This window comes from Miscanthus floridulus, unplaced genomic scaffold (genome assembly GCF_019320115.1).
Source record: "Miscanthus floridulus cultivar M001 unplaced genomic scaffold, ASM1932011v1 os_2095_1_2, whole genome shotgun sequence".
In the NCBI taxonomy this organism is placed as follows: Eukaryota; Viridiplantae; Streptophyta; class Magnoliopsida; order Poales; family Poaceae; genus Miscanthus; species Miscanthus floridulus.
Genome location: NW_027098097.1, coordinates 1 through 60,000, shown reverse-complemented (window position 1 = coordinate 60,000; position 60,000 = coordinate 1). Strand labels below are relative to the sequence as shown.

Genomic DNA, 60,000 nt, shown 5'->3' with positions numbered 1-60,000 from the left:
TTCATTAATACTGTGTAAAGAAATTTGCTGCAAAATCTGCCAGGATAATGTGCACCAATAGGACATGATACTTTATTGAAACTAGGCTAAATACTAGATAACTGATGGCTAATTTGATTTGCTTCATTTTTTCCAATGTTTTTTTAGGCGCTAGGCGGTTTCTAGGCGGTGACCCATCGCCTAGCGCCTAGGCGCGCCTAGGCAGGCCTAGGCGTTTTCTAGGCGTTTTGACATTTTTTGTACCTCAGCATATATAGCTAAATAAATTATATAAATATAGTAGCCGAGTGAATTTTATAAAAAGAGAGAAGGTCCAATAGACATACCTTGGTTGATAGAAAAGCGATGTTCATGCTTAGTTCATAGTTGATACTGAGAAATGGTATATCATGCTGCATTGAAATTGCTTGAATGGTCAGCACGGGAGAATATACTTATATACATAGACAAAAAAATGGGGAAAAGATAAATACAGATAATTTTTATGTGAAACAATTCAGTTAGATTTCAGACTTCGAAGTGCTTACTGTTATTTCACCACGCGCCCAGTAGTAAGAAGCAACTGATCCCGCAACCACAGTTGAAGAGCATGCGAGAATGAATTGAGTCGCCCAGTAGCAGCCAAATAAGTGGAATAGAATGGCAATGCTGATATGAGGGGTGTAATGGATGTTGTACCCACAACAGTTGTCACAATTTACTTTGCCCAGCTTCAGATCATACGAACAACAATCAGTATTGCAATCGTTTCGGACAACTTGACCAGAGCTGAAGAGATGGAGTGTAGCAGAAAACCAGAACATATAAAAGATGGAAAGGATCAGGAATGGCAAAAGTGGAAAAGCTATCAGTGCCTGAACTTCACCAATGACCTTTGCAGCAACCTGAAACCATGTGTAATGGTTATTGGTTAGTGTTTAGGAGCTATCAGCTATCACATTCGAAACAGTTGTCTATGATGTATCCAACTATTTGCTTACCTTTAAGACAGGTGTTGCTATCAGTATACGGCGGACAATAGCTATTGAGGACAGGAAAGCAATGATCATTACTGCTGTCATTAGGATTGTAACAGTATGAAGGTGGCTTATTTCCTGGTAAGAAGATGGGACCATCAGATTTCAAGCAGAAGCAGCTATGTCTTGCAACAGATTGATTCAGTTGGAAGTACTTACCCGCCCACTTATGTGAACATATGGATCACTTTCACCAATGACAACAGTTAAGGGATCATTGCCTATCCAGCCAGCTGAATGTTTGATGCAGCAGTTACAAGAAGTGAGCCATGGATTAGATATATGTACAATCCATAGCTTGAATCTTTCTTTGTGAATATACCCTGTAACTAGGAATTGGAATAGTGAATCATATCTTTGATGTAAAAGAACATCGTTACAGATATAACAAGGGCATTGAAGAGGACTACTGTGATCCAATGTCTGCAATATATCTCTGCAGTAGAAGATAAACCAACTGAAGTATGTAACATGCTATATACAAGTGGAGAACAGACCAATGTGATGTCCTGCAGGCTGCAGCAATACAAGTGGAGAACAGACCATATCAGTAGTTAAATATAAATGGACAGCAGACCATATGAAATAGGAAAGAGCAGGTTAGGTACTTATCTCAATGATCTTAGCCCTTTCCTATCCATCGGACATTATCAGCAGCAAATGATAACCATTTGAAACCACATAACAGCAAAGAAAATTAAATGGTACAGAACAACACATAATTCAGTTCTTAAAATACAGAACACAGGCACACAGACTGCACTACTGCAGGAGTTCCAAGTTCATAAGTTAAAGATACAATTAAAAGATAAACATGACATGATAAAGCCCCACTGCCATATCTTCTTCAATAGGGTTCCATATATTCATCCTCATCTTCATCAAACTCTTCTTCTTCGGAGTCAAATTCTTCTCCTTCATAAAGCTGCCTCACTCTTGCACTTCTACGCAGCTCAAGTTGTTGGTCTGCTCCTACTGCTTCTCCAATAACAGACCAAGTTATCCCTGTACCTTCCATCTCCTCATCTTCCTCATCTCTATAGACAACTATTGCACAATCATCTCCATCCTCATACTGTCAAGGGCGTACTGATCCCGGGTAGCAGGCCCTCGACTACGGAGCTCGTAGCCTCCGGCCAAGTCTTCCAGGGCGGAGGTTATACCCCTCACAGCCGCCTGGGCTTAAGCACGATAGAGAGAGAGAGAGGAAGGAGATAGGTAATTGATCTTGCTTAATTTCCAATAGTCCGAGTACAATGCATATAAGGGCCAACCGGCCAACTAATTTTGGAAACAAACCCCCCTAATTTTGTGGCCTGATCTCCTCCTAGCCACTAGGATTGGCCCTGCCATCTGTGTTTGCAATAGACGCGGCAACTGCGTCGCGCGCGCGCCCCTCGCTCTCCGCGGCCCGCTCGGCTGCCCTGCGGACGTCGCGCGCCCGGCGGCGTCGCGCATACGCTGTGCCCCACATGATATCTCTCCCCTCCTCGTGAAGCAGCTCGTCCTCGAGCTGGAAGAGTGGGAACCGCTCTCGGAAGGTATCGAGGTCCTCCCAAGTTGCAGACTCCGGTGGTTCGCCATGCCAATGGACAAGCAACTGGCGTACTCCGCGCGCCAGGCGGGCACGCTCCACCCGAGCAGGCTCCGGGGTCACCGCTCCATGGTGGATGGGCGGCAAGGCTGGTGTAGTCGACGGAGGCGTGCCGACGAACTTCTTCAAGACGCTGACATGAAAAACGTCGTGGATGCGCGCCTGCGGAGGGAGAGCCAGGCAAACCGCGACGTCGTTGATCAACTCCTCAACGCGAAACGGCCCGACGTAGCGTGGCTTTAGCTTGCCCGTGGTCGCTTGCGGCAGGGAAGACATGGTGCGCTGACGAAGTCGAAGCAGCGCCCACTCGCCCACTTGGTAGGACACTTGGCGATGGCGACGGTCGTAGTGGCGCTTATGCACCTGTTGCGCCTGCTCCAGGCGGTAGTGGACGTCGGCGAGGAAGGCGGTGCGCTCCTCCAAGTCGTGCGCTAGAGCAGCCACCCGAGTTTCCCCAGGCTCGTATGAGCGGAGGGTGGGCGGGTCACGGCCGTAGACCACGCGAAACGGCGTCTCCCGGAGTGAAGTCTGGTAGGCCGTGTTGTACACGTACTCAGCCCAGGGAAGCCACCGCAGCCACTGTCGAGGTCGATCACCTGTGAAACACCTGAGGTACATGACGATGACGCGGTTAGCGGACTCCGTCTGGCCGTCCGACTGGGGGTGGAAGGCGGACGACATGTGCAGCTTGGTGCCCATAAGCCGCATCAACTCGCGCCAAAACAGCGATGTGAACACCGGGTCGCGGTCGGAGACGATGGACTGCGGCATGCCGTGCAGGCGCACAATGTCGGTGAAGAACGCCTGGGCCACGGTCTCGGCGGTGTACGGGTGCGCCAGGGGGATGAAGTGGCAGTATTTGCTGAAGCGGTCGACGACGGAGAGGATCACCGATTTACCTGTTTACCCGTGGCAAAGCTTCCACGAAATCGAGGCCAATGTCGGCCCAGACCGCGGTGGGAACTGGCAGCGGTAAGAGGAGGCCGGCGGGGTGGAGGTGCTCCGTCTTGTACCGCTGGCAAGTGAGGCATTCCCGCACAAAGTCCTGCACAGACCGACGCATATTGGGAAAGTGAAAGTCACGGCGAAGTTGATGCAGCGTGCGCTGGACCCCCTCGTGGCCGTCGTCGTGGATGGCAGCCACGATCTCCTGCAGTAGCGGTGACGACGGCGGTATGTACAGCCGGCCCTCGAAGGTGACGAGGCCATCTGTGATCGCCCATGGCGCAGTCCGGGTGCCGGCGGCGAGCTCGTCGTGCACGGCCACCAGGGCTGGGTCCGTGGTTTGTGCTTGGCGGAGACGACTGATGAAGTCGAACCGGGGCCCAGAGACTGCCATGATCGTGCCCACCGCCGCATCCTCGGTGTCCCGCCGGGATAGAGCGTCAGCCACCGTGTTCGTCGCGCTGGCCTTGTACTCCACTGTGAAGTCGAAGCCCAACAGCTTGCCGACCCAGTGATGTTGCGGAATCGTGGCGAGGCGCTGGTCGAGGATGTACTTGAGGCTGTAGTGGTCCGTCTTGACGCAGAAGCGACGCCCCCAGAGGTACGGTCGCCAGTGGCGGACGGCGAGGACGAGGCCGATCAGCTCCCGCTCGTAAGCGGCCAGCGAGCGATGGCGGGGAGCCACCGGCCGACTGAAGAAAGCGATCGGGTAGGCCCTCCTGGATGAGCACCGCCCCGAAGCCGTACGTGGATGCATCACACTCCACGATGAAGGGCTTGGTGAAGTCCGGAAGCGCCAGCACCGGCGCCTGAGGTCACGGCCCCTTTGAGGGCGAGGAACGCTGCTGCGGCGTCGTCGTTCCAAGAGAATCCTTCCTTCTTTAGGAGCGCGGTGAGGGGAGCAGCGATGGAGCCGAAGTTGTGGACGAACTTCCTGTAGTAGCCTGCGAGGCCCAGGAAGCCGCGCACCGCGCGCGCCGAGCGAGGCTGCGGCCACTCATGGATGGCTTGGACCTTGGCGGGGTCCATGGCCACGCCGGACGCCGAGATGATGTGGCCGAGGTAGCTGACGGAGTCGACGCCTGAACGAGCACTTGGACCTCTTGACAAAGAGGCGGTGTTGGCGTAGGAGGGACAGGACGACGCGGAGATGACGCAGATGGTCGGCCCAGCTCCTGCTGTAAATCAGGATGTCATCGAAGAAGACGAGGACGAACCGACGGAGGTGGGCGCGCATCACGTCGTTCATGAGCGCCTGGAACGTCGCCGGGGCGTTGCACAGCCCGAACGGCATCACCAGGAACTCGTATAGGCCGTCATGGGTGCGGAACGCCGTTTTGTGAGTGTCCCCCGGCCGCATCCGCACCTGATGGTACCCCGACCGCAGGTCGAGCTTGGTGAAGAAGCGCGCCCCGTGGAGCTCATCAAGAAGCTCGTCGACGACGGGAATGGGGAACGCATCTTTGACGGTGAGGGCGTTCAAGGCGTGGTAGTCGACGCAGAAGCGCCAGGAACCATCCGCCTTCTTGACGAGGAGGACCGGTGACGAGAACGCGGAGTCGCTGCGGCGGATGATGCCCTGCTGGAGCATAGCGGAGCATTGGCGCTCCAGCTCGTCCTTGTGCGTCGCCGGGTACCGGTACGGGCGGACGGCCACCGGCCCCGCGTCCGGCTTGAGGGTGATGCTGTGGTCGCGGCCGCGGGGTGGTGGCAGTCCCTTGGGCTCGGTGAAAACGTCCGCGAACGTGGCCAGCAGCTCATCGAGGAGCGGCGCACTGGCCATGGTGGAGTGGAGCTGCGGCGCGGCGGCGATCGGCATGCCGGTCCAGTGTACGATGCGCCCGTTGAGCTGAAGCGCCATGGAGGGGGCGGCGAAGTCCCTAGACCACTGGCCCGAGGGTGGCCAACCACTGAGTACCGAGCACCACATCGAAACCTGCAAGTGGCATGACAAACAGATCGATGTTGAAGGATGTGCCGGCGATGGTGACTGGGGCTGCGCGGATAACCCCAGGGCACGTGACCCGCTCACCGTTGGCCACGACGGCGGTGAACCGAGGTCGGGGCTCCACCCGAAGGCCCGTGCGGTCCGCTGCCCCGGCGGAGATGAAGTTGTGGGTCGAGCCGCTGTTGAGGAGGGCGACGAGTGAGGCGGCACCCACGGCGACGGCGAGCTGCATCGTGCCGCCGCAGGCCACGCCGGCGACCGCGTGCAGGGAGAAGACGGGGGCCTCCAGGTCCCCGGTCTCGGCCACAGCGTCCCCCCCGTCGTCGTCGATCTCCACGCCCTCGAGGAAGAAGAGGCTTGCAGAACCTGTTATGGCCACGAGAATACTTTTCATTACAGTTAAAGCAGAGCCCTTGGCGACGCCGCTCCGCCATCTCCTCCTGGGTGAGACGCCGCTGATTACCCTCGCCACGGCCCTGCTGGGCAGCCGCTGGGGGGGAGGAAGCGCCAACAGGGGCGGCTGCGCTGGTAGCGCGGGCCTTGCCGCTGCCGCGGGGATGAAGCCGCGCTGGGGAGGCCGAGCTGGGGGGGGGGGCGGCGGCCGGTATGCCTCCATCAGCTCCACTTGTCTTGCCAAACTCATGGCCGCCGCGAGGGACTCCGGGTTGTGGATGCGGACGGCATGGCTGAGCGGCGGCAGGAGTCCGCCGGTGAAGAGCTGAACGCGCTGCGCCTCGTCCAGACGGCCCGCTCGAGGCAGGAGGGCCTGGAAGCGGTTGGCGTACTCCTCCACGGTCCCGGTACGCCGGCACTCCGTGAGCTCAAACAACGGTGCGGAGCGCAGGGGAGGACCGAACCGCAGGCTCAGGCGATCTTTGAAATTGGCCCACGACGGTGCGCCTTCGTCCTCCATGAGTTGGTCATACCAGAGTTGCGCGACGTCGTCCAAGTGATACGAGGCCATCCGAACGCGCTCCTCCGCCATAGTACGGTGCTGTCGGAAGTACGCCTCGCATTTGTTGAGGAAGAGCATCGGGTCGGTCGTGCCGTCAAAGCGGGGAAAATCCCACCTCTTGGGCTTGGGCGGAAGATCGATGTCGCGCGGGCCGTCGTGGTGACCGCCCGTGTGGCCGTCCCCTGAGGGCGCCGACTTTGCCTTCAGGGCCGCCATCTCCGCTTGCATGGCGGACATGTCCGTGGTGATGGCCTGCAGCATCTTCATGACATCGGCAAGGGTTGGCTCGGCCATGGCTGGAGGCGGAGACGCGATGGATTGGGGCGACGGTGGTCGGTGGTGGGTTTTGGCGGCGTCGGAGGAAGAGGCGCGGTTGGACGAGGATCGTCTGGGCTCTGATACCAGGTTGTCAAGGGCGTACTGATCCCGGGTAGCAGGCCCTCGACTACGGAGCTCGTAGCCTCCGGCCAAGTCTTCCAGGGCGGAGGTTATACCCCTCACAGCCGCCTGGGCTTAAGCACGATAGAGAGAGAGAGGAAGGAGATAGGTAATTGATCTTGCTTAATTTCCAATAGTCCGAGTACAATGCATATAAGGGCCAACCGGCCAACTAATTTTGGAAACAAACCCCCCTAATTTTGTGGCCTGATCTCCTCCTAGCCACTAGGATTGGCCCTGCCATCTGTGTTTGCGATAGACGCGGCAACTGCGTCGCGCGCGCACCCCTCGCTCTCCGCGGCCCGCTCGGCTGCCCTGCGGACGTCGCGCGCCCGGCGGCGTCGCGCATACGCTGTGCCCCACATGACACATACAGAAAACCTTGAGCTTCGGTTGTCTCACTAGACAAGAGAACATCAGTGGTTTTCTTTGACGCTATCCTTTCTTTCTTATTAAGCAACTTGGAGTTGAATTGAATAAAGACCAATTTGTTGAGTCGGGTTGTAGTAAGCCTATTTCTCTTCTTAGTGTGTATCTACAAATTAAACATGAGAGCATATAACTATTTTCATTCCTGTAAGTTTACTGCTGAAATCTGGACAGTAGATAGGGACTAACCATTTCAAATGTACTCCAATTTCTTTCACAACCAGAAGAGCTTGATGTCAGAGATAGGATCCTTGTTGCCAACTTCTGTAAAGCGGGCGTTTCAGTTCCATACAGCCGCCACCAAGATGCTGAAATAAATGAGCAGAAACTCATTCTTCACCTTCTCAGCCTCACGTTCTTGTAGCAAACTCTTGGTTCTTGCATATTCTTCATCTAGCAAACTCTTCGCAGATCACGCAGAGATGGAGGTTTAAGTCCAGAACCAAACTGTCCAATTGCTTCACACATTTGCTTGAACTCATCATTGTCACAAGCATTGAATGGTATGGCTACATATGATACAAAAAAGTGTAATTAACTAATTAGTGTGTAGTTCAGGCATGTATTCAAATTTGAAATGTAAAACAGAAATGCATAATATTAAATTACCATGTGTATATGCCCATCTTGCAATATATTTATGCACCTCATGTGTTCTTTGTTTCCAAAGTTCCTTGTTCAGCTTCTGTTGCTTCAAAGACTCAGATTTTGTTGCTTTAGGATCAATAGCACGTGTCCACTTATCAATGGGTCCTAATTTGTGAGGCTCTGAACTTCCAACACAAGTCACTTCATCATCCTCAGTTCCAACCCGAGAAACATTCACGTCTTCTCTAAGCTCTAGTTCACGAACAGCCTGCTCCTTCCTCTTCCTTTTTGAATCTTCTAGTGATTTCTTGCACTTGTCTTTAGCCTCCTGTGTGCTCTTCCTGCATTTCTTCGCATTTGTTCCAACATTGGCCACATGTTCCTTCAACCGATGGACCCCTCCTTGGCTCCGATGACCTTCAGAATTTGCACTCCACCTTGTCCTTGTTGTTTGCATCCACTAGAAACCCATACTCCCATCCAACATCATCTGAATTCCTTTTCAGGACATTCACCTCCTCCCGAGATGTAACACCAGTTTCAGTTTGAGGAGCACATTGTTGGACCGACATTCTACATGAAGAGCAGCAGAGGCATGTGAAATTAGTCCTGCAGCACTACTTATAAATTTAGATAAAAAGCCACTGATAAAAAGCCACTGAGTATTTCATTCCCCTTATGAAAACTAATCCAACAGTTTAGAAGATGCTCTAATCCAGCAGTTTAGAAGATAACTTGTACTCCTAAGATTGATAACCATGTCATGGTAGCACACAAGTTCAGCTAATAGCAACCCAGTTAACTAAGAATGACTGGGCTGTGTTGAAGCAATAGCTCAGCTCAGTTGGTAGAGCCTTGAGCGGACGCCCAACAGGGCTGCAACCCAGTTAACTAACTGCGAGCACAGCACAGCCGGGCAGAGGAGAGAGGAGCAGGGGGCGGGCGGACCTCACGTCCTCACCTTACCTTGGGGTTCCCGAGCGGCGGGACCAGGGGTAGCGAGAAGGTCACCACCGGTGGCGGCCCGGCGAGGAGGGGCCGCACGGGAGCTCCAGGGGCGGCGGCGGGCCTGCGGACGGGGCGCACGGGGCGCACGGGTCGGATCCGGCGGACGGGGCGCACGGGGCGGATCCGGCGGACGGCGAGGAGGGGCCGCACGGGAGCTCCAGGGGCGGCGGCGAGCTCGGGTCTTTGACTCTCTCACTCTGTGTGTCTCTCTCTCTAATCCTCTCTACCACCCATGCTCTTTTCTTCCCGCGCGGGCGCTTCCTTTCCCGCGCACCCTGCTTCTCGCGCGCGCGCTCCCGCCTGCTCCTGCCCGCCAAAACGCGCTCGCGCTCCTGCCGCCTAGGCGCCGCCTCCTCCGCCTACTCGCCGCCCAGGCGCCGCGGAGGCGCCGTGGAACTCCGCGGAGGCGCGCCCAGCGCCTAGAGGTGCGCCTCACCCCCTAGGCCCCGCGGGAAGGCTCCGCCTTGCGCCTGGGCGCGCCTAGGCGAGCGCGGAACCTCGCCTTGTTTTTCATTGATTTTTTCTTGGAAATCCAGAATAAAAAGATTGTTTCTAACTTATCTTTTGGAATTACAGATAGGAATTTGGGATGAACGCAAAGTTTTTGGAACCCGTATTGAAAGTTTGAAAGACAGCATTTTTGGTGACAACCCTCCTATATTCGATAACAATGGGAATCAGAATAATTCAAATCCTAGCTCTAAGCCCTTAAATTCCAAAGTTGCAAGGAAGGATTCCAGTACAGTACTAAAAGTAAGTTGCTAGTTATCCTATATTCACTCTCCTTTTCGGGTGAAAACATATTGAATTGGATATGAGAGTATTAACTTGTTGAATTCTTCTGTAGAAACTGACTGTTGGTGGTATGCCTGAAAAGATTGTGACTGCATACCAAGCTGTGCTTGATCAACATTTTGATGAAGACACAGCTTTGAACAAATGTAAGAGTACTGTTAGTGTTCTAGAAAAGATAAAGAAAAATATAGATGATGCTAGTACCAAAGGTAAGGATTTATCTTGCTCACTAGTTATTAACATTGTGGATATCTGCTGTGGAAGAAAGTTTGATACCATTCTTATCTGTTCTGCTTTTTTTTTTGGCCTGCATGGTTTTTCATAAGGCGATCAGCCTGCCTCAACAATGTTTTCTGATCTTCAAGAACAGGAAACTATCCTGAAGCAGTGCATTTCACAACTTGAAAGTGTAGATGTGGCGAGGATATCGCTGATAAATCAATTAAAAGAAGCTCTCATTGAACAGGTCTTATGCACACTTTCATTATCTTCCAAATGTTCCATCTCAGTTACATATGACTCATGCTTTTCGAAATTGTCTTTCCTATTTCTATAACAGGAGTCAAAGTCAGAAATTCTTTGCAGCCAGTTGCAAGTAAGAACTATTCTTTATGCCCTATTGCATGTTGGCTTTTCATCTGTTATTGTTCCTTGCAATCATGTCCGTCCACAGCTATGAAAGTGGGTACTATTAGAGGATATGTGTAGAACTTCAAGTAGAGAGACCTAATCCGTTCATTCCCAACTGAATTCTTGTTTTCATAAATGGCACCTGCACTAGTAAGCCATGAGCATGTGTGTTGTCTGAGCCATCTAGCACCTTTATGGCACAAGTATGCCTCTTGCCAGTTCTGATTCCTACCTGGCCAAACCCATGTTCACTTAAAACTAATTATTAATTCCACTGCTCACTTGAACTATTTATTTATTGATTACAACTTAAGTCTGTTATGTTGAGAAAACCCACCTAGAGTTCTTTCTTAGCACCTTGAGATTAAGCCTGTTATATTGAAAAAGCCCACCTAGACTGCTTCCATAGCAACTTGAGATGTTTGATCACCTTTCAGAGTGGTCTTCACATCCTTCTAGTCTGGCCTTTGCATTTCTCTGTTTTGTGCCTTGGGTGATGCCGACATGCATGTCTTGATTCTAGTCGCTGCTTCTCAATTAGCTCCTTTCTTTTTTTTTTGAAATTTATTTATGGTGTAATAATCTTTTAGCTGTCTTATGGCATTATTGGTAATCCCTTATCTGATTGCCATAACAGGTTGCTCGAGCAGAGGCTGAACATGCCATTCAACTTAGGCAACGATTTGATGGTGCCGTTGTCGCAAATGGCACAGGATCTAGTTCTAGTCTGCTAATGATTACCCCAACAGAACAAACAGCTGCTATGATACAGGGTTCTGAAGTAAGGCTGATGTCTCCCCAGTTACAGTCACTGAATCCAGCAACCTCACTTGCCCCTACAGTCAGTGCAGTGGGAGATGAGCCCAAGAGAACGGCAGCAGCAATGGCAGATAAGCTGGCATCTTTGTCAGCACCTGTGCAGGTTCTGAGCTCCATTTTATCATCTTTTGTTGCTGAACATGGCGCTTCACTATCTTCCATGAATAGTGGATCGCCTTCTGGAGAACTCTCTGGAGGACCGCCGGGCTTCCAGATTGAAAAGAGGCCTAGGCTTGAGAAAACTGCACAGGGCAGTGACATGGGTGCTCCTCCCTTTTCTGTGCGAGTGCCACAGATGCAACAACAGATTGGAGCAGTGCCCACGCAACTACCAGCGCAGATCAACCAAGCACCAGGTCCATTTGCACCACCTCCACCGCCATTTTTGCCACCGCTTCTGCAACAATTTGGTCAAAGTACTGGAGGAATGATGGGAATGGGACCTTTCGGGATGATGGCCGGCTCTATGCCACCTCCGCCTCCAATGTCCAACATTATGCCGGCAGGTTTTCCAGGACCAAGTGGTCCACCACCTCCACCTCTGCTTCCACCGGCTCAGAACCAACCCCAGCAGCAGCAGCAGTCTCCCCAGGCACCACAGCAATCACCCACATCAGCAGGATTCTTCCAGTCATCAGCAGGCATGGGGTTCTTCCCACCAGTGCAGGTGCAGCAGTCTCCGTCTGCCCAACGACAGTGACTCGATGGTGGCATGGCATTCATCGGGCTATAAAGGCAGCACCTTGTGCTAACTTTTGTACATTAAACAATAATCACCTAGTATCGAGCTTATACGTGACTGGCCCTGCAAGAGAGGCAGGACCGTTGTCACGGTTAGAAAAATTGTAGAATAGACATGAGGCTTTTGTGATGACTCCTTGGTTTGGTCTGAGCTGTTTAACACTTCCTGGTTCTGTGTAGTAGTTAGACTTTGTCTTTCCACCCCATTTGCATTGATCCCCTGAGGCAAAAGAAAGTGGCACTGGAATTGTTGCTTAAGAGTTGCCCTCTGACATAACGGTTTTAGGGCTGGGCTGATGCAGCTTTAGAACTTACTGGTCATAGTGTCATAGATATGATGTGAACTGCAAATACTTCTGTTGTTGTTTAAATTTATTTATTTATGTTTATTATTATTATTTTTAGTATAGCTTCCCTTTTGGGTGCAAATTGCTGCTTTCCTTTGACTTGGCAGTTATTAGACAAGGGCCAGTTTGGATCAAGTGCTGTGATTCAGAAATCAATGGATTTGAGTTGTGTGAATAAAACCGAGCGTGCATGGTCTGCTGAGGTAAAAGATTCCTTTGATGTAAGTTATGCATTGTGAAATGGGACAGCAGTATTTGGTCCAATATGAGAAGATTGTGTAGATGAAGCCTTGTCACAGCTGAGGATATGGCAGCAAGCAAGGAACTGGCAGCAGTGGAGTAGGTAGAAATTGACACATCTTTTTTTTTTCTCCCCAAATTCAATCTTCCGGTGGAGTTATCGCACATCATTTATGTGATGTTTTTTATTTAAAAATAATGTTAACACATGTTCAACTTCATGTTCTTGATGCTTCTGCGGTTCTGCAGGTAAACATTCACGGCATTTTTATTATAGTAGCACACATTTATGTATGGGCTCTTGGCAGTGTAAGGGTCATGACTTTTGCCACATTATTATTACATATAAGTATGTGCATAGAACAACACCGACAATAACGATGTCATCCAAATATTTACAAATTACAATCTTTCAACACGAACAACACAACATATTTAAGAGAGTGCGCGGGAACACACAATACCCCATATACAAGCATGTAGCTCATAGGAACGATGGCATGTTAATCTATATATACTTGCATGGCTGCGGTGGGTGCCAATTTTACCTTACCATGACTCATGCGAATATCATCCACCATTCAGAGTTTCAGACATATCATCATTTTCTTCATGAACATCATTATTCTCTTTCTTAAGATCAACCACGATCCTTGTTTTTTGAGAACGTTTCTTGTCATTACCCAGGTCAATATCATGATAACAACCTGTGAATGGGGAGTGAATTTCCAACTCTTTGAGCTCAGGAACCATGCTCACCTCAACTTCAACAATCTCCAGCACTTCCACGTCAATCATCTTGATCTTTTTGAGGCGTGGAAATTTGGATGAAGCAAATACAAGTTTCTTGTCCTTGTACGAGCCAGGGTACAATGCAAGGGTGGCAAGAAATGGCAGCTCAGACAGCTTGCTAATGAATTCCTGAGTCACATATGTTTTCTCCAGAGAAAGCATGATGAGATTAGGGAGACAAAAGGATTCACTACCATCTAGATCAGAAGAATGTACCAGATCCCCACTTAGGAACATAAATTTGACACGTCGGAGGGAAGCGGTGGTGAAGACATTTGAAGGAATAGTTTTACCTTCTAAGATCAGGGTCCTAAGGCTCTCAAGTTTCTCTAGAACACCAGAAAGAGCTTTCACATTGACATGTGAGATATGCCAGATTGACAAGAACTCAAGATGGATCATCTCTCCTAGTGTCCTTTCCAAAGTCAGTTCCTCCGAAACTTCTTCAAGATCTATGGAGTCAAGTGTATGCAGCTGCTTCAAGTTGCCAATTTGCTTGGGCAGTCTGAGGACAAAACCAAGGACATGTCTCAGGGTCTTAATCATCCAAAAGGACCTTGGGAGCTCTCGGACATTAGTTTCCCTCACATCCAATGTTTGGAGGCTAGTGAGTCTTCCGATGGACCGTGGGATATGTTTCAGTGAACATGATGTGATGCCAAGGTACTGCAAGTGCACAACATTGCCAATTGCACTTGTCAAAGTCTCACCAATCTCAATGCCTTGTAGATTGATGACACAGAGAAACTCAGATCCATGAAACAGTTCCTTTATGTGAGATCTGATGTCTTTCTTCATCTTAGATATTGCCCTTCGTTGAGATAAATGAAACATATATGCCCGACTTCCTTTGGACCTATGCCCCTGATCACCTTTATTAGGCTCTTGCTCATACTGAGAGAAGATGGATCGTAGCTTTGGCAATGGATGGGCTAGGACAACATATTTGTCAGTGTAGTTCTGCAGAGAGAGAGGCGGCGAGCACTAGTTAATGTAGGGATATCATCATGGCTATGGACCTCCACGAAGCTTGCTTCATGTGCTTCTATCTGCAAAAAGTCATGGACTTTGTTTTGGATTGTGACCGACATACTCCCGAAACTGGAATCATCATCCATTTTCACTCGGTTGACAAGATTCCGATTAATCAACTCAGATAGGTAGATATAGCCAATCTTCTCCATTGTCTTCCCGCCCTTTGAACTTAGAAATCCCTCTGCAACCCACATAAATACCAAGCTGCGTGCCTCAATTGTAGTGTTGGTTGGCAAAGCAGCAAAGTAGAGGAAGCAACATTGTAGCTCATGTGGAAGATCATCAAAGCAAACTGACAGCATGCTTTCAAGATTCACTGATGGCTTGGACTTAAGGTAGTGAAAAACCTTCACCCAGTCACTTGGGAACACCTTGGTTTGCACAAGACCTGATAAAAGAACAACCGCCAAAGGTAACCCTTGGGTGATTTTGAAAATACTCTTTTGGTACTTCTTAAGGTCTTTATCTTGCAGTTCCTTAGGTAGCCTCTGACGAAACAATGACATAGTAGCATCTTCTATAAGTTTTTTTAACTGAATGGTGATATGATGGTAGCTTCTAGGTGACTCTTCTGGTTTGCCTTGTGTGATATGCACTACTCTACTACCCCTAGTGCCAACTGGGATGCTAGTCAAAAAGTGCTTCCATTCAGTACCACTGACTTCACCATCTATCACGAGCAAGTACTTCTTGTTTTTCAATTTATTTTGCAGCATCTCCTGTGCCATTTCTTTAGGTCAATTTTTGTCGTCTTCTGTCAGTTGTTGAGTAATTTGTTGAAGGATGTTGGGAGCAGTCAAATAAGGTGCAAAACTTTCCATGGCTTGCTCTTCAAACACTTTCTTCTTTTCCATTTTTTTTGTATATGTCTCTCACAAGAGTTGTCTTGCCAATACCACTTTCTCTGGACAGTGATCATGACTGGATAGTGTTCTTTGCCCTCTTGGTGTTCAGTTGGGTTATTAACAAGGGCATCCTCTAATTTGTTGTGCTCCTCCACATATATCACCGCATCTGAATCATGGACATCATCCCTGAGATTCAACCATTGTATAGTGGTTAGTACTAGTATAAGTTTAGTCTGAATAGTAAGTTGACAATAAAACATAGTGCCAAAAATAATCTATCCATTTGCCCATCGATATTTTTTAAGAAAAATGAAAATCATTTTCCACTTCTCAGTCAATATATGCCTCGATCAGCCAAAGTTACTTTGTAAAGAAAAGCGAGAAGGGATACCACTTATAACACTACATGCAATGTACTGAGGCATGCATCTTAAGACTGCCGCCCACACTACCTCTATAAATCGATTTATAGAGGTGGCATGGGTCCTTGGACCCATTGAATGGAAGTTAAGCGCTACCTATGAATAAATGGAGGACTCTCGAATATCCTTTTTTAGTAGTGATGGGCTGCCTTTAAGAACCCATGTGTTGGCGCAAAAGTTGAGCACACATCAATGTATGGATATATCATAACCGAGAACTGGTGGCTCTTTCCGTAGAAACTGAATGCTCCTTTTTTTATGAAACTGGACTGTTCAGTTTTCACTTATAATCGTGAAAACCTGCGAACGATTACCCCGAAGGGACTACGTTGTGGCTACCACACCAAGGGCTAGTCTAGGGTCATAGTGCCACCTAGAACACCTCAAGTCGTCCTGGAGATAACTAGCATATATATGTCTTCATGTTCCAAAATTGAGAATGGGTTTAGTTGCTTAAATTCAAAAGGTTAGTCAAAGAATTTGGTTATCTACTTATTAGCTAAAAAATTATTAATAAAACAAGTTTGATTCATTTTAGTTTATAATCATTTGTATCTATTTTAGTTAATTTTGTATTTCTTTCTATTAAAATAAAAGAGCTCTCTTGTTTCATAGTTGATTGGTTGAGTTCCAAATAAAACATATGTTTATAGGAAATTCTCGAATATTGCTTACTTCATATAAAAGGAAATCCTAATGACTAGAATTCTCTAAGTTTTAGAATGTCTTGTTTAAGAGACTAAGTATTTTTTAATGGGAATTCAATTATGGAATAGCCTTCTAAACTTAATTAAATATTTGTTCTCTATAGGCCCCTCTTAGTCTTCTTTTCCAATCTTGGATTAATTAGGAATGAAGAAGGAGATATTCACGACTACTAGCAGCTTCATTATGCGCCAACTCATGATATTCATATCGATGTATTATGCACCTCTGCATCTATTTTTTCTTAGCTAAATAGGTGGAAGATCCATCCAATGTAGTTATATCATGGACTCAAAAAATAGATCTGAATGTGACTGAAATGCACGATCTTCACATGTATCACTTTTCATGATACCTTAACCTAAAAGGTGGAATAGCGATTTTGAACCATTTCCTATAAGAGAATGACTTCCATTAATTTGAGAAATGGATTTTATATCAATAGGAAGCATACCTTATCCGACTAGGAAAGAAAATCGACCATATAACCCTACCCCAAAACTATATAAGGCACGTAGGGTCCCTAGGTTAGGACTGAGCCAATAGAGGCCACAAAACATCCACATCTACATACGAAAACAAGCAATATAAACCACCAAACACAAGACATAGGGTATTACCATTATGATGATCCGAACCTATCTAAATTTGTGTATTTTGTGTTACTATCTAGCTCTAGATCCAAAGCATATATAACCCACCTAATAATTATTGGGCATACCCTCATGTTCATTATTACTAGTAAGTGCCAACTGTCATGGTAGAAAAAAAACAAGGTACATGTAGGTAGTTTCGCTATTAGTCATGTTATACAAAAGATATCCTTAGACAAGGAAACATTCCTAAATATTCTAAAATGTATGATCCAAACTATTTCACTTTGGACTCCGTGTATAACATATATCCCCTTAACCCAACTATAAAAGCATTAGGTGGGGTGCATTACAGGGAGGTCAAAGTTAGATTGCGAAAAAGACTAGAAGCTAGCCGACAAGACACCATATCATATCCAAATCAAGAACCTTCTGACTACACATTTAGGACTTTACATGAGCTCATATGATTAGATCTAAAACATACATGTTGCAATAATCTTCTTTTGATACAATGAAGAAAATACTAGATGTAGGGATATTAACACTTGGGAATCCTAAATCTATATAACTTATTGCGTTTTAATGTTCGCTACACTATTTTGGTGATAAGAACTCCCTACTTAATAAAAACAATTTGCATTGTAAACTTTTTAATCATTGACACTTTCTAAGACTAGCTTGAAATCTTATATTTGAAACCAAATAATCATATTTTTTAATTCTTGAAGTTTCAACATCAAAATGAACTAAAACAATCAGTCTAACATTTCTAAAACTTGAATCATGTTAGAGGTCTTAAAACTGAAAGCCCTAGTTTGGTTTTGGCTGATTGATGAAACCTAAGTACTAACCTTTGTCATGAGTGTCATGTGAGCAAGGTTGATACATACCAAGTGATGGAGCATGGTGATGAAGTCCATGGAGATGGAGATGGACATGTGTTGAAGATGATCAAGCTCCAACTTGAAAAGAAGAAAGAGAAAAACAAAACCAAAGTTGATCAAGGCAAAGGTATCAAATATGTTTTGTTTTGGCACTCAAGACACCATAGAGGGTGTGAGTGTATTTAGGATCGATAGCCGTACTATAAAGAGAGGAAATCTTTGGCTAAATAGTTTATCGAGTGCAACTAGATGACATGATTCATGCATATGCATTTAGGAACCTAGTGTGCTAACCTTGACCCTTGTAAAATGCCTTGAAAAATGTTAACACACGTGCACACAAGTTCTATACTTTGTGGTTAGCAAGTTGGAAGCAAGGGTGAAGCGGTTGTGGACTTAGAAAAAAAAGAGAGGAGAAGGTCTATGACTGGACGCTGGTCGCAGGGTGACCGGACTCACCCTGGGCGTGTTCGGCCATTTATACACGCAGCGCGCTGTCTGGCCAAGACTGAGCAGAAGAAGAGAGAGGATCGAAAGCCAGGGCGCATAAGGTCGCCTCTGACTTGACACGTCCGATCATTAAAAACTGCCTCTGGACCCTTACTGAAAATGACCGGACGCCGTGTGTACATGCGTCAGGTCGCATCAGCGGTGCGTCCGGTCATCTTTTGACTACGCGAGCGATTGGGAGATGACCATTGAGATCGAGCGGCTCTGGTTCAAACGGGGATAGGTGGACGACCGTAGGAGACCGGACGCTGGGGCGCGTCCTATCAGCCCGAGAGTGCCCAACGGCTCTTTGAGTCTTAGGACTCTATAAATAGAAAGGTACCGGCTCAGGGCTCACTCTCTTGGCACTTTGACATACTTGACATCCTTGTGAGCCTAAGCAAATACCTCCCACTCATCTCCATCATTGATTTATCATCATAGTGAGATTGGGAGTGATTCCTAGTGCATTTACTTGAGTGATTGCATCTAGTGGCACTTAGGGATCGTTGTGGCTGCGGATTTCTTGTTTCTCTTGGTGGTTGCTGCCACCTAGATGGCTTGGAGCAGTGGAGGAGCTTTGTCACGTGTTGGTGATTGTTCGTGGCCGGCTCCGGTGATTGTGAGGGGTCTTCCACCTTCCCTAACGAAGAGCTGCAAGGTAGCTCTAGTAAATTGCTCGTGTCATTGAGTTATCTTACTTGTGGGTAGGTTCTTGCAGCGCCTCTTATGGTGGGCTAGGTGTGTGATACCTATTAGCCGCCGAACCACCAAGTGTTGGTCGACACAACGGGGACTAGCGTGCCGGCAAGCACGTGAACCTTGGGAGAAAAATTGGTTGTCTCTTCCTCTTTGGTATTCTCTCGGTGATTGAATTAGTATTCATCTTGTGATTGGTTCATTCCTCAATGCGATGATATAATCACCATACTCACTCTTTTACATTCCTTGCAAATTAGTTGTCAAGCTCTTTAGTGTAATTAGTTTTGAGAGCTTGTCTTGCTTGCTAGTTTAGTATCACCTAGTGGAGCTCTTTAGTGTAGACTTGTTGAGAGCTCGACATAGCCATTGTTTGTGCCTAGTGATCATAACAACTAGAATTGTTGAATAGATGGCTTGCAACCCTCGTAGAGCTAGAGCAAAATTGCATTTCACCATTTAGTGTAATGATATCTTACTCTAGTGTATTTGTAGAAATTTTTATAGGCTATTCACCCCCCTCTAGCCATTTAGGACCTTTCAAAAACTCTTATTAATATGTTCTAAAAGTATAGTTAAGTCTTTCCTTTATAAGAAAACTGTTGCTGCACCAAATAACAATTATTTCCTCTTGCAGTTACAATGGTGACATTGCTTGTTACCCTCCTCGCCACACGGCATACCACAATCGCATACTCACGGATGCTACTATCACATGCCTACAAATAAACTCCTAAAACCATTCAATTTCATCCATAGTGGTTAAGTCACACCCTCACAACTCAACCACCACACAAGAATTAGGTTGTTACCACCTAAGGGCAAGTATATTGGTGATTAGTACACGTAAGCAGTCTTATATATATGTTGTCTCATCCAATGCTAGAGCTGAGCATTCGGTTTGGTCCGGTTTCGGTTCGGTTTTTCTCGGCTTTTTGAAGAAATTCGGTTCTTAGAAAATGGGAATCGGTTGGTTCTAAAAAAATTCTCGAAACCGATAATTTTAGTTTTTGGTTATTTTGGTTTGGTTCCGGTTCTAACCGAACTAACCATACTTTTTCAGGAGAGGTTAAGATAACAATAAATACACATGTCCTAAAGCAAATTTATGCAACACTATATCCATTTTAGATAATAATAATTTAAAATGGAACAATAGCAATATAATAACATCAATATATAGCAGTTCAAATATGAAACATCACACATAAACCAAACATAGTCTTATAAAATGCAAGTAAATGAAGTATAATTTATGTAATTCGGTTCTTTCGGTAAATTGGTTATCCGAGAGTAGGAACCGATTTTTTTTGGTTTTTTAGGTTCCTCAATATCAGGAACTGAATTTTTCGGTTTCGGTTCTTTCGGTTTCGGATTCGGTTCTTTTGGTTCGGTTTTTCGGTTTCGATTAATTATGCTCACGCCTATCCAATGCCACATGGGTTTTTGATGATGTGGATGAGAGACGTGGGAGTGGGGGTGAGGGAAAGAGGCTATTGTTTGGAATTAACACAAGACAACCTAAAAGACTACACATTATATGAGTTGCCTGTCAAGTCATCTCAAGACTATGTGGCACAACATCACACTGACTATAAGATGATACCAATGTACTTAAGACAATATATTGGAGACATAACCCACCTGAAGAGTAAGATCCTCCATTTGTACTCACTGGGGCAGCTATATGTGTATCCTTAGATAGGAAGTTAAGCTCAATTTAATCAAATAAAAAGAACAGACCCAGTGCCGGAGGCTCCCACATGAGTGGGGTCTGGAGAAGGGATAAACCGAGACAAGCCTTTCCCCCGCAAAATCTGCGGAAAGGCTGCTTCAAACCCACGACCTGGTAACTCAGTGAGACAGCTCTCACCACTGCACCGGGCCTGCCCTTCTAATCAAATGAGATTTTTTTTATCTATCTATCCCATTGACTAGGACAGCATAATTAATGTGCCCTATCAATCAAGTAAGGCACAAAATTATTCTCGAATGCAAGTGAAAGTGGTATTCATCCATTTCATTCCTCATTTCTTTTTACTAAAAAAGCAAGAGGATAGAAGTTGGAAGGCAAATAATTCATCTCTTTTGGGTTATTTGTAGACAAGAAATCTGGTCTAGTGATCTTGTCACATAATTAGTAATTTCTTACTCCCTACCATAGGAATGACATAAGTGAAATCAGCTATAGAATATAGTTAAGTACAAAAGGTAATTCTGTCTACTTACAACTTTCTATGAGTGTAATTTATAGATGTTGAGGTAGAAGGTTTCCATGTCACATCTGTCTTCTTATTGGAATCCTCTATCTTGTATTTATCTTTGTTTTCAATGATGCCATCAAGCCTCATGTTGATGGCTCTAATTTTTCTAGATAGGCCGCGTCTCATCTGTACTTGAGTTGTGAATGTTTCAAGACATATCATAGTACGTAGGACGAGCCCACCTTGGGTACCCTCAGAATGCGTATATGAGCATATTATAACTTAGAGAAGATTTTTGTGAACCTTTGTGGAGCTGGAGCAAATATAAAAGAAGCACCGTTCATAACAAAAAATGTAGAGATATTATAGGGAAAAAACTAAGGGTATATTATTTCAGATTTGCTCCACATCAATTGTCTGATCTGTTGCAACCATTCGGCCATCAATTTTGTGGATTGTAGGATCATGAACAGACTACTCTATATGATTGTCTAGTGTAATTATTAGATATGCATAGACCTTTCATGTTGTACACATATCTGTAATTTTGTACTCCAAGCCACATTGCTTTATTATATATCTTGGCATAGTATGTATCTAAGTGCATAGAAAAAACTATGTACCTAAAAAAAGTTGAAACATCTTGTATTTATATTTGGAACGGAGGAAATATTTATCGATCTTGATGGAGCCTAACATACTTGCATTATTGGGGTTGGGGAAGTATATATATCACCATCATCCGAAGTCGTAGTCATTGGCAAAACTTGTAGGTACACTTTAATTAATTAAGCTTGTGTGCTATGAATCGACGACTAATTAAAGGTGGGTGGGTACCTGGACAGGTCCACATGGAGATGGTAATGATCGAGGGCGTCCTCGGCGTCGAAGACGGCGTCCCGCGTCTGCAGCGTCCAGACCCTGGTGATTTCGTCGGTGACGGCACGGCGCCTGGTGTCGGCCTCGCGGAGGAAGGCCTGCAGCCACATGAGCTTGTCCCGGAGCCTGTGGATGTCCGCGTTCACCCCCACCAGCGCCCGCGCCTCGCCGACGGCCACCTCCTGCAGCCTCCCAACCAGAGGCCCGATGATCGCCTCCGCCATTCTTCTAAACCTAGCTGCTAGCTCGACAACACGCAGGTACACATTTGTGTTTGTGTCTATCTATGGCCATGTTTAGATTGTAAATAATTTCAACCCGATGAATAGTAGCACTTTCGTCTTATTTGGTAAATATTGTCCAATTGTGGACCAACTAAGCTCAAAAGATTCATCTCGTGATTTCCAACTAAACTGTATAATTAATTATTTTTTTTACCTACATTTAATGCTCCATACAAACGGCTAAAAATTGACGTGATGGAGAAAGAGTAAAAAAACTTGGAATTTAGAGGTAATCTAATCAAGGCCTATCTATCTATATATATGCGCGCGCGCTTGATCTCGCGCTTTGAGTGGCTGCTCAGATAGGGATTGATTTGATTCTCTTTTGGGCTCATATAGGCATTGCTAATCAGAGGTGAAAGAGCGGCTAGGCCATGTTTAGTTCACGCCGGATTCGGCGCCGCCGGAAAAACGATAGTGTTTTGTTTTTATTTAGTAATAATTGTTTAATCGTTGACTAATTAGGTTTAAAACGTTCGTCTCGTAAAGTACAACCAAACTGTACAATTAATTTTTGATTTCGTCAACATTTAGTACTCTATGCATGTACCGCAAGTATGATGTGACGGAGAATCTTCTTTTTACATAGTACCAAATTCTAGAATTTAGAGGCAACTAAGCCCTTGTTTAGTTCGCGAAATTTGGAATTTGATGTTACTGTAGCACATTCGTTTTTATTTGGCAAATAGTGTCCAAACATTGACTAATTAGGCTTAAAACGTTCGTCTCGCAATTTTCCACCAAACTGTGCAATTAGTTTTTCTTTTCGTCTACATTTAATGCTACATACATAGGCCGCAAACATTCGATGTGACAAGTACTGTAGCAATTTTTTGGACTTTAGAGTCCAACTAAACAAGCTTAAACATGGCCCTAGCCGAAGATACCTTTCTTTGCTTGTTTTCGATGCGCGTGCACAGCAGGGCTCCTACACGCAGCGTAACCAAGGATGCATCTAGCTAGCTAGCTAGGTAGCTAGAATCACCTTTTGGAATCGCTTGAGTGGGTTGTGCTGTACGTATATATTGAATATATTGGGTTGAAAATAATATTAGAAAACTGTATGGGCCAAAACATTATGGCGTGGGCCTAGTTCAAATTGTGGCATGGGCTGACCTGATCTGAGAGAAAAAGTGGGCCAAAAAATCTAATACAATAACGGACCACATAAAGAAACAACTCAAATATATTTGTGGCCCATTTCAAGCCTGCTTGTCATATTGGGGTTTAATAGGCCACATTTCAGTTTTGTGATGTTTTCATGATCTGCCAACTCAGCACCATGTTAGCATCCGATCATACGTGGCACTTGGACACATGGCAAGGTCTAAGTATTCTCGATGTAGAAACCAAGGTCATAAATTTTTCTGATGTGAAAACCAATGTTATAAATTAGTGACATGAAAAATAGAAAAAGTCAAAAAATGTTATCCGCAACACGCATTTGTTGACGTGACTGTTCATGTCAAACAGATGTCATAAATAGTGAGCTATGAGATCAGTAGTCTATACTATGAGAAATATACAATGTCAAAAAGTAGAATATCTTTTGTAATGTCTGCCGTCGTTGTACCCAGGAGACCTCGCGTTCTCGCGGTACATGAAGCCGACCTTGAGGCAGGGCAGCCAGTTGGAGCGCAGCAGGTAGTCGATCTGCTTCAGCAGCTCGTCCGTCGACAATGGCGGCAGGTACGTCTCGAACTTCTTGATGCCCTCGATCGGCCACACGTGTCCTTGCATTGTTGTGTTGCATGACAGCATGAGCAACGGATAGTACTGACATTAACAAATATATAAAGAGCGAGCGAGGTTACCTGCATGCACCTGATCCTTTCGCCGTTGCTGACGTTGCCGAAGCCGTTGGTGGAGCGGCGGGCGACGGGGAGTCCGGCGGTGGACTTGAGCCCCTGGAGGGGAGCCGCGACGGCGGTGGCCGACGACGCCATGTGGCCATCACGGAGGGAGCCATGTGTACTGTACTGCCTCCTTCTAGGTTGTGACGACTCTTGTGAGTTTGTGTGAGGCCGGCCTTCTGCGCCATGGCCGGCGGCAGTGGCCGGGTTCAAATAACCAGCCACGCGGCTAAGGCAGGGGAAGGATGCATGGGCTCCGTTGATGCCGGGATGAGGAAGGAATGGCTGCTGTTTGCCGATTCCAAAACAAACAGGCTGATGCGGTGGCAGGCTAGTAGCCATTGGGGAGTGGCGACAATATATAATCTCTGTGGATTTTGCTTTCTTGTCTTCTTCCTTCAGCACAGTTTCCTCTTAACAGCTAGTAGCAGCAATGCATAACTAGCAGGTGTCACGAATACTAGCTAGAGGACATCTCTTTTAGAACATAGGTTAGTTAGCGACCCCAAGTGTATATAAAAAAGAAAATTCACAGGGATTATTGCTTGCATTGTCACCACTGCCCCAATAGAGAGCCCTAGGATGATCCTGCCGTTCTGAGCTGTTACACATTATGTTAGCTTTTTTTTAAGGTTCCGGGTTCAATTCCTCGCATCTCTATATAACTTCTTTTTTGTTTAATACATGTTATCTATGTAAATAAAAATTGGGGATGTAGCTCAACTGGTAGAGCATTATGGAAAGCTTTCAAAAGATTTCGGGGTTCAATTCCTTGCATCTCCATTTGACATTTTTTTTCAATACACTCTCAACTCCTTTTATTTGATTATGCTGATTTTTTCTATTTAATCACCGCCTAAGACTTTTTTCATATTGACTAATTACCCATTGTATTACGAGTGTACTCCCACGGTTCCAGAAAGAAAAACGTTATGGGATGCGTGCAAGTCAAGTTTCTTAACTTTGACCGGAGTCGTAGAAAATACATGTAATATTTATATCTTCAAATAAGTTTATTATAAAAGTAATATTCAATGATCTATCTAATGATATTAATTATGTATTATAAATATTAATAATTTTTATATATAATTGGTCAAAACTAAAAAAGTTTACTTCTCAAAAAATGAGAATGTCTTCTATTTCGGTAATGCTACGTGTCTTATGTCCGACATGAGCAAATCGTCGGACGCTCTCGCAAACCCACCGCCTCGTTGCGCTTTTACCCTGCCGCTCGCTCTGCCTGCGAGTTTATTTAAAAAAATCACCCATCATTGTCCCTTTCGCTTCCTCCTCCCCTATCACAGCGCGCCTTGCGGCTGCCTCGTCCTGGATGCGGACGTGCACTCCCCTCGCTGCTGTCACTTGCTCGTGCCCCGTCACGCGCGCCTCTCGCCCCCACCAGTCGCGCGCATCGCTCGCTCCCTGTCATCGTGCGCACTCGTGCTGGTGCTGCTAGCTCCACCATCGCAAGCGCCACCCGCCCCGCCGACCCAAACCCGGTGCTGGTGGCGCTGGTGCTCGTGCGCGCTGCTAGTGCTCGTGCGCGCTGCTGGTGCTGGATGCTAGTGGTGCTCGTGCGCCGCCACTCGCTGCCGGCTCTCACCCTGACGACTGGAATTGTCCGACAGAGGCGCTCCCCCTCCTCTATGTTACAAATATATGTTTCAAGTGTTTCAGACGTTTCAGAGATATGTTGCAATTGATTCATATGGATGTTGCAAAAGTAGATCAGGGGTGTTGCACATGTTGCATATATTGTAAGTGTTTCAGAGACATGTTGCAAGAGTTTATTCAAAATGTTTTATCTATTATAGACGTATGTTGCAAGCATTTTGATCTGGATTTTGCATATGTTTCACACGTATGTTGCAACAGTATGTTCCAAATGTTTAATCTGTTCCAGTCTTCCGTTGCAGCAAGTATTTTCATGTTGCAAGTTGCAAGTGTTATATCTGGATGTTGCATATATTTTCACACATATGTTGCAAGCGTATGTTTTAGATGTTTCATCTGTTTCAGACATATGTTATATTTAACTGTTTCATGTTGCACGTATTTTATACTGTTTAGAGAGTCAAGGGGCATAGGGGTTTGATGGTGGTACGGCACGGGCACCGGGAATGGCTCGGTGAGCTGGTGGTCGGGGGCACGACAGGGCGGGGTGCGCCTGCGGGGCGGGGCGATAGCATGGAGGTGGGTCGAATTGAGGCGGACAGGGCAGATTGCGAGCGAGTCGTACGGACGCGACGACGGCACGATTGCGCATACGGACATGACGAATTAGCGAACGGGGCAGGCTATGCAGGCGCGCGCGGGAAACGACCGTCCCACGAAATCCTATCCCGTCGGACATCCGGGCGCGAGCACGTCTTCTGCTCCCGTCTGACAGCCCCGTTGCCTTATGACCGCACCCAAAGTCCCGAACTCCTGAGCGAGAGAAGAGAAGCAGGGAGCATTGGAGCGGGCACCACCGCCGAGGCACTGAGGCCGCCAGCCGCTGAGGTAGCCGCGCGTCGGCATCCGTGGCTGCCGCCTGCCGGCTCCACCGCAGCCCACCGGCCACCGCCCAGGCCCCAGGCGGTCAGCAGGCGCCCACGGCAGCACAGCTACGGACGGCCAGGGCTACGGGCCTGGCGGCCAGCCACTGTGCCTCTGCGCCCCTACCCCCCTCCAAGGCTTCGACTCCAGCTCGTCAGCTCCCAGCCGGCCCTGCCTTGATTCCTCTCCCTCCCGGCTCCTTCAGTTCTGGTAGGAGGACCACCAGTCTCCAGATTTTATTTTTCTTTAGCAAAAAATTAGATAAGTTCAGCCGAGAATAGTTAGTCAATGATTTTGGTGTCTGCTACCTGATTGTTGCAGCCCTTGCTTTGAGACTGTCTGAAGCTTATGATATTTTGTCAGCACATGGGTCCAAGTAGGATTGTTAGACTATCATTTGTATAACGCTCCTCAATATGGCATGATATTTGAATTGCTCACTTGCACAAAGAGTTTTCTATATCACGTTTGATTGTTGAGTAGTGCTATTTACATGCACTTCCAAGAAGTGAAAAAGCATAAATTTTAGATTACAAATTTTAAAGTTTGACTAGGAATATATTAAAGTATACTGCATGTTCAATCCAATGATACTTATTACACATAAAAAATAGTAGTATATTTTGTATAAATTTGGTCAAATTTAAAAAATTTGACTCCTCGGAAAGTGATATATGCATTTATTTTGGGACGGAGGGTTTTTGTAGGTTGTGAACTGATTCATAGCAATGCTCTTTTCCTTCTTCAAATGTGTGAAAATATAGGTAGGTCTAACTTATAAGAGTGGGTATTGCTTAAAAACTTAATAGATCTTTGCACCAGGATTGCGACATATCTATTAGAAATCTTAGTTCAATCATTATATCTTTATTTTAGTTATTTCTATATGTAACATTAATGGGTCGCCATTGGGTAGAGGCTAGGTAGAGGCCCTAGTCTTGAGCAAATTCTGGGTCCGGCACTTACAGTAGGGAACCATTATTTACCTAGGAACTACCTCCATAGAGAAAGTTGCTGACATGGTAGATTTTGGTCCTTCATAAAAAGGTACTTTCCCTAGGAATTGTGTACCTAGGAAAATATTGTACATGGAAATAAGTTTCTTTTGTGAGGGATTTGAGTTCTAGGGAAATATATATTATCATGGCAAAGGTATTAACAATCGAATTCAAATACATAATTTATATTTTAATGAAAATTCAAAACTATTTTTAAATGCTGCTTATCTTAGAGTAAAAGGCCTTTCAAAAGAAAATTAGACAAAGGCCATCATGCAACACTAATTTGTGAACAATTGAAACTACAATCCTTTCACTCATCCACGTAGCGCAGCAAATGTTTCTTTGATTGTGATAACCTCAGTATAAACATCCTGCGTTGATGGTCTTTCCTTTGGTGTCTCCACAGAGCATGAGAGACCGAGTTGAACAAGATGCAGGATGCAGCTTTCCACTCCAGCTGTTGCATTATTTCCTTGCTCCAAATTGTTGTACACATCACCATCATCTTCAAAACCTTGAACGATACAAGGATCTAGAATCTCACCAATCTTTTGAGGAAACGCATTCTCCACAAATGTGTGAAGGTTCAAACCATTTGTAAACATCTCATCTGTTGGACACTTCCCTGTCAGCAGTTCTAAGATAATAATTCCATAGCTGTAGACATCACCTTCTGCTGAGAGTTTGCTTCCCAAGCCATACTCTGTAATTAATGTGTGTGTAACTGATCAAACAATTTTATTTCTTAATATTGGAAAAACTTAAAGAGCATTATTGAATAGTGGAAAGTTTTTGAAGGATAAGTTTTCACCTGGTGCAATGTATCCAATTGATCCTCTTGGTCCCAATAAGCTTGTCGAACTTTGATGACTATAGCTTTGAAGAAATTTAGCTAACCCGAAGTCAGCAAGGCGTGCACACATGACATCATCAAGAAGGACATTGCTGGGCTTTAAGTCACAATGGATCACAGGGGGCACACAATGGTTGTGTAGATAATCCAAAGCGGAAGCTACATCCATTGCTATTGTTATTCTGGTGCCCAAACTCAATGGGCTTCTCAACCCATACCTGTTCAAATTAGGATAGAGCCAGCTCTCTAGGCTTCCATTAAGCATATATTCAAGAATAAGAGCTTTGAATGGATGTCCTGATGGATCAAATGTTGAGCATGCAGTAATCACCCTTACAAGATTGCGATGACGAGTGTTCCTCAGAGCTTCACACTCAGCAACGAAGCTCTTTGGTGCGCCAAGTTGATCGAGTTTGAAAACCTTGATAGCAACTATATCTTCTTCGAGCCCTGGTCTACCTTTGTAGACTGATGCAGATTTTCCAGAACCAATCAAGTTGGCCAAAGAGAAATCATTTGTTGCCATGACTAAATCAGCATATGAGAACTTCCTCAACTCCTTGCAAGGTGGACGAGATTCTTGTTTAACTTTCTTTCTCTTCTTCAAGAGAACGACGACAAAGCACGAGAAGATGGCCAAGGAAAGAGCAGTAAATCCTGCTATCTTCAGAATACCGTAGGCTTTTCTCTTTTTTGATCTCACTTCACTGCAGAGTGGAAGCTGTGGCAAGTGGATACTGCTGGCACACAACAACTTGTTACCTTCAATGAACACAACCTCTCCTATGTTCTGAAATATCCCACCAGTCGGTACCGGTCCTTCGAGGTTGTTGAACGACAAATTGAGAAGCATCATAGAGCTGAAAAGCTCAAAGAACTCAGGAACTTCACCAGACAAGTAATTTCGAGAAAGATCCATCTCACTGATGCCTCTCAAACTAATGAAAGATTCAGGGATTTTCCCATGTAGAAGGTTCCCTTCCATGTGGAGGGACCCCAAGTGCACGCAGGATCCTAGAGTGGAGGGGATTGTTCCACTCAGTTGGTTATTGGAAATATTCAGCACGTCGAGGTTTATCAAGCCGCCAATCTCCAATGGTATTTCTCCAGATAGTTCATTGTGAGACAAGTCCAGACCTTCCGAAAGCAAGGAAAGGGTGAAGAGCTCCTTCGGTATGCTACCAGTGAAGCCATTACAGGAGAAGGTTAAGAGTTTCCAGATTTTTGCAGTATCCTAAAGCTCTTGGGATCAAGCCACTGAAATTATTTTCTTGTAAATAGAGCTCACTCAGTTTGTTGAGGTTACCAATGGATAGTGGAACTTGACCAGAAAGTTTGTTTTGGGATAAGCTAAGGACCAACAAGTTTGGAAGGTTTCCAATGGAGTCAGGTAGATTTCCAACAAGTAAATTATTTTCCATGTAAAGAAGCGTAAGGTTTTTAAGGTGCTCTCTCTCTGGTGGTATGGTTCCAGATATTTGATTCTCTCTTAACAGTAGTACTTGTAAGCTCCTTGGAAGGTTCCCAATGGAAACATGGTAATGCTCCTTTAAGGATGTTCCTGTCTAGGCATTAATAGAACCAACTGGCTGCAATTTGCCAATGAGGACAAGAATGACCAGTCTCCGGCTTCTAGTTGATTCATCCCAAGATTCAGTTGAGTTAAGCTGGACAGGTTCCCAAAAGAAGGAACAACACCATGGAACAAGTTGTCGCGGAGGTTTAGCACTTGAATACTTCTTGCTTGCCTAGTGAAGCAGGGATCTGACCATGGAAATGATTTCCTTGCAGAATCAATGTTTGGATGTTTGGAAGGGTAAAACCTATGTCATATGGAATTTGGCCACTGAGTCTGTTGGTGCCGACGGCGAGGTATGTAAGTGTTGTTTTGTGGTAAAGAGAGGCTGGAACAGTCCCTGACAGGTTGTTGAATGTCAGGTCCAATTGTTCCAGGCTTGGAATCATGCCTAAACTCGATGGAATGGCTCCTTGGAAGTTGTTTTGTGAAAGCAAGAGCCAAGTAAGAGCTGAAAAATTTCCTAGAGAGGAAGGTATGCTACCTGAGAGATTGTTATTGGATAGGATCAGGGTATATAGTGGTGACAAGATATGCACTAGTGGTGGCACAGACCCAACAAAGTTATTGCCTCCAAGGCCTAGGACTTCAATCGATGAGCTGTTAAAAAGAGCGGAAGGAATCTCCCACTGAGATGGTTGTTTGTTAGATTCTAGGAATTCAAGCGATGAACTGTTTGCAAGGAAAGCTGGGATGCCTCCTGTCAGCGTGTTATTGGCGACAAGTAGAGCTGAAAGGCTGGAGAGTGTACCCAGCCCATCTGGGATTCTGCCATGTAGCTTGTTGTTGCTCAGGATGATCTCCTTCAGTTGTGAAGTTTTATTGCTAACCAGACTTGAGGGGATCTCACCTTCAAGGAGATTGGTTGAAAGATCGATGAACCGGAGGCGGGAGCAGGAGGACAGAGTGCTTGGTATCATGCCCGTGAGGTTGTTGTAGCGGAGGTTTAAATAGAAGAGGCGATTCAGGCTGCCGAGCTCAGGCGGGATGTGCCCGTTCAGCTGGTTGTTTGGAAGGTGGATAGCCCTAAGGAAAGTGAGGCTGCCGACACATGGCGGTATCTGGCCACTGAGGTTCGCTGAGTCAAAATACAGCATGGTGACACGAGATGTGTGTCTCTTCCCACAGGTGACACCAGGCCAGCTGCAGTACTGCACTGACGAGTCATTGCTCCATGAAGCCATGGCTCCGGCAGTATCGGAGTTGGAGAGGTGGAGCTTGAGGCAAAGCAGGGCCTGGAGATCAGTATCATCAGATGTCGTGCTGTGAAGTGTAGCAGGAGCTGAAGAAGATGCAGTTGAGAATGAGAGGAAGCAGGATGTGAATGCAAATACAAGCAAGATGGTGGCCACAAGCACAAGGAAACCAGGCATGGTGGCCATCTAGCTACGGCGCTGCTGCTGCTGCCGTTTCCTACTACTTGGATTGCAAACTTTGAGTTGTGGTGCTTGTGAAGCCAACGTGCGTGCATATTTATTATACAGCTAGCTCACTCCCACCTTAGCAGTTAGCACGATAAAAGTTCCAGGAACGGGAGAATGAGTAATGCTCATTTTTCAGTCACACAAAGTGGCCAAACACCCAACACGGCAATGGACCTGCCCACTACGGCTATAGGCCCAAAACATACTTTTGAACCGTTTTAGGGAACTTTTGTAGCTATATCAATGATGAATAGCCTCGTTTAGAGATGCAGCCTTGTCCTGTGTGGTGTATGTTCAGTTGCACTATGTACACTGCTGCGAGAAGCATTTCTTTACAGGCAAACCGGCCGCCTCTTCTAGAGGACAAAAGAAAACAAGAGTGGTTTCTAAGATTTGAACACATAATGTGTGTCACATGACACATCTCCATCTCCACTACTAAACTATATACTCACTTGTGGGTAACATATGATGTTATTTTTTTTTATATTAGCATTTTGTAATATTGTATTAAATATCTTGACCACTAAATAATTCGAAATACAAAAAGTTTGAACCCCAAAGTTTAAATCTTGTCAAACACTATAACTTTTAGTTTAGGACATGTCTCCCATCCGAGATTGTTTGAAAAACTAAAAAATAAATCTTAAAATATAAGTTAAAATGAACTTTTGGGACTCAAAACGACTTCAAATAAAAAACTTGTAAACTAGAAAGCTATAGATCACATCGACCACTGCAAATCTGGTATTGACCATGTGAACAATCAAGGTCCTTTGAAAATTTTAAATTTTAAATTTTAAAATCTAAGAATTTGAAACACATATTTGAGACTCTAAACGACGTCAAATAAAGAACTTGTCAACTAAAAGTTTATAGGTAGCATTGAGAACCAAAACTTTGGTGTAGACCATATTTGTCGATAGTATGGTACTGGGGGACCCTCGTCATAAGGGAAGAGGTCCACTAGGATGGGATGGACCTGTAAAACTGATATTAATTAATTAATTTCAGGAAGGGAAAAGGCCCAAACTACTCCATAAATTGATTTTTAGCACACAGCAATTTGAGGCCACGATGGGTGAATTTCTAGCCAACTCTATGGAAGCCTCCATTGGGTTCCACTGACAAATCTATCTCTACAAATACATTTCAGATATGGCTAAAAATTCGACCTCCACAAAGCCACTCAACAGAGATACTTCATCCCACACACCACACTCCATTGGATATGCTTCCCTGTTCTTCATTTAGATTGATCCGTTCAGATCTGAATCTAACTGTGCACTATAATAATAATAGATAAATGTATTCGGAGTAGCCTAAGCATATCAGTTAACCTGATGAAGATGTATCAATGTTTCCATGACCCAGATCAAAACAACATCATTCCTTTTGTTTTGTTGACCTTGACTTCTACTTTACTTACGTTCTAGAGTTGCAGCTGCCATTATGTAAGTGCACTACAAATAACTAACGCCACAAGACAACAGAGTCTTCCACTATGTAGATTGAATAATCATTATTGGCCCGCAATGGAGGTAGCTAGGAAAACCCTATTGGAAGATAAATGGAAGACATATATAGTGGAAGGCTCCTTACTTGTTAGTACGTGCAAGTCCCTGCTGCTCTAGTGGAAACGTGAAAACATACTTAGCAATTTTTAAAATAAATGTTACGACTATACAAATGATTTTTAGCAACACAGAACTTTCCTAGTAAAGACGGCTCATTCAAAATGCACCTCAAAATGATTTCCATGCCACAAAGGCATTTTTGATGACATGGCAATGTATTTAAGAAGAGAGAGAAATGAATTTCATCTCTTAGCACGATTATCAACTCTCTATAAGACATGAAATTAATTACCTATGAAATATAGAATGAAACTTTACATTTAGAGTGAGTGTTTCATCCAAATTTCATTTCATTCTATATGACATGACAGTCCCTATAAAACAACGCCATGAAATATTCCGCTGAGTCACACAAAGTTGTCAAACTTTGGACTTGGTTCTACGGCTATACGCTTTTGAACCGTTTTAGGGAACTTTTGTAGCTACATGCCTATATCGGGAATTTTTTATTTTTAATCATTTTTTATTCAATATTTTAATAATAATCACTTAAAAAAATTTGATGGATTTGACCCTTTGGGTCGCGTCAGCGGCGCTAGCATGACCAAATAACGTTGTCGCGCCACATACATTAGCGCGGCAACATCTGCAACGTTAGACAGCGTTTTCGACGTGCAAAACGCGGTCACGCCACTCCCACTGGCGTGACAAAACCTTTGAAAAATCATAACTCTGTGATACGACGTCAGATGAAGATAAAATTTATATGAAAACTGTAGCCCTCGATGAGATCTACAACTTTGTAGTTTTGAGTTTTTTCATTTGAAAATGTTAATATGCTCAAAAAAATAATATATAATTTCAGGAGCATAATAACCGCGTACAAGTGCTTGTCGTATTAGAAAAATAATATCATTTTTGTATGGTGTCAAATGAAGATACTTTTTACATGAAAGTTGTAGTTTTCAATGATATCTACAACTTTGTAATTTTGATTTTTTACATTTGAGATCGTGAAAATGCATGAAAAAATAAATAAAATTTCAGTTGCATAATAATCGCGTACTAGCGCTTGTCGTGTTAGAAAAATAATATCATTTTCATATGATATCAAATAAAGATATATTTATATCAAAGTTGTAGCCCTTAGCAAGTATATAGTTTTGAGTTGTCATATTTGAAGTTGTTAACATACTCTAAAGATTAATATAAAGTTTTAGCAGCAAATTAACGACTGAAATTTTATATTATTTTTTAAGCATCTTAACGACTCCAAATGTGAAAGCTCAAATCTATAAACATGTAGATCTCACTAAGGGCTACAACTTTGATATAGAATGTATCTTTATTTGACGCCATACAAAAACGATATTATTTTTCTAATGCGGAAAGTGCTAGTACGCTATTATTATGTTGCTAAAACTTTATATTATTTTTTCGTGCATTTCACGATCTCAAATGTAAAAACTTAAAACTACAAAGTTGTATACCTCATTGAGAGCTACAACTTTCGTGTGAAAAGCATCTTCATTTGACACTATACAAAAATAATATTATTTTTCTAATGCGATAAGCACTTGTACGCAATTATTATGCTCTTGAAATTTTATATTAATTTTTTGAGCATCTTAACGTCCTCAAATGTAAAAACTCAAAACTACAAAGTTGTAGATCTCATCGAAGAATACAATTTTCATATAAATTTCATCTTCATCCGACGTCGTTTCAAAGAGTTATGAATTTTCAAATGTTTTGTCTTGTCACGCCACTCCCGGTGACGTGACAGAACAATACTGTCACGCCAGCGGGAGTGACGTGACAGCGTTTTCCACGTCGGAAACGTCGTCTAACGTGGCGGATGTTGCCGCGCCAATGCATGTGTCGCGACAACGTTATTTGGTCGCACCAAAGCCGCTGGCTCGACCAAAATGGTTAAATCTGCAGAAATTTTTTTGGAGCGATTATTATTAAAATATTGAATAAAAAAGATTCAAAAATAAAAATTAGATTCAAAAATAAAAATTCTCCCCTGTATCGCTGATGCATATATCACCTCTTTTATTTATGCAGACATGTGCTCTGTGCTGAAGCAAATCCTGATTGTACACACTTCATCATTTTATTCATTTGAGTTATATATAACTATGTTCACTACTACGTAAATTGATTTTTGGCAAAACAGCGATTTTTGGCCACGGACGGGTGAATTTCTAGCCACCCTTATGGAAGCCTTCGTTGGGTCCCACTAACCAAGCTATCTCTATAAATACATTTTCAGATATAGCTAGAAATTCAGCCTCCCCAAAGCCTTCAACAGAGATACCCCATCCCACACACCACACTCAATTGGTTATGCTTTCGCTTTCTTCGGTTAGTTGATCCTTTCACATCCGAATCTAAGTGTGCACTGTAACAATACTAATAAATGTATTAGGAGTAGCCTAAGCATATCAGTTAACCTGATGAAGATGTATCAATATCTCAATGAGCCACATCAAAACAACATCATTCCTTTTGTTTTGTTGACCTTGACTCTACATTACGTAAGTTGCAGCTGCCATTAGATAACTAACGTCACAAGACACCGCCGGAGTCTTCCTCTATGTAGACTGAATAATCATTATAGGCCCGCAATGGAGATAGCTAGGAAACCCCTTTGGAAGATAAACGGAAGACATATATAGTGGTTAGGGCATGTTTAGTTTCCAAAAAATTTTACGCAGTACCCATCACATCGAATCTTGCGGCATATGCATGGAGTACTAAATGTAGACGAAAAAAAAATAATTGCACAGTTGGGTGAGAAATCGCGAGACGAAACTTTCGAACCTAATTAGTCCATAATTAGACACTAATTGCCAAATACAAACGAAACTGCTACAGTAGCCAAAACCCAAAAATTTTTGCATCTAAACGCGCCCTTAGTGCAAATCCCTGGTCCGCTCTAGTCAGATACGTCAAAGCATACTTAGCAATATTTCGAAATAAATGTTACTACTACACAAATAATTTTTAGCAACAAAGGACTTTTCTAGTACAAACAACTCAATCAAAATGCACCTCTATAAATGGTTTTCAAGCTGGTTCGCCTCTAGAAAATGGGTTTTAGAGGCGACTGGGATTTACAGCTGCCTATAAAAATGCTCTTATCTTTATCAGAGGTGGCTGGATCTAGAGCCATCTCTAAAAATAGGTGCAAAACTAAAATTCATAACTTTTATGTGATTAATTAATTAACCTGGTTATATATAAGGCCAATCTCAATGGGGTTTGATGGAATTTCATAAGAATTATACGCTCACATGACACTGTATTGATGAATAGAGAGATGACAAAAGTTTCATGGGAGTAGAGAGATGTTCCATGCGGATAAAGATCTTTTGCACTATTTTCAAAATATGAGTGCGTAGAAATGTGGGACATGAAAACTCCACTGACATTGGACCAAGAGCTCGAACGAAAAGAGTGGGATGTTGCGCGCAAGCGCTATGCTCAAGTGCCATTCTGCCAACCGATCCGGCCGATGATAACCCGTAGATGACCTGGCGGTAGGAAAAAAGGCACGAGTGCGTTGCTAATATAAGCGCGTGGAGCCATGCTCCTAGCAAATCGTTCACTCATCTGTAGTACTACTAGCATTTTCTCGATCGAAATAAAGCTCTTCGAGGCATATATACAGCATGTCGCCCAGCAGCTACCAATACCATGCTTCGACGAGGTCGCCCGTTGTCCTTGGTGGTATAATTTTGCTGCTGCTTTTGGTCTGCAGCGACGACGGCAGCGGCGGCGGCCTCGTCTTCCTGCTGGCAACTGCTTCAGAAGGCGAATCCGGAAGCACGGGAAGCCGCGGAAGCAGCGGGCATAGTAAGCGTCCACGGCCAGCCACATGAGGGCAACCCATTACCCATGCATGCATGATGCAGTTATAACTATTTGCATTAGTTGCTGCAGTTGTAGGAAGAGATTTGCATTAAATCAAAGGCAAATTTTGCTTAGAAAAGGAATCCTTTTAACTTATAGCACATCCACAGAAAAAAGGAAAAGTATATTATTATTATACATGAGTAGGTTTATTTTAGACTTAAGAAGATTGTTGCGCCATCTTTTGTTAACGCAGATCGTGCCAAGGGAACTGGTCCTCCGACACCCCACTCTGACTCTATCGACCCGCTGAAGCAGCGCGCTCATTATTTTGGAATAGGGCCTCAGGGCCTGTAATTATTGGTCACTGCGCCGTAGGGGAGCATTGCCGGATTCATCACTGATGGTCCTACGAGAAGTGAGCGGGCGACCCGCCGACGACAGTTTTCAACCACGTGTCCTTTCTGGTGTCAGCGGAAAAATGGTTACATTTTTTTTTCTAAATAAATGACTATTACTCACTCCTCAGGTGTCCGTTTTTAAATAAGTTTGCACTGCTAGCGGTATTCCTTGCCTCAAGACCTACAAAACTTGGTTTCATATTTGATACTGTATGTTGTAAACTTATATATGCATAGGATTGAATATATTATTTGTAACTTATGTACGAGCTGTATATATATGTAGCAGCTTATGTAGCCTTTTATAGACATCTTATTATGTATGGACATTGATGTGACAGTTCTACTTCAATAAATTTTGCTGGTGCTCCTAATGTCACAATACATGCAGGCCCGGCCCTGGGGCAGGACGAGCGGGGCACACGCTCCAGGCCCTGACGCCAAGGGGCCCATTAGCGGCCAGCAGGTATGTGTTCTGTATACGTATTTTATATAGTTGAGCAGAGGATGTCATAGCATCGTGCTTGTACTGGTAGATACGTGCTGGTTGCCGACTTGCCCTACTGCACTATAATCTATCTTTTAATCTTTCAATCTTTAGAACTGAGATTTGGGATCCACGAGTCATTTCTGGTGTTTATTGCAAGATAACGATTGGAACAGCCAAAGGCCACAGCAAGCCTAATCGTATGAGGATGTTTATGTGATTCATTGAGCGTTTCCTCATCATTAAGACATTAAGTTGCAGGTTTTGCTCCGTTGTAAGTTGTTTTTAGTTCGTCTTAAGCCAAACTCTAACAAGCTTACAAATCTACTAAGTAAAAAAATCTACTAAGTATTATTACTACTAGTACTATGTTTATGTTGAGAGGCCCTGCTTGTCAGTTTCGCTCCAGGTCTGTGAAAACTCAGGACCGGCGCTGAATACATGTGTAAAAATGCGCTAGAGAATTGGCGTCTATGACGTCAATATCTCACAGATGTGTATTACGCGCCTCTGATGACTCTCACCCTGCTGCGCCGTACTCCCGACGCCTCCGTCGTTGATGGTGCAGTGCCGCCGCTCCCCTACTGCTCCGCTGCTTCCTAGCGCCGGGAGCGCTCAGCCCCTCCCCTACAGCGCCATCGCCGTGCTGTCATCCTGCCCTCTTGCATCCCACGTAGCTGCGTTGCCTCCGCTCCTCACCATACCCACCCCTAGGGCCACCCCCCGCCGCGGCGGCCTTGGCTCGGCGTACCCCGATGCGGGCGGCGTGGGAAGAGCCCCTGGCAGGGCAGCCCACCACGCCAGTCCCAGCGCCGGCTAGCCCGAGCGTGTCCGCCTGCGCGGGTGGCCCCGGGACCGGTGGCGTGCGGACCTAGGCCACGGCTTCGACCCTGCATAGGATTTCCTCCTCGCTTCACCCCTTCATCAGATTTCCTCCGCTTTTCCTCGAGAGAACCCCCTGGCTAGCAAACTCGGTGCGTGACATGAAGGGGACGAGGGAGCGCAGTTCCCAGGTGACAAGGACGATATGGACCGCCGCCATGTGGCCATCATGGAACATGGGTGATTCGCTCCTTCCAGTGCTGAATTGCTTTGCACCGCTTGACTGGTTGTCACTACGCCAGATTTGCACATCACTGCCGGCATCATCACTGCCGGATTTATGAGAATCGGCAGTGATGTACCTTCACTGCCGGTTATGAGCTTAAAAATGAAAAAAATGATTAGGGCTGGGCTAAAACCGGCAGTGAAGGACCACATCACTGCCGGTTTGTGGCTTGAACCGGCAGTGTTTTGGCGGCCACTCATCATTGCCAGTTTAAGCCAAGAGCCGACAGTGATTGTGCTCTATCACTGTCGGTTCTAGCCAAGAACCGACGGTGATAAGCCTACAACACAAAAAGGTTGCAGCCGTCCTCTCCTTCCTCCTCTCTTCCATCCCGAGAACAGAGGCGTGCGTTTGGACCCTTCCCTCCATTGCTGCGGCTGCTCTTCACCATAAAGCTAGTGCTTGGATTTTGAAGAACGGCTTGATATTTTTGCTTTAAGGTTAGTAACAAACATCCACTCCGTTGATTTTGTTGCTTAATTAGCTTCGTTTTGATGGCTACATTGCTTGATTATCATTCTAGTTCTTTCTCCATTCTAGAGAGCACTTTTCCAATTGGACATTTATGCAAGGCTCAAATTATGGTGAATCTATCATCCAAAAGGTTGGTGTCTATGAACACATTTAAATTCCTAGCTAATTATTCCATGGTGGTCAAGATCATCATTGTTAGTATGTGATGCTATAATTAGTTCTTAAAACTAGAGTAGAATAGTTGTTCTTCAATATTGTGCAATAATTGTTTTTTACTACGATTTTTAATTTACAGGGCCGGGGCTACCAATTTCAATTTTTCAATAATTAGTGTACAATAATGTTTTCCAAAAATGGTACTTTTGAGCTACAATTGTTGTTCATAAAGCTTGATTTCTTATTAATTCTTTGTAATTACTGTCTTAGTATTTTTTTTGTGCAGAGATGGATCGAGAGTGGATGCATCTGTCCTGAATGGACAAGCGGTACATGCATGGCGTCAGCCAGTTTATCACCGATGCCAAAGCCCATGCTGGGAATGGGAACCCTATCTTCTGCCCATGCAAAGATTGCAAGAATCATAGGAACTTTCGTCAAATTGAGTCTATACGATCGCACTTGATTACCAGGGGGTTCATGCCAAACTATACGATATGGACTATGCATGGCAAGGTTGGTGTGAATGTTCTGCAGGAAAATGATGATGATGTGGACATGTCTGACGTAGCCATCCACGATGCAGACGAGGAACCCGGTGTCAACACGGAACCTATGGCCACAGTTAATAATGTATTTAGGAACACGCTAGCTAACAACACCGAGGATAACGATGGCATTTCTCAGCTGCTACGTAATGTAGAGACCGGATGTCTTAGTGAAAGACAATTAAGAAAGCTAGAGAAAATGAGACAAGATGGCAAAACACCATTGTATAGGAATTATTCAATGAGCAAACTGAAAGCCGACATCATGCTGTTAGAGTTCAAATCGAAAAACGGATTGAGCGATAAATGCTTCGATCAGTTGTTAGGTATAATAAGGAAAATGCTCCTAGAAAAAAATGAGTTGCCAGAAAAGACATAATTGGCCAAGCAAATGATCTGCCCCATCGGCCTCGAGGTTGAAAAAATCCACGCGTGTTCCAATGATTCCATATTGTATCATGGAGAAAAATACAAAGACTTGGACAAGTGCCCCAAGTGTGATGCTCCATGGTACAAGGAAGGGCCGTCAGATGTGGGTACCAAGACCAGAGAAGGTCCTGTAAAGATCGTTTGGTATTTCCCTATAGCTCCCTGGGTGCATAGGTTGTTTGCATGTGCAAAGTCAGCCAAGCTGTTGCGCTGGCATGGCGAAGAGCGTAAGAAAGATACAATGATGAGGCACCTCGCCGATGGGCATGACTAGAGGACTGTCAATACTATGTTCTATAAGAACATCGGTGGAGAGGTAAGGCATCTTTGGTTTGCTTTGAGCACAGATGGGATGCATCCTTTCGACCAGGTTAGAAGCAATCATAGCACCTGGCTAGTGACGCTCTATATATACAACCTTCCACCTTGGGTCTGTATGAAGCGGTCGTACATCTAGATGCCACTACTGATCCAAGGGCCAAGACAGCCTAGGAATGACATCGATGTGTTTCTGGAACCAATGATCGATGAACTAGTGGAGATGTTTGAAAAGGGTGTGTCGGATGTTTGGGACGAGTACAAAAAGGAACATGTCACGATCAAGGGAGTACTTATCGCTACAATCACCAACCTGCCAAGTCGAGGTTCGTTGTCCAGAGAGAAGACAAAAGGCTATACTGGATGTGTCGAGTGCTTGGAGGACACTGATGCGGTAAATCTGCCAAATAACTCAAAGATAGTTTATATGGGACACCGTAGGTTCCTACCTAAGGATCACCCTTACCACAGGAACCGAAAAGATTTCAGTGATACTATTGAGAAATGCTTAGCTCTAAAATATCGAGATGGGCCTGCAATACTTTCAGAACTCAATAAACTGGAGGTTGTCCTTGGGAAGAGGGACAATGCAGTAGCAGCACCTGATAGGAGCGTTTGGAAGAAAAAATTGGTTTTCTAGAAACTACCTTACTGGACATTTCTGAGTGTACACCACTGTCTTGATCCCATGCACATCACTAAAAACGTGTGCGCTAACACTCTTAACACCTTGATGGACACCAGGGGGACATCGAAGGATTCACTAGCCACATGCCTGGACATGCAACACCTGGGAATCAGGAAGGAGCTGCATCCCATAGAGCTAGAGAATGGCCAGTTCGAACTTCCGGTTGCGTCATGGACATTGAAGAAGGAAGAAAAGCGTGTGCTTATTTCTTTCTTAAATGAACTCAAAGTCTCGACGGGCTACTGTGCGAACCCAAAGAGGCTAGTGAACATGAGAGAACTCAAGTTCAACTATGGCCCTATGAAGACCCATGACTATCATGTCATTATGACTCAGCTACTCCCTGTTGCCCTGCGTGGTATTCTCCCCCCAAAGGTCCACGTCCCAATCATAAAGCTTTGCTCGTTCTTCAACGCGATCTCAAAAAAGGTCATTGATGTGTCCACGCTAGAGCAGCTACAGCGGGACATAGTCGAAACTCTCGTTAGGCTTAAGATGCATTTCTCGCCGACTTACTTTGATATCTCATTGTATCTGCTCATTCATCTTGTTGACCAAATTAGAGCCCTTGGCCCAATGTACCTGCATCAGATGTTTCCTTTTGAAAGATTGATGAAAGTTTTTAGGAGGTATGTTAGGAACAAATTCAGGCCTAGAAGGGGGCATGGTTGAAGGATGGTCAACGGAGGAGGCCATTGGTTCTGCACATATTATCTAGACATCAAAAGGGTCGGAGTTCTAGAATCTCGTTATGAGGGAAGACTATGTGGCAAAGGAACGATCGGGGAGAAATCTGTTATAGTAGATGATCCCTGTTTCTTTAGACAGACACAGTTCACTGTTCTCCAGCAAGCCGAGGGTGTGATGCCATACATTGATGAGCACAGGCAATCGTTGCAAACTCTATATCCGAGCAGGTCACAGACTTGGCTGGATAAAAAACATAAGGAGGAATTTGTCAGCTGATTGTGACATCGCTTGCTTGGAATAAAGTTAGGTAATCAACTGGATGCCTTAGTCAAGGGACCTTCGAGTATATATCTTAAGTACCAAGGGTATGAAATTCACCATCTTTTGTCTCATTTGGCACAGAGAAAAATATAATAAATAAAAAAATGAACAGAAAAACCTAAGATCCTGTATGGGGTCTTAATTTAGGTGTATATGCTTGGCAAAAAAATTTCAAGCCATTTCGACATAGGCAGAGTATACATGCTTCACAGAGGTACATGTGCCCTTTCATCGAACCAAGACTATACACATAGGTTATCAAGGTTTCTATGGTTCATAGGCATTCCGGTGTCGTATTGGTCTCAAACTTTTTCTTTGGCTTGCACGTGCCATGTGTGAAGGAAACACCAAGTTTGGGATTTTTCGGAGATGGTTTGCTACTTTCTGAGGTTTAATTGAATTTTCGCGCAACGACACCGTTTAATTATAGGTTGAACTGAGTCTACCCATGAAAAGATCCAACATGGTGCCAAACTTTTACACAAGCTCTAATGTTCCCTAGGGATAAGAATTTTGCGGAGGTGGATGAAAAAATCTATTGGGCCCAAGATGAAATTTATCCTCTTTTGTCTCATTTGGCATGGAGAAAAATATAATAAATAAAAAAATGAACAGAAAAACCTAAGATCCTGTGTGGGGTTTTAAGTTGGGTGTACATGCTTGCCAAAAAAATTTCAAGTCATTTCAACATAGGCGGAGTATACATGCTTCACAGAGGCACATGTGTCCTTTCATCGAACCATGACTATACACATAGGTTATGAAGGTTTCTGCGGTTCATAGGCATTCCAGTGTCGTATTGGTCTCAAACTTTTTCTTAGGCTTGCACGTGCCACGTGTGAAGGAAACACCAAGTTTGAGATTTTCCTGAGATGGTTTGCTACTTTTTGAGGTTTAATTGAATTTTCACGCGACGAGTCCGTTTAATTATAGGTTGAACTGAGTCTACCCATGAAAAGATCTAAAACGGTGCTAAACTTTTACACATGCTCTAATATGCCCTAGGGATAAGAATTTTGTGGAGGTGGATGAAAAAATCTATTGGGTCCAAGATGAAATTCACCCTCTTTTGTGTCATTTGGCACATAGAAAAATATAATTAATAAAAAATGATTAGAAAAACCTAAGATCCTATGTGGGATCTTAATTTGGGTGTACACGCTTGCCAAAAAAATTTTAAGCCATTTCGACATAGGAATACATATGCTTCTATTTATTCAGTATATAAAATAATTTTTTAATATATATAAACATCACTGTCGGTTTTAAAAAACCAGCAGTCATGAGAAGAAATCGACAGTGATGCTTGTTATCACTATCGGTTTATTTTGAAAACCGGCAGTGATATATAAAAAAATAAAAAATAAATGTGCCAGCCCTCGGGTTTGAGCTTAGGTCTCGGGCTACAGAGTTCAGACACTTAACCGCTGCGCTAGTATAGGATGTGTGACAAGATTTATTTATTTTATCTTTTTAACCTTTACACCGCTTAATAAATTATAAAATTAAACCAAAAAAATTGGGCCGCCCGGGATTTGAACACGGGTATCGAGGGCTAAGTTGCGGGGTATTAACCGTTGAGTCAGTACGAGGTATTCGAAAGAAGTGGAAAAGATAAGTTACTTATGCTGCAACCGCTACACGGAAATCACTGTCGGTTTACAGAATGGCCTGACAGTGATGTCTAGAAGAGCTACAGTCCTATTGGCCCCCTCGATCTCCAGTACATAGCATATCATATACTACGGTCTTCGTGACAATGAAACAACGACCAAGATGCATCGCCACATACAATCCAAGGGACGATGTAAGCAAAACAAGGTCATACAATGCAACATCCAATATGTAAGGAAATAAAACGAGGTCATGCAATGCAAGTATCAACCCAAGGTGATGATGATCAAACAAAGGATTCGACGACATAGTTTTTTTCAGCACCAGTAAATTATTACATCGACCTAAGACATCGATTAATCACTAGTGCTACTAATTACTGTCAATGCTGCCGCATGCGTCGTCCCCCTACTGCCGGTGCTCCTCTTCGCGCTTCTTTCGTAGCTCAGCCCTACGCCGGCGCCATTCCACGTCCATCATGAGACGCCGCTCGGTCTCCTCCTCCTGGCGGCAGCGCTCCTCCTCCTCCTCGCGGCGGTGCTCCTCCTCCTCCTCCTCATGGCGGCACTCCTCCTCCTTGGAGATCTCGACGACGTGCTTCATGATGTAGTCATCGGTCTCCTTCTGTGTGATGGTGCGGAGGTGCCAGTCCCTCCTCCTCCTTTCGGCCATCTCCAATGAGTTGAAGATGATCTCCTCCACTGGAAGAGGTTCCGGTTCCTCCTCCAATGTGGTCTCACGGTCCAGATCATCCTCGAGGTTCACCTCAAGGTCCGATTCGGATGATGACAGCGTCGGTGGAGGCATCGGGGGCGACGTGAGGACAACGGGTTCAACATCGCCCATGTTGTCTTCAAGCGGTGAGGCATTGTGGCGGCGGGTCGAGGGCTGGGGCGTGGTGTGCGTGGGAAGGGTGCTTCGCTTTCTTGACGTGCGGTGGTGCAATGGCGATCGACTATGTGCATGTGGGCCTAGCTTATATAGGCGTGTCGGTGGGTGGAACTGGTCACGGTGCAATAACTCGCACCCCTCGAAAGACGGAGCGCGCCTACGTTGGGAACCGCCATTGAACCGCCATTGCGCCTGTGTTGGGAAGACGGAGCGCGCCTGTGTTGGGAACCGACGCGAGCAGCCAATGGACTCTTGGGTAAACACGACGTCTCTTCGTGGGGAACTAAAGGGTCGTGACTAGTCCAAGTACCAGGAAAACAATGGCTCTTCATGGGAACCGCGCGATCAGCGTGGATGGGGAGTTGAAGGGCCTACGCGCAAAGCAGGGACAAATAATCACTCAAAGGAATAAATTTCTTCAAACTTTCTGAAATCAGGTGATAGCTCAATGGTTTGTCCACTGCTTTGGAACTTGTAGGCTTTGATTCAAGGATGCAAAACATTTATTTTATCTTTTTGACCTTTAGACCGCTTAATAAATTATAAAATTAAACCAAAAAAATTGGGCCACCCGGGATTCAAACACGGGTATTGGGGGCTAAGTTGTGGGGTCTTAACCGTTGAGCCCGTAGGAGGTATTCGAAAGAAGTGGAAAAGATAAGTTACTTATGCTGTAACCACTGCATGAAAATCAGGGCCGATTTAAAGAAGGGCCCGACAGTGATGTACCCCCATCACTGTCGGTTCCTACTTACAACCGGCAGTGATGTACCCACATCACTGTCGGTTTCTAATTAGAACCGGCAGTGATGAGGTCTGGTATAAAAGGCTGCCGCGGGTTGAAATTATACAAATTTCGACCCCACGCCAACCGTTCCCCGTGCTCCTCTTCTTCGACGCCGACGCCTATGCACCGCCCCTCGCCGGAGCACCCATCCACTACCCCCCTGCACCGCCGTTCCTAGCCCTGCGCTCCTCTTCTTCGACACCGATGCCTGTGCACCACCCCATGCCAGAGCACCCGTCCACCAGCCCCCGCGCCGCCGTTCCCAGCCATGTGCTCCTCTTCTTCGACGTCGACACCCGTGCACCGCCCCACGCCAGAGCACTCCCCACCACGCCGGAGCACTCCCCACGCCATCCACCCCCCCTGCCGGAGCACCCCCGAGGCCTTCAGGAGCACGCGGACAGCTGCTTTCCCACCCCACGGTGAGTGCTGGCTCACTACCCGCTAAGTGTTTGATGAAATAAAATGTCCCACGGTTGTTGTCTTCCCAATAGCAGCTGAAATGGACTTTACGTTGACAACAATATGAGGAAGTAAGTTGTCCTATATACTTTTTATTGTTTTTAGAGGCACAAGAAATGGACATAATTTTTTTAAATAGTTTTAAAGATGAAGAATGTATGCAACTCTATCCATTGTAGGCTGTGCAATGTCACTGATCTAGACACATTTTTTATTCCTCATGTCTGCAGGCTATTAAAATCACCTCTGTTTTTGAGAAAATCTCACTTTGTAATAGCTAGTCCATAGTCAGATAAAACAGGTTCACTACCATCTACAGTCTAATCTCACTTCGTAATAGCTAGTCTGGTTCTGGTGTTATCTACAATCTCATCTTAATTAATTTTACAATCCTTAGGTTTATTGAATCCCTAGCTAGGATCTGACCTTGATATGGTCCTTGAAATATGTTTGTAGAAACTTTCTGGTGTTTTGATAGGGTCCTACTTTATTTGAATGGTCATGTTGGTTAATTACAATGACTTGCCTATTTCCTTTCTGTTGTAGATGTTTTGCTTTGACCTTTCATCTAATATTTTCTTATATATACTACAAGAAATTATTTATTTCTTGTATAAGTTTTAGTATATTTTAAAAATAATGCTATTTTCAGAGATCATATAACTTGAATAATAACTCTTATTCAGTGAGTTACCATTACCACTTACCATATGTCTAATTTACTTAAATGTATAGGCAACCATGGCATGGTATGTAGTGCATGTTGGTCACATGCCTGGGATTTATCGAACCTGGGAAGATTGCTATGCTCAAGTCAATCGCTACCCTAGTAATTTACACAAAAAATACAACACAGAAGCTGAAGCTTTGAGGGCCTACTATAGTCATTCGGCCTACCTTGCAAACCATGGCCAACTGGCCTACTATGGTCCAATGAATACAAACCATGGCCATCCGCTGGCACTGGAGATCGAAGAGAAGCCACTCACCTGAGATGTGAAGATTAGGAGAATTGCTCCTTGGTCTTGGAAAGATGTTATGCTTTTATTTATGGCTATGGTCATCGCTTTTCTAATTTAGGAAGTTGATGTAGGCTTAGTTTCGTAGAAGAGTAGGTGGAGTTTGTTGTATGTGGTCAATCAAACAATGAATTTGTTATAGGTGAACATATGCTATTATTTGACTTTGTTGTATGTGGACTTATTATTAGACTTTGCATTAAACATATTATATATATATGAACATATCCTATTAGTAGTTGTCCGCGGCCAAAACTAACCATGATCGTGTCACTAGCCATGACTCATCGTCGCCTGTTACCCTGTCGCCGAAGAACTGATCAGCAACAAGAAGTGGCTGATATCGCTGGAATAGGAGAGCCGCATGATTCGACAAACGGTGATGGTGTCAATTCAGGTCGGTGAGAACGAGCAGCCATGGACCCCATCCGGCCTACTCGATCTAGGTCAAAATGACCAAGATGCCCAGGTAACTTTGGTATCATGTCACTATGTAGCCACACACGCTAATCAAATTGAGAGGGTCATAGCTTACTTGGTGTCTCTAGCAGGAGCCTCCGCCGGCCGAAGAGCTAGAGGGTTTGGGTACCAGGAAGGCTAGATCCAAGCGAGGCGTGTCAAAGATTCCTATTGGTAGGAATGCACACTAGCACATTACTGAGTTCGATGAATTCAGGGGATCCACTCTCACCACCTATAGCTTTGACCAAATACAAGACTATCCTTGGGTTACTTGTTAGGGACTTCATTACAATTAAGTATAGGAAGTGGATTGGGAAAGATGATGACCGGTGGAGGGTTCCCAAAAGCGAGAAGGATTACATATGGGATGTCAAGATCCTAGAGTATTTCACTTTCCTAGCCGAGTATGACAGGGAGTTAATCAAGAAAAAAGCAAAAGAAATCATGGGGACATGCTTCAAGAATTTCAAGGGGACATTGTACAAGAATTTTGTCCTCCAAAATAAAGAGCCAGATTTCGATGGTGGATAGTTTAGCAAGTAGAAGGACTTCTGGCAGAATTTCAAGGAATACAGGTTATCCGAGGAGTACTTAGAACTAAGCAGGAATAATAAGGAGAATTCACAGAAAGCGACGAATCCTCATCATCTCGGCTCTCATGGCTATGCCAAAAAGATACTAGAATTTGAAGCAGAACTTCAAAAGATGGATCGCCTTACTGAGGAAGGTGTTCAGGTTGAGACCACCGATTGGGAGCCTAGATCGGTATTATACTATATGGGGAGAAATGTACGGCACGCCAAGGGCGGGAGCTTTAGCTCCTCAAATCAACCCATGAGCGAACTCATCTAGAGGATCTCCTAGGTAACTAAGGAGGTGAGGCAAGGGACTCGCACTTCTAATAGGGAGAAAGACGTGCTCACCCAAGCACTCGAAACCAAGGAGCGCCCTGGTCGCACTAGAGGAACCGGTGTTGTTCCTTGGAAACTAGCATTTCCCCAAGAATCTAACACTTATCGGAGCCACTCAAGGGGTAGAGCGAAACATGAGCAGAGTATTTGAGGAGACTAAAAGAGATGGAAGACAGAATGGAAGCATGGATTGAGGCGACCATTAAAGTGTGAGTCGAGCAAATTTTGCTATCCAAGGGGTCAGTAGTACCACAAAACCCTACTCCTAGTGCCTTTAGCCCACAGTTTAGGGGTCGCAGCAGCTATGGATCGACCCCGCTCGACGAAGAAGAGGCGAATGTGCCTCATTCGGTGGGCGACATCACTGAACCCGTCAATGTTAGGTTGTACATCCATCAGGAATGGACAAAGGAGAAGGTGGTGCTCGGCTAGGCCTGTCCTGTGGGAGACATGACAATTAATGGCCACCCAATTCCACTAAGGTACGCTCGCGTCACCATTGACAGAATACTTGATAAGAAGTTTAACAAGATACCTATTGAGTACCCCGTAGTGGAAGATAGGCCAAAACTTGGTCAAAACAAGGGCTCTCAAGTGGCCTGGTTCAAGCGCTTCATTAAGCTTAACCATCAATTGCCCTCTGATGATGAGGACAACTACGAGTCTTCGCCCACCCACGATGATCACTCACCATCTCCCAACAGAGTTCACTCCCCTCCTTATCCGGAGCCATCACCCCCGAGAAGACAGACGGTCTCCTTCTATTCCTCCTTATCCAACTCCATCTTCATCAGCCCCGAGAAAAGAGACTCCTCCCTCCTCCATCTTCATCAGCGTCGGGAAAACAAAATTCTCATCGTCATCCTCCTCCTCCACCTCAGCCCAAAACAAGATCAAGGACATCCTCGTAGTCATAGAAAAGGTCCTTGGATTCGGTCGCTAATGCTCCCAAAGTGGACCAACAGAAAAGAAAAAGGTCGTTCAGTGGCAGCGTTACCACCTTGATGAAAGAAAAATTTACAGTACACATCTCGAAGGAAAGATTGTGATATTTTCTTTAATCTCTATGCCTCACTGCCTTTGTATATGTTGAAGTCCGAATTTGAAAGGCAAACATAGAATAAATATGCTACAACAAGAGACGAATAAATACACAATAAAGATTTAAGGAATATACAGAAGTACGTCGAAGACAACCCAGGATTAACCATGGAAGAGGCCGCGAACATCTATTATCATGTACAAGGGACGGGAACACCGACAATGAAGTATCAAAGGGGCAATCTTTTGGTTCCTGATGATGAGTATAAAAATCTGACAACATATATGCGCCAGTTGCATGAATATTACATGGCTCAAGCAACATAGGCGGATGACTTTGGTTTTGAGGTTATTATCCATTCACCACATGTTTCCATTATCCCGAAGAAGAGAAGTTTGATGTCGAGTGGGAGTGCCTGTTCCAGCTATACCAAAAATGCGATCTTGATGTTCAAATGTTGACACTGTGGACTATGTAAGTACCCTACACGCGCGATATTACAATTAACTACTCTCTCGAGACAAATTGTTAACTTTGAGCACTTCCCATGATTTTATGTAGGTGTATATCAAAATTTTGCATTATAAAAAGCAAATGGGATTACATAGGCTTCTTGGACCCCTTGCAAGTCAATGAGAGGACATGTCTAGGCCTCTATGGATGTGTCGTGAAAGACCTGAAAAATAGATTGATTCTATTTTCAACGAATTCACGATGAAGAAGAAAAACCCACATACTTCTAGCCTACAACTGCGAGTATGTGTTCTCGACTTTTAATTTTATGCTTCTTTTTTTGTTAAGATTATTCGATAATTAGGATTCTATGATTGTAGCAACCATTTTGTCTTTATTTGTGTCAATCTTGCCAAAAATCTGATCGAGGTGTGGGACTCAAAGAAAAACTATTTCATCATCTAGATGCACTGGTGGCAAGTGCTGAATTAGTAAGCGATCCTAATAACATATTATTTTCTAATCACACATACCGCTTTCTAATGTTTTCTCCCTTTAATGTTGCTTAGTGTCCGAAGAAGACATATCGGTGGGACATAGGTCCCATTCAAGGTTGTCAAAAATGGAGGGGAAGTACCTATCACAGCTGGTGGGAAACAATGAATACGGGTTTTATGTAATGTGGGCAAAGCTTCGCTACATCAGCGGGAAATCAGAAGAAGCCGATAAGTTGGTGTGTATAATCCCCATTTCATTTATGTCTATTAATAATTCAACAAAATGATTTACTATTCCTCTTTGGATATCATCTATTTTGAACGACAGCGCAAGAAATATAACCACCAAAGGCTGTTAGACATGGAGATCGTCGCACTGCAATCGAAGCTCACAAAGTTCATCTTAGCCGAGGTATTGGAAAAAGATGGAGTATTTTCCATTGCACAATCCGTGAGGTACAAGGACCAGTATGTCCCAGAGCGGCTCGCCAGATTATTGTAAGAAGTCTGAGAAGCATTGCACAATCTATGAAGTCCGAGAACATTTCTTTTTTGTTTTGAGGGATCAAGATCTGGATAAGAACATTTGAACTGTAACCGTAACATTTGTAATGTTTAATATTGATGGACCTGTCATCTACATAGCGTATATAAAGCGAAACCCGATTCCACAAAAAAATATAAATTAAAATCAATTATAAAACCATAAAAATGCGAATGGGCCATCACTACCGGTTAGCAACGAACCGGCAATATGTCGTAACCATCACTGCCGGTTATCAACAAACCAACAGTGTTGGATTTCTCAACACTATCGGCTTGATGCCATGAACCGACAGTGTTGTCTTACTCACACTACCGGCTTGAGCCATGACCGACATTGTTTTCTTGCTTAACACTGTCGGCTTGAGCCATAAAACCGACAGTGGTTGGAAGTTCTCAACACGGCCGGCTTAGCCATGAACCGACGAATGTAGGCTTGCTCAAAACACTGTTGGCCTTGAGCCAAGAACCGACACTCTTAAAGGCAACCATCACTATCAGGTTGGAACTATAAACCACACTAGTGTGTGTTCAACTAGAACACTATCACGGATTTAGCCAGAAACCGACACTGTTTCCTATAGATCAGTGTCGGTTTTTAAGAACCAATAGTGATGCTTCAACACCCACAATCAACCACGGCTGGTTATGGGCCCCACTGTCTGTTCAAAATCCGGCAATGAAGGGGGTTTTTGAACGACAGTGATGTCCAGATCTAGGGTAGTGTGTGGTTGATCTGCTCCCTGTGTTCTGTTTGATGTGCCTGTCTGATTTTGCTCGTTTGTGTTCTCCTCCGTAGTAACAAGGTGTGATATACATCAACCATGTGGTATAAGATCGTGGTGCCGTGCTTCAACCAAGTGTTCCCCTACAGCCACCACTGCTGCTACAATGAGACTACGGTGAGCGAATGTCCTGTATTATGTGGCTTTTTGGTAAGTAGAACTACTCAGGATTTCAGGACACTTATGGCATCCTTGCCAATTAGCTATCACACTGCCAGCCATTTTTTCGGACGCCCAATGGGGACGGTATAGGCATAGTTATTACATTTGTGACCTCACATGTCAGTAGTTTGGTTGTATACTATACTTCTGTCAGACTTAGTTCTTGAGTGTGTTCATTTTGGTTAAATTATGTGCATTATTAATTCAAGATATGGAATTCAGTGGTGGCAATGTTGCGTTGCACCGTAAAGAAGTGCTCATGCAATAAATTATGAGATAAGGAACAATCTCCTTAGCAGATTACATTTGTGAATCTGTAGTTCCTAGAATGAGAACTCCATAATACATTTCTGAGCATCAACCCTTGTTGCATGTGCCTACGAAGGGGTGTACCAAGGGGTGGTCCTAGAATGTAACACCCTAGCATGTAGTAGTTGTGTTGTCGCCCCATGTGGCACATCCGGAGGTATAGTTGGCGGGTTTAGTACCACCTTGGAAGTTTAGGAGGATGTGGGCAAGCTTATTGTCATTCCAAACGTAGCAACTGTGGGTTAATCCTTTTCCCCGAAGCAAAGATAGATGAAAGTGCAAGAGAGGTGCACACGTATGCAGGTCCGTTCCACGTGCGGAGCTGGGCCATATAAGTAGTTTTTGGTCACGAGGTGTTATAGATTGTATTTAGAGCTGTTCACACCAGAATTTGGTTCATTACATGAGACCCCATAATTTAGAATGCACCGAGAATAGCCATGATTAGTTCGGAATCAGCTGGTCAAGGCACTGTTTAGAGTTAGCTAGATTTTGATAACATCGCCATCTCAAAGAGACTTCGGTAGCAAAAATGGCATTGATTGGGAGCTGGAATACATGACGGACTCCATAGAAAAGGAAGTTTGGAGTCCAAGTTATCCTAAATTAGGATGTTTTATTTTATTTTCTAAGTTTTGTGATCGGTCCTATTCGACTAGGACTCATAGTCAAGCCTCGTGTATAAATATTGAACCCCGGCTATTGTAACAGACATCTCAGCGATCAATCAACAATCACTACCTTTACTTTTCAGCTTACGCCACCCCCTAGGAGTAGGAGTAGAGTAGATCTCGGTGAGTTCTTCGGCAAGCAGGGCTACCATCAGTTAAGTCCGACCTCGGATTTGTCTATGAGTATCCGTCATGACTTATATTTTGTTTGTAAGACTGCCCTCGGTTAAGTCTAATCTCTTGCAAGCATGGTATAAGTTAGTTATCATCGCTCAATTGTAAGGATGCATCGGTCCGGCTCGTATCTCTTATAATTATCTTATACATGTTACCCTTGATTCTTATCAAAATTTATACGGTTGCATCAATTTGGTTCGTATCTCATACAAATTTTGATACGGATTAGTTATCGGCTAAATCTATTAAGATTGGTAGGGTTTCCTTGCTATTTTTAATAGATTTGCTAATTATCAATCTTGTTATAATTAGTTTCTTACAATTTGTAACAAAATCACCCCTTGCCCGGTTAAGATTGAAATAGATCGGCTTATATCTCTTCAAATCATCGTCTAGCTGCTTTTCCTTTTTACATCTTCCTTTTGACAATGGTTTCGGTTAGCTTAGCCATTTTGATCTAATCTTGATCGAAGATAGCATGTGGTCAGGACGTGTTTAACCCTAAGTAAAGACTACTAGTTGATCAAATCTGACCTAGAACTGCTATTATGGCTGCCATCAATCCGGTCGACCCCCACTGTTAGCACTATAGATCGGAGATCGTTAAATAGCAAGTCTTGCTTATGGTCAAACATAGCCTCTTGCTGCATGCTATGTCTGCATCGGCTATTTAGTCGATCGCCTATGCTTCAACGATCGTAGCATGCTTTTCACGACCCTGTTAAACGCATATAGATTCGTATGCTTGGCGGGTTTGACCAGTTATCTCTATCACGGTTGCATCGGTCCGGCTCGTATCCCCACTATTAGATATGGCAGATTAGATCTAATAAGTGTATGGACTTATCCATGTTCAATGGATGAATATCTGTATGCTACAACTTTACTTTCACTAGAATCGGCTGTTTTAGCCGATAGCCCGTACATTAAGAAAATATTGGCTATTTACATGCTTTTACTTGTTTTTGTCCTGGTTAAAAGCTAGTATGTTTCTCATTTGATGCTTCCACGTCTACCTCTTACACCTTTTGCATGTTTTCATGATCATCGGCTGTTTAGATCTATGCAATTGAGTAACTAATAATTGTTGATATGCTCTTTTTACTTACTATGCATCATGAACATGTTGGATATCGACTCTCTAGCCGATAGCCTTGTATCATCGGCTACTTAGCCACACATTTGGAACTGTCTGGACAAACACCGGTATGTTCCACCTTAAATTACTGATCAATCTTGTCTCCTTGTCAATTGCAGGGTCAAATTTACTAGCACGCCCTAGGTCACGACCATCCGGTCTAGTGTCCTCTTAAGTCTAGGGAGAGTTTGGGATCTACTCCACGTGGTTTCTCTTAGCTTGCTGTGTGTTCTTCGGCGATGGGTCCATCACTTTTCGCCATCAATCGTCAACATGGACAACGAAGAGATCCTCAAGGTTAACCTTGAAGACCTGCCTGATGACTAGAAAGCACTTGTTGAGCAGGCGATGGAGGAGTTCTATGAGAAGAGTTTGCTATCTTATAGTAGGATGCGCGATTCTCTTACAACAGGATGCGCGATTCAGTCGTCTAGAAGACTCCCTGGCTAAGCGTCCTCATGCATGGACGAAGTGAAGATGTTAAAGCAAGAACTACTACCCATCTGGTCCACAAAACTATTCATGAAGCCTTTACAAATCATAATAAGGTGTTAGCCAACACAATTGGCAATGTCTTGAAGGAAGTTTTCTTTGGAGTGCCAGTTGATCATGTGGGGCCAGCATACTTGAATGGCTTTAATCCTTCGGCTATAGGAAGCAACGTACCTAGTTCTAGTCAGTAGTCGAATGGTGGACAGTTCTAATAACCACCAACATAGCAGCTTTCAGGATGACAAGCTCAAGATCAAACCCTGCAAGCAGCAGGGGGGGCAAGGTCAAGCCCCGTCAATAGCTAGGAGGCAAGGTCAAATGGCAGGGGCAACCGCTAGCACAGCAGTCACCAAGTGCCCCTGTCACTCAAACAGTTCCAGCACCTCACTAGACAAAAATCAAGCTTATTCAGTCCAATAGCCAACCTCTCCAGCTACTCAGCAAGTTGCGCAACGGCCAGCTCAGGGAAGATTTAATATTTCCTACTAAATGCCTCAGTTGGCCCATAAAATTGCTTCATTAATGTAGAGGATCATCAAGAATGTTGATTCTAACTACTTCAATAGTCAATTACAAGGATATGCAACTCACAACGCTCAGATTGATTATCCAGAAGGTACGAGCTCACACCACACCCTGGGTATTAGAATCCTTACAGTTATAATGCGCAACAACTCCAGCAGTCTTAGGTCCAAGGACAACAGTCTCCGGCTCAGAGTCAATAAGTTCAAGTACGACGCTCACAAGCTTAGGCTCAAGGGCAGCTGAGACCAGAAGTCGCTGGCATGGATGATGATGAGTTTATCAATAGAATATTTGCTATGATGCAGAGCCAGTTTGATCTAAAGTTTAAAGGATAGGTTGGCTTATACCAGCGCCCATACCCGGTCTGGTATGATATTGTGCAACTCCCTCCACGCTACAGACTCCTAGATTTCTCCAAATTTACTGGGATAGATGAGATAACAACCATGGAACATATCAGCCACTATCTCGTTTAGCTCGGAGATGCATCTATTGAGGAGGCGGATAAAGTTAGATTCGTCCCCTTGTCACTACTGGATTCAGGCGCTTTGCCGAGTGCCTAATGCACTCGGCAAAGGCTACTTTGCCTTCGGCAAAGCCTTTGCCGAGGGCAGCACTCGGCAAAGAGCCTCCGGTAAAAAATCCGTCGGCAAATAATTCTTTGCCGAGCGCCTTTTATCGGGCACTCGGCAAAGTCTTTGCCGTGTGCAATCTCGGCACTCGGCAAAGAAAAGTGACCATCATGGCGCCGGTTGCGTTAGCACATGCTTTGCCGAGTGTCATGTCAGAGGCGCTCGGCAAAGATTTTTTATTTTTTTTTCAAAATTTCTTTGCCGAGTGGCCTATTGGGGAGGCACTCGGCAAAGATTTTTTTATGTTTTTTAATAATTTCTTTGCCGAGTGCCCTGCCAGGTCGGCGCTCGGCAATTATTTTTTAATTTTTTTTTTCGTAATTTCTTTGCCGAGTGCCCTGTCAGGGCGGCACTCGGCAAATATTTTTTTTAAAAAAATCTTTGCCGAGTGCCCTGGCCCTGGCACTCGGCAAAGCTGGGAATTCTGCAAATGTAGAATTCCCAGCTTTGCCGAGTGCCAGGGTCAGGGCACTCGACAAAGAGGCTAATTTTTTTTTATTCTATATTCACAAACACAGCATATAATAGATATATATAACATCTGTGACATCACAAACACAATATAGCACATATATATCACATCCATCTCATCACAAAGGCAATACCACATATATATCACATGTCGATCACACAATATCTCACATACACGACATCACAAGCATAATAGGTCCAATATCCATCGAAACAAGTCGATAGTTGATCACAGTGCATCACATGTCCATCAAGCAGTGAAAAAGAGATACAAACTACCGGTGGGGAGGAAACTGAGTGTTTGGTGAAGGAAAAGTGTCGTCGCCTGCTTGCAACTGAGATGGGTTATTCGAACCCACCGACGGAGGCTGCATAAAGGACAAGAGATTGCATCTATTAGAGTGGTCATCTAATGAAAGCACTAGTCGAAGCAATTTGGTTTCATACTCACAGGACTAGCTATAACTGGCGACGATGGTGGAGCGAACTGTGGCACAGCTACACCGTGCATTTGCCCAAAGTTCTGCATGAACATCGTAATCTCCGCCAGCTGCTTGGCCTGCCTTTCCCGCTTGGCCTGCTCGGCCTGTCTTTCCCGCTCGGCCTGCTCGGTCCTCGCCGCTAGGTCCTGCAGCTCCTGAGCCATCCTCTCGTTCTCGGCCTGCAACATTTCAATTGAATGTTTCAGTAATGCAAAGGTAACTAAGTTATTTAAAGATCAATGTATGAAGAGTTAAACAGGACTAACCTGGAGTGCGTCGACCCGCTGCTGTGAAGGGGACGGCCATTGGCGTATGGCTGGGGCTCCGCTCGGGGTCTGTGCTCGGATCTGGGAGAGGGAGGGAATCTCGCTGGGCTCGAGGGTGCCATCGCCAATCTAGTACCGCCCATGCTTCTTGCCTTGTCTGAGCCTCATGACCATCGTCCCATCGATGTTGTCGGTGCTTGGATCCTAGTCTAGCCCATGGACTGACCTTGCCTCCGACGCGTATGAACTGATGCGGGTGTGGACGCTTGGGTTGCTGTAGGACTTGGGCGGGTCATCTGGGGTGAAGGTGACAGTGGACATCGCCTTACCCTTGCGGGCCAGACCATATGCCATGAAATTAGAGATGGACTGTGAGAAAGACAACAAGATGATTAGAAGAAACATGTAGAATGGAGCGTCAGAATACTAAAAATTCATGTACCCATGCTTGCTTGTACGTGTCGAGGCTGCGGCTGCCTTGATGGTGTGTGGGGCCTGTCGCTGCCATACGCCGCTCCCGCCCCGCCTCGTGGTCCTGGATATAACCCTCCGTGAACCACCTGTCCACGATCATTTCCCAGCAGTCCCGATACGACTCGCACCACCATGGAATTATCTACATGTCATAAAGAATTTGAGATGTAAGAAGACCAAATTAAAGCTACTTAATCTCAAAACGAATTAGTATTATTCTTCTTCATTTACCTCAAGGTACTGTTCCTAGGTCAGCGTCCTCTGTCTTGCCTGTGTCTTGGTGATCTTCTCACCAAGGTGCGTGGCATAGTACTTGACGATGCAAGTGAGGCGCTCCTCGTAGTGCATGTCGGTGATTCGTTTCCTGGCACTTTTCACCATCACCTTCTACGCCCTGTCCTCCTGTCCCTCTTCACATCTGAAAAAAGTCTGTAGCCAGACACAATGTATCAATTCATTATGTCAAAAAAAGTCAAATGAATGCGATGTATTGATCAAAGTTGTGCGAGCGAGACTTACCCAGAACTCTCTCCTCACCCGCTCCTACTTATCTCCACATGCGTCGGGGGCATCTTTGTAGTGGTCCCATGATTTGGCCGGCTCAGTGTTCCCCTTGTGCGTGACAATGCCGGGGTAAAAGTGCCTGCACACAAGACCCAGGATGTGGTTGGGGTTGCGTGAGTCACCAGGCGACACAACCAGCCAGTGCCTACACAAGTCATTAACAAACATTATTAGTTTCTCTAACAATTTTCAACAGGTTATATGAAGTAGTGTGATAAAATCTAAAGTTACTTACCTGTCCCCCTAGGGGCGGATCACTGGGCGTAGGGGAAGAAGCAGAGGCCCAGGGAGTTTCAAGGGACCTCGCAAGTAGATCCTGGCCACAGCAGAGGAGTCCGAACCAGCTGTGCCTCCAGCCTCGCCGCCCTGCTGTGCCTCATCTCCCTCGTCGTCCGTCTGTCGAACCAGCTCCTCCTCATTCGAGGAGTCTGGGTACGGCGCTTCTCCTCCGGCACGTCACGCGGCCTAACTAGAGGAGGCTAGCCCCTCCTGTTGTCGCTGCCGCTACCGCTGCTCCTGGCCCTCTGCCTCCTCCCGTCCGACGACCCCTCTTCTGCATCCAGATCTGCATCGCATGCCCTCATGAACCTCGAGTTCACGTTCCTTGGCACACGACTGCCCGCCATCTTTGTTCAATCACCTGCAATTAAAAAGAAACAAACAAGACATATTAGTACATGTATTAAAAATAGATGCTAAATAAATAAACAAAACACGATTACAAAAAAGGGCAAAAATGGTTAGTGTCGACTCAAAATTTCGGCGGCACCTCCCCTGCACGGGGAGGTTCCCAAAACCTGCAAAAAACATGGCACAAAGGCCAACAACCACATATATACCAAACATGGGCACGAAGGCCAACAACCACCAATATATCAAGAGGAGCCATGTACTTTAGTTCTCTTTCCATGCAGATGAAAGTATTGAAGTAGTACAACAACAATTACTACTAACCCTACAACTACTACTAACACTACTACTAACAACTACTTAACTACTAACAGTACTAATACTAAGAACTACTTAACTATTAACAACTACTACTACTAACCACTACTACTTACTAACTACTACTATTTACTAACAAGGGTAGGGCTTACCTTGGTGGCAAGAACGGCAAGAGCGAGGGTCGGCGACGATGGCGGGGATGACCGCAGCAGCGCGAGGATCAACGGGCGGTCGGAACGGCGCGAGGATCGACGAGCGGTCGGGTCGGCACCTTCCTCTTCTTCCTCCTCCCCCTTCTCTTTCTTCCTCTTCTTCCTCCTCCCCCTTCTCTTTCTTCCTCTTCCTCCTCCCCCTTCTCTTTCTTCCTCTTGCTCCTCTCCTTCTCCCTCTGCTGGCCGGCCACAGGGCACGACAGGGCCAGTGGAGCTCGGGGCCGGTGGGGGAGCTCAGGGCCAGGGGAGATCTGGGCGGCTCGGGGTCGGCCGGGTCGCTGTCCCCGGGGAGCTCGGAGCCCAGGGCGGCGGCGAGCTCGGGGCAGCGGCCGGGGACCCGGGGCGGGGGCACTAGGCCGCTGGGGCCCGGTGGGA

General features: G+C 44.9%; 3 protein-coding genes, 2 long non-coding RNA genes and 2 pseudogenes across 5 annotated transcripts; 1 reads left to right on the top strand and 6 right to left on the bottom strand.

Moving 5' to 3' along the window:
• Positions 1-326: 326 nt before the first annotated feature.
• On the bottom strand, positions 327-2,034 carry LOC136534606 (choline transporter protein 1-like; the record flags this gene model as incomplete). Its single annotated transcript, XM_066527014.1, has 5 exons — positions 1,904-2,034; positions 1,176-1,452; positions 981-1,094; positions 528-884; positions 327-392 (listed from the first exon to the last, which is right to left on the bottom strand). Coding segments are annotated over exons 1-5 (945 nt in total), but the record flags the coding sequence as incomplete, so codon positions are not given.
• On the top strand, positions 1,416-12,633 carry LOC136534603 (uncharacterized). Its single transcript, XM_066527011.1, has 6 exons — positions 1,416-1,620; positions 9,498-9,674; positions 9,769-9,925; positions 10,043-10,182; positions 10,276-10,311; positions 10,984-12,633. The coding sequence occupies exons 3-6, from the start codon at positions 9,787-9,789 to the stop codon at positions 11,863-11,865; spliced, it is 1,197 nt and encodes a 398-aa protein (XP_066383108.1). The 5' UTR covers positions 1,416-1,620; positions 9,498-9,674; positions 9,769-9,786; the 3' UTR covers positions 11,866-12,633.
• On the bottom strand, positions 6,188-9,428 carry LOC136534608 (uncharacterized). Its single transcript, XR_010778761.1, has 3 exons — positions 7,935-9,428; positions 7,515-7,834; positions 6,188-7,431 (listed from the first exon to the last, which is right to left on the bottom strand). It is a non-coding gene; the product is annotated as an uncharacterized lncRNA (long non-coding RNA).
• A 314-nt stretch (positions 12,634-12,947) lies between the features above and the next one.
• LOC136534607 (putative disease resistance RPP13-like protein 2) lies at positions 12,948-22,316 on the bottom strand (annotated as a pseudogene).
• A 1,544-nt stretch (positions 22,317-23,860) lies between these two features.
• LOC136534605 (ribulose bisphosphate carboxylase small subunit, chloroplastic 2-like) lies at positions 23,861-24,276 on the bottom strand. The gene is made up of 2 exons (XM_066527013.1): positions 24,145-24,276; positions 23,861-24,106 (listed from the first exon to the last, which is right to left on the bottom strand). The coding sequence occupies exons 1-2, from the start codon at positions 24,274-24,276 to the stop codon at positions 23,861-23,863; spliced, it is 378 nt and encodes a 125-aa protein (XP_066383110.1).
• Positions 24,277-27,845: 3,569 nt separating this feature from the next.
• On the bottom strand, positions 27,846-31,778 carry LOC136534604 (probable LRR receptor-like serine/threonine-protein kinase At3g47570; annotated as a pseudogene).
• Positions 31,779-57,875: 26,097 nt separating this feature from the next.
• LOC136534602 (uncharacterized) lies at positions 57,876-59,099 on the bottom strand. The gene is made up of 4 exons (XR_010778760.1): positions 58,701-59,099; positions 58,421-58,610; positions 58,133-58,330; positions 57,876-58,043 (listed from the first exon to the last, which is right to left on the bottom strand). It is a non-coding gene; the product is annotated as an uncharacterized lncRNA (long non-coding RNA).
• Positions 59,100-60,000: the final 901 nt, after the last annotated feature.

Excerpts from the sequence above, each read along its gene's own strand:
- LOC136534603 (XM_066527011.1), top strand. The coding sequence starts at position 9,787 with ATGCCTGAAAAGATTGTGACTGCATACCAAGCTGTGCTTGATCAACAT. Across the intron at positions 9,926-10,042 it reads AGATGATGCTAGTACCAAAG|GCGATCAGCCTGCCTCAACA; the intron begins GTAAGGATTTAT and ends GTTTTTCATAAG. Across the intron at positions 10,183-10,275 it reads AAGAAGCTCTCATTGAACAG|GAGTCAAAGTCAGAAATTCT; the intron begins GTCTTATGCACA and ends TTTCTATAACAG.
- LOC136534605 (XM_066527013.1), bottom strand. The coding sequence starts at position 24,276 with ATGGCGTCGTCGGCCACCGCCGTCGCGGCTCCCCTCCAGGGGCTCAAG. Across the intron at positions 24,107-24,144 it reads AAAGGATCAGGTGCATGCAG|TACTATCCGTTGCTCATGCT; the intron begins GTAACCTCGCTC and ends TGTTAATGTCAG.